We start from the raw sequence: 72,089 nt of genomic DNA, 5'->3' as shown, positions 1-72,089 counted from the left end.
GGTCATGGATCGGTCTTCCGCTGCAGGGTTTGCAGCTCGTCTGCACAGTCACTGGAGGTATCCCATTGTTCTGCAGCCTTTGCATGCATAGTGTTTGAAGCGGCATTGATGGGCCCAATGATCACCTCCACAGCGCCAACAAGGTGTTAACTGCCTCGCATTAACGATTGATGGCGGACTCTGGGTCATCTGAGGTCGGGCAGCAGCCAGCATGTACATTCTGCCATATGCATTCCTGCTTGAAAACAACGTTACTTTATGCACAGTACTTGCCGAAAGCTCTTCATGCTGCGAAATTTGTATGGTGTTATCACTGGTGGACATAAATGCCTGGGCTATCATTATGGCTTTGCTCAGATTCGGTGTTTCTACAGTCAATAGTTTGCGAAGGATAACCTCATGGCCAATGCCAAGCACAAAAAAGTCTCTTAGCATTTGTTCAAGGAATCCATCGAATTCGCAATGTCCTGCAAGGCGCCTTAGTTCGGCGATGTAGCTCACCACTTCCTGGCCTTACGACCGTTGACACGTGTAGAACCGATACCTCGCCATTAAAACGCTTTCCTTTGGATTTAGTTGCTCCCGGACCAGCGTACACAATTCTTCATAGTATTTGGTTGTTGGTTTCACCGGAGCTAGAAGATTTTTTATGAGGCCATAGATTGTTGCCCCATTCTTCGTTTGGCAGCGTTCTCATCCCCTTCCAGCTCGTTGGTCACGAAGTATTAGTCGAGTCGCTCCACGAAGGCCTCCCAATCGTCCCCTTCTGAGAATTTCTCCAGGATACCAACAGTTCTTTGCATTTTCGCATGGTTGTTCATTACCTTGTCGCCAATTGTTACGCTCTTAATAAAGGATGCAATGAGTAAGTGTGACCTTAGCTCCTTTAATTTAACTCCAGAGTGCAGGTACAACGTGGGAGGCCTACTTATATACAGTGCTCCCAAGGGATGCTTGGATCCCTTGGACTCCAACAGGTAGGCCCACTGGTGGTGGTGTGTTACAGGGTTGCCAAGGGTTACATACATAACACCAACTTTTTGTGTTTCATGTACAAGAACCCCCAGATCCCTCTGTAACGCAGCATTTTGTAATCTCTCCACGTTTATATAATAATTTTCTTATTTATTTTTCCGACCAAAGTGGATAACCTCACATTTTCCCACATTAAACGCCATCTGCCAGATTTTTGCCCATTCACTTAACCTATCCATGGACTAGATTTTACACTTTTTTTGCATGCATAACGCCCAATTAATGTCCATTCTACCGCTGAAATGAGGTATAATGCCCAGACATTGTCCATTTATCCACAAAATGGAAACTGACTCCCATTTTTCGGACACTTATTGCCGAGCGTTATTTTTCCCATGTACGTAACGCCGGGAAAAAATAATACTGCCCGCCCACTTTTTGGGGGCGGAATCTTCAGAATGGGCGCAATCAACGGCCATAATATCGCCCAGCGTTACTTTCCGCGCGGAATTAAAGCCGAAATTCAGTAATACTGAATGCCCATTTTATTTTGTCGTGAAGATCACATTTGCCAAAACTAACACCCAGGAGATCGCCCAGCATCACTTTCACCACCTTGCACACATCGCGCCCACAATATCGCTCGCCCAAAAAAACGCTGGGAAAAAGTGGAACTAACCGGAACTACTCACAGCGGTATGGATGCCATGTTACAAATCTCATGTCGCATCATTTAAAAGACTGCTCTGCTTCAGCCTTGGGAGAGTTCGGATGTACTCTGGAGGTCTTTGGAAATTATGTGAACATCTGAACAAACATCTTTATCATACTGTGGACGATTGGAATTTAATAGGTGTCTGCGTCGGGACATTCATTCTTTGTGACCAATTAGTGGAAAACAGATAGCTATTGGAATGGGGCCTGTCCTTTCTCACCCTCTCTTGATGACCACTTACATGCTGCAGACTCGACATGGCAGAAGGTACGCTCAACAGCATCATGTGCCCAATGTAAGACGTGACAGACTGATGAGGAGGTCCAGACATTACACCTCCCTCAACTACCGGGAGAAGTAGTCTTACCTCAACTTGTCCGACACCACCTGCCTTCGGAGACTGTGCTTCCACAAAGAGGTTATCAGTGAGATATGTCAACTCATAAGGGGGGATCTGCAGCCTGCCAGCACCATCAGGACCGCACTGTCTATCGAGGTCAAAATCACCGCGGCACTGTCGTTCTATGCATCGGGTTCTTTCCAGGCCTCAGCTAACGGCATTTGCAGGATGTCTCAGCATGCCACACATTGCTGCATTAGACAGGTCACTGAAGCCCTGTACGCATGCAGGATGGACTTGATCAGCTTCCTTATGATGAGGGAGGCTCAGGCTGAGAGGGCTCTAGGATTCTACCAAATTGCTAACTTCCCCAAGGTGCAGGGGGCAATAGACTGTACGCACATCGCGATGCTGGCACCTTTTCAGGAAGTAGAGGTTTTCAGGAACCGCAAGAGATTCCACTCCCTAAATATGCAACTCGTTGTCGACCACCAGCAAATTATTATGGCAGTGAATGCCAAATTTCCGGGCAGCTTCCATGATGCTCACATCCTGCGTGAGAGCATTGAATCTGACTTGTTTAACAATCAGCCACAGGGTCAATGCTGGATGCTTGGTGACAAAGGATATGGCCTCGTCACCTGGCTGATGACCCCACTATGTGACACCCACACCGAAGACGAGAAGTGATACAATGAGAGCCACAGAGCCACTCGCAATATCATGGACAAAACCATTGGAGTGCTAAAGCAGCGCTTTACATACCTGGACCAGTCAGGAGGCGAGCTCCAATACCATCCTGAGCAGGTAGCTCAATTAGTGGTGGTGTGCTCCATGCTGCACAAATTGGCTATCAGGAGGGGACAAGAATTGGCAGAAAGGTGTTACGATCCACCTCAGGAGAGAGAGGAAGAGGAGGACAAGGAGGTGAACGCTGACCTCGGGCCACACAATCAGGCTGACGCTGAAGCCATGCCCCTGCCCCCCCCTGTAGACAGCAGGAAAGGGCCCGTGGTGGCATCATAGCTGCAAGACTCTTATGTCAGGAGCTCATAAATGAGCACTTTGCCTGAAAGAATGTTGGTGTTATTTACAAGGCTGACACACTGCTGGGTGTGCAGGTCATACATCAATAGTGGGCATCACCTTGGTGACAGTTAAAATTTAAGTTGATTGAAGATGACAGCCGAGCTGCTTGGAAGGATACGGGAGAGGACGGTCCCAAGGTGGGAATGTGCTCCAAGGCAGAAGCAAGATGTTGCTCCTGGCTCTCATGTACAATGGGGATGCGGCACCTTGGGGTGCAGTGCCGCACTCCGGAACCTCTGGGACCCTCTGCCACCAGTGTTCCTAGCTAACAGCCTTAGGGCCTTCTCCATCCCTTCCATGTTATATATTTTTGGTGGACAAAAACTCGGTGCCAACTAGGTTCTTGGTGCTTAGTAGGCTTTTTGCTGCTGGTGAATCTCCCTCGTGCCGCCCACAGCAGCCAAACAAGCATACATCACACCCACACACGCTTTTAGTCCCTCTCTGCTCCCTCTCCCTGTCTCCTCTTCTGCACATGTAATGATGACCACTGACCTCCTGAATCACGGGAAACGAGCGTTGCCATGCCGTTGCTAAGGATGGTGACACTTTACTGCAGAAGGTCAGAGAGATTTAACGATAACGCCCATTTAAGATCGCTCGTGGTAATGCCCGAATTTTAAAATGGAAACTAGGGGCTTTGAGAATGGGCAACAAGCCGGCAATCTGAAAACCCATTTTTACCGCGCACACCGTGAAAACCATCCATTTTTGGGCAATCTGCACAAAAATGTAAAATCTAGCCCTAAATCCCTTTTCAGATTCTTTGCATCCTCTACACAATTTGCTTTCACACATATCTTTGTCGCATCAGCAAATTTGGCTACATTACTCTCGGTCCCTTCATCCAAGTCATTAATATAGATTGCAAATAGTTGAGGCCCCAGCACTGATCCCTGTGGCACCCCACTAGTTACAATATGCCAACCTGAAAATGACCCACTTATCCCGACTCTGTTTTCTGTTCATTAGCAAATCATCTATCCATGCTAATATATTACCCCCAATCCCTTGAGCTCTTACCTTGTGCAGTAACCTTTTATGTGGCACTTTATTGAATGCCTTCTGGAAATCCCAATACATTTCATCTACTGGTTCCCCTTTATCTACCCTGCTTGTTATATCCTCAAAGAACTACAGCAAATTTGTCAAACATAATTTCCCTTTCATAAAACCATGCTGACTCTATTTGATTTTCTAAATGTCCTGCTACCACTTCCTTAATAATGGACGCCAGCATTTTCCGAATGACAGATGTTAGACTAACTGGTCTATAGTTGCCAGCTTTCTGTCTCCCTCCTTTCTTAAATTGCGGTTTTCCAATCCTCTCCAGAATCCATGGAATTTTGGTGGATTTCAACCAATGCATTCACTATCTCTGCAGCCACTTCTTTTAAGACCCGAGGATGCAAGCCATCAGGTCTAGAGGACTTCTCCACCTTTAGTCCCATTAGTTTGCGTAGTACTTTTTCTCTAGTGACAGTGATTGTTTTAAGCTCCACCCTCCCTATAGTCCCTTGATTATCAATTATTCGGATACTTTTAGTATCTTCTATCGTGAAGAACAATTCAAAATATTTGTTCAAAGTCTCTGCCATTTCCCTTGTTTCCCATTATTAATTCCCCACTCTCATTCTCTAAGGGACCAACATTTACTTTAGCTACTTTTTTCCTTTTTATATACCTGTAGAAGCTCTTACTGTCTGTTTTTATATTTCTTGCTAATTTACTCATAAACTATCTTCACTCTCTTTATTTATTTTTTAGTAGTCCTTTGCTGGTTTCTAAATATTTCCCAATCCTCTGGCTTTCCACTTGTCTTTACGACACTGTATGCCTTTATTTTCAATTTGATACCATCCTTTACTTCCTTCGTTAGCCACGGATGGTTCATTCTTCCCTTGGAGTCTTTCTTTCTCACTGGAATATATCTTTGCCGAGAGTTATGAAATATCTCCTTAAATGTTTGCCACTGCTTATCGCCTTACCCTTTAATATATTTTCCCAGTCCACTTTAGCCAACTCTGCCTTCAAACCTTTGTAATTGCCTTTATTTAAGTTCAGGACACTAGTTTGAGACTTAGCTTTCCCACCCTCAAACTGAATTTGAAATTTTACCATAGTAAAACCAAGAGGATCTTTTACTATGAGATCATTAATTAATCCAGTCTCATTACACATTACCAGGTGTAAAATAGTCTGCTCCCTGGTTGGTTCCACAATGTATTGTTCTAAGAAACCAGCCTGAATACACTCTATGAACTCTTTCTCAAGGCTACCTTTGCTAATTTGATTTGTCCAATCAATATGAAGATTAAAATCACCCATGATTCGTACAAGCTTCCATCATTTCTTGATTTATACTCTGTCCTACAGTGTCGCTACTGTTAGGAGGCTCATAGACTACTCCCACCAGTGACTTCTTTCCCTTATTATTTCTTATCTCCACCCAAACTGATTCTATATCTTGATCTTCTGAGCCAATATCATTTCTCACTTCTGTATTGATCTTATCCTTTATTAACAGAGCCAACCCACCTCCTTTTCCTTTCTGCCTATCCTTCCAAAATGTCAAATACCCTTGACTCTTAACTGTCTTCTGAAATGGCCTAGCAAGCCACTCAGTTGTAAAAAAACTGCTACAAAAAACAATAATAATAAAACTGGACGGACCACCCGGCATCGACCTTGGCACCAGCTGCACACACGGCAATGGCACACCCAGCCCCATTGACCCTGCAAAGTCCTTCTCACCAACATCTGGGGACTTGTACAAAATTGGGAGAGCTGTCCCACAGATTAATTAAGCAAAAGGCTCACATAGTCATACTCACAGAATCATACCTTCCAGCCAATGTCCCAGACTCCTCCATCATGGGTATGTCCCGTCCCACCGTTACAGTGGTATATAGTTTGGAGGGAGTGATCCTGGGAGTCCTCAACATTGACTTCACACCCCATGAAGTCTCATGGCTTCAGGTCAAGCATGGGCAAGGAAACATCCCTCTGATTACCACCACTCTCCCTCAGTGCTCCTCCATGTTGAACACCACTTGCAAAAAACACAGAATGTACTCTGGGTGGTGAACTTCAATGTCAAGAGCACCACTACTGACCGAGCTGGCCAAGACCTGATTGACATAGCTGCCAGACTGGGCCTGCGACAGGTAGTGAGAGAACCAACACAAGAAAAAAACCTACTTGACATCGTCCTCACCAATCTACCTGTCGCAGATGCATCTGTCCATGACAGTATTGGTAGCAGTGCCCACCGCACAGTCATTGCGGAGACGAATTCCTGTCTTCACACTGAGGACACCCTCCATCGTGTAGTGTGGCACTACCACCGTGCTAAATGGGATAGATTCAGAACAGATCTAGCAGCTCAAAACTGGGCAACCATGAGGCGCTGTGGGCCATCAGCAGCAACAGAATTGTTGTATTCCACCACAATCTGTAATCTCATGGCCCGGCATATCCCTCATTCTACCATTACTATCAAGCCAGGGGACCAACCCTGGCTCAATAAGGTGTGTCGAAGTGTATGCCAGGAGCAGCAGCAGGCGTACCTAAAAATGAGGTGCCAACCTGAGGAAGCTGTAGCACAGGACTACATCCATGCTAAACAGTGAAAGCAGCATGCTATAGAGAGGGCTAAGCGATCCCAAAATCAACTGTTCAGATCAAAGCTCTGCAGTCCTGCAGCATCCGGTCATTGTGGTGGACGGTTAAATAACTAACGGGAGGAGGAGGCTCCATGAATATCCCAATCCTCAATGATGTCTTCAGCCAATTCGATTCATTCCACGTGACATCAAGAAATGGCTGAGCGCACTGGATACAACAAAGGCTATGGGGCCCGACAACATCCCGGCTGTTGTGCTGAAGTCTTGTGCTCCAGAACCAGCTGCGCCTCTAGAGAAGCTGTTCCAGTACAGCTACAACACAGGCATCCATCCGACAATGTGGAAAACTGCCCAGGTATGTCCTGTCCACAAAAAGCAAGGCAAATCCAATCCGGCCAATTATAGGCCCATCAGTCTGCTCTCAATCATCAGTAAAGTGATGGAAGGTGTCATTGACAGTGCTATCAGGCAGCACTTACTCACCAATAACCTGCTCACCGATGCTCAATTTGAGTTCTGCCAGGACCACTCTGCTCCAGACCTCATTACGGCCTTGGTCCAAACATGGACAAAAGAACTGAATTCCAGAGGTGAGGTGAGAGTGACTGCCCTTGACATCAAGGCTTCATTTGACTGAGTGTGGCATCAAGGAGCCTGACTAAAGCTGAATCAATGGGAATCAGGGGAAAACTCCCCACTGGCTGGAGTCATACCTTGCACAAAGGAAGATGGTTGTGGTGGTTGGTGTTCAATCATCACAGCCCCAGGACATCACTGCAGGAGTTCCTCAGATAGGAATGCGGGGAAGAAGTGGGGTCATGTTATATTTGCAGATAATTTGCATATGAGATGTGCTAAAGAAGCTGTGTGATTGGTTGTTGAAGCAGACCAGCACTTACAGGGAAACCATGACAATTGCATATGCATAGCAGCCTCACCTGCAGATGAGAAATCAGGGGCATGAGGTCAGGCCACATATCAGCATATCAGTTGCATACTCACCACTGGCGCTGGAAGTCAAAGGTTGGTGCTTTTTATTAGTGGTAGGCCTGGCACTACAGCAATGCAGAACCCATCCCTATCCAGAAACAACACATCTGTCGGGATTTCTTAAAATCCATGCTCCCCATCAAGAGAATGCCAGGATTCAGCAATGTCACCCAGAGGATTGGTGGGTTTATAGTTCACAAGGGAAATATGAGAGAAAATGCTTTAACCCTAAGGACTAAACTCTTTTTATCTGTGAGCATTCTTGCGGTACATTACTATTTTATCACGAACCCTTTTCAAACTTGAATGAACATTAGTTAGCCATTACCTCATTGGAAACATATAATCATAGAATGGTTACAGGATGGAAAAAGGCCATTCAGCCCGTCGAGCCTGTGCCAACTGTCTGCAAGAGCAACTCAGCTAGTCCCACTTCCCCATAGGAACTTATCCAACTCCCTTTTGAAAGCAGTGATTGCGTCTGCCTCCATCACCCTTTCAGGCAGTGCATTCCAGATCCTAACCACTCGCTGTGTAAAAAAAGTTTTTCCTTATGTCGCCTTTGATTCTTTTGCCAATCACCTTAAATCTGTGTCCTCAGGTTCTCAGAACAACCCTAGCTTCTCCAGTCTATCCACATAACTGAGGTCCCTTATCCCTGGAATCATGCTCGTAAATCTTTTCTGCTCCCTCTCCATAGCCTTCACATCCTTCCTAAAGTGCGGTGCTTAGAATTGGACACAATACTCCAGTTCAGGTTGAACCAGTGTTTTATACAGGTTCATCATAATTTCCACGCTTTGGTACTCTATACATGAAGCCCAGGATCCTGTACGGTTTTTTAACCGCTTTCTCAAACTGCCCTGCCACCTTTAACGATTTGTGCACATATACCACTATCTCTCTGTTCATGCTCCCGCTTTAGGATCTTACCCTTTAGTTTATATATTTCCTCTCCTCATTCTTTCTATCAAAATGCATCATTTTGGGAATATCACACGGGACTTGAAAAGTCAGAAAATGTTCTATTTCCCAGGCCTGATATCATATAGCTTGCCAGACACAACATTTAATTTAAAAAGAAAATAATTTCCAAATATTTCTGATGTCATATATTATAAAATACAATTGGATAAATGCTTTGAAGCAGAAAGCACTTCTAACTTGGCAGAGTTGATGGAGCTCAGTACTGTAAAGCATTGTGATTTATTTTGTGGTGAAATTGTCAATACATTCTTAGAAGGGTTAATAATTATATCTATTGCTAGATGCAATCAGTATCATTGGTAAAGTGCCTCTGAGGCAAGGCTGCATTAATACACAAATCTATGGGGTCTGTGTCCAGGAGCCGCAGCCAAGGGGACCCATGAATGTCCACAGAGCTGCTTACTGGTTACATTAATTACAATGCATGGCATTCAATGACTGAAATTAGAACAGTAGAGTGGTTGGGGGGGTGGGGGGGAGAGGGGGGTGTTGTTAGTTACCTCACTGTGTCACGCTTGTACCGTGGTCTCAGCAGTGGGAAGGCATGGTTGAAGAAGCATGTGAATAGGGCAGGAAGAGTGGAAGATCCCATTGGAACCTCACAGAAGGGTGAGAAGATGTGGTGGAAGAATTTCTGGAAGCCTCTGTAGCTCTTCACCAGACTGTATATTTAATCTTTAGTAGGCATTTTATTACATGTTTGTGTTTTAATGGAAATGCAGGGTTTTCAGTAATTTTGCTATTTATTTTACTTCTATCAATCTTTTCTATTATGTATGTAGGCACCTTGTTAATGACGCCACGAGGCAGGGTATGGTACTCAAACTGTGAAGATTGTAGTCCTTTATTTGCAGCTCCTTGAGTGAGGACACCAAGAGGTGAGCTCCCTTTTATACTGGGTTACCTGCAGTGTGCAGGTAATCCTTAGGTCTCCAGCAGCAGCACCCTCTGGTGTACAGGTAAGGTGTGTACAGGGTGAAGGTACATTCAGTGTTACAGACGTCATATAACAATACAAGCATGCATACATAACAACACTCCCCCCTAAGCATTTTTCAAGTCCTTATTGCCATGGCTTGGGGCGGTGATCAGTAGTGGGCTGTAGAGGTTGTGTGGGTGCCAGGTGTGGTCCCTGTACTTGAGGTTGGCCTCATACATTTTCCCCCCTCCCTCACACACAGACCATGTGGGTGTCACTGTTGTGGGATCCCTCAGTGGGGTAGCCAGTGCAGCAGTGGATAGGGTGCATACTCTGTAGTGTGGGTAAGTGTGTGATGGTGGGCAGGGCCATAGGGCTGTGTGGGCTCCTTGTCCTCCATTTGCGATGAGAGTTTAGTCATCCCAGGGTTCACCAGGAAAGCTGGAGGGTACTGGCCTCTCGCTCCTGGTGTTGGCCCTAGTGGCCAGGGGGTGTAGGGCCAGTCTGGGGTAGGTTGCCAGTGGTGGTGGCTGTGCTGCCCATTGACCGCTGTCCTTGTAGTGCGTCTGCTCCCACTAGATGTGCGTGAGCCTTTCTCGGGGCATCACATTTGTTCCAAAGGTCCAGGCTACATGGTCAGGTAGCCTGCTGGACCTAGGGGTCTCACATGGGGGGATTCCGCTCGCATTAACATTGTCCCTGTAGAACCCAGTGTCCTTCAACAGTCTCCTACCTGTATACATGACACATTGGCTCCGATCATACATAGTCGAGTCTACATTATTAACTACCTTTACATTGTTAATTACAGCATTTACATCACTTTCTTGTATCATGGTCTCTCCATACATGGTTACATTAGTCATTTTGAACTTTCTATTGTAATCATCAGATATTACAAGCTTGTTCTTAACCTTACTTACACAAGCATTCACTTAATTTTTCTCATCAGTTACTCCGGCATCACAATTCCTCGTTACATTATCATACCTGCAATCATTAACTGCATTTTTAACTTTAAAGTCCTTGTCATCTTTCGATTGAAACTGTCCCTTTAATTCTTTGGGTTACCGGTCTCCGTTAAGGGGGCCTTCTAATCTGGTTCGCCGCTCGGTGTCACGTGTTGCTCCTCCAACGCTGCCCCTCATGGTCTGGTCACGGCCATTTTGATTTTAGGTTCTTCTCCTCGTGGTGCGGCCGCCATCATCTGGTTCTCCTCCATGTAGGCTGTGGTGATCTTTTCCTCCTCAGGTTCGGCCATGGATGTTGGGAATCCACTTTTCTCAACGATATTCATCTCTTGGAGTCCTGCCACGGCCTGGAAGGTGAAGTTTGGACTTTTGGTTCTGGAGATCTCGCCATGATGTTGTGAAGTTGTCGTCGTGCAGTCGAGCTGGACGGTGGGATCTCTAGGTGCAGCGATGGATCCATGTTCGGGGCTGCATGGGATGTCGATTGCTGGAGCCCGGAGGCCATCGCCACTTCAACCTGCTTCATCCAACTTCTTCCCAGCAGCGTTGGACCATCGTCGGCAACGATCCACAGGGGGAGTTTGTTCATCACGCTGCCCTGGGAGACCTGGAAGTCCACACTGCCAACAACTGGGATTTTACCTTTGGTGCAGGTGAGCAGTTTCGCTTGGACAGGAGACAGTTTTGGTCAGTTGGCAGGATTGATCCAAAGTTTTTCAAAGGTCGTCTGGCTCATCAAAGACTGGCTCGCCGCTGTGTCGATTTCCATTGAAACTGGAACTCCATCGATATCTACTTCCATCTTCCACGGAGAACTTTCAGTGGAGCAGGTATAAATTCTGTACTCTTCTTCCAGGGGTTGAGCAGCTTTGTCTTCATCTGTGTCGGAGCCCCGGTGATCAGCCAACTCTTTAGTGACGTGGTGAATAAAGCTTTTTCTGCACATTCTCTGAAGGTGCCCTTTCTCTTTGCAGCCTTTGCAGGTATAGTCTTTGTAGCGTCACTAGTGGGCCCTGTGGTTTCCCCCACAGTGCCAGCACGGGGCCAGCCGGTTTGCCCCATGTGACGGACTCAGGATTGCGGGACTCGGGACAGCATTTCTGCCTTTAGAAATAGCCATTTGGTGCACTAAGTTCGTTGGTTTAGAGTCCTGGGTCAATATTCGCCTGGAGTCACCGACCGAAATCATGTTGGCCTGGCTCACTTTAATTGCCTTCTGCAGGGTGACTGTGATGTCCGCAGAGAGCAATTTGTGGAGGAGGCTCTCATGGCCGATTCCGATAACAAATATGTCCCTTAGTGCTTCGTTAAGGTGGTCGCATAATCACACGGTGCAGCCAATCTTCTTAAATGTGCAGCATACTTAGCAATTTCTTGACCTTCAGGTCACCGGTAAGTGTAGAACCGGTGCCTGGCTGTGAGAATGCTTTCTTTTGGTTTTAGTTGCTCTTGTATTAGTGTTACAAGTTCCTCATGGCTCTCGGTTGTTGTCTTCTCTGGGGCTAGCAAGTCCCTGACGAGACAATGGGTGGTGGGCCCACAACTGCTAAGCAGGATGGCCCTGCTTTTGTTCGGTAGTGTAGCCGGTGTGTCCCCATCCAGGTCGTTGGCTATGAAGAAGTGTTCCAATCTTTCTACAAAAGCGTCCCAATCTTCCCCATCAGTGAATTGCTGAAAGTTGCTGAGATTCGACATGCTGTGCGTTTAGTTTGTGACCTTGTATGCACCTTGTTAATGACTCCACGAGGCAGGGGTATGGTACTCAAACTGTGAAGACTGTAGTCTTTTCTTTGCAGCTCCTCGAGTGAGGACACCAAGAGGTGAGCTCCCTTTTATACTGGGTTACCTGCACTGTGCAGGTAACCCTTAGGTCTCCAGTAGCAGCACCCTCTGGTGTGCAGGTAAGGTGTGTACAGGGTGAAGGTACATTCAGTGTTACAGACATCATATAACAATACAAGTATGTATACATAACACTTTCCTTTCAATACACATTTCAATGGGGCAACACCTTCATGAAAATTGTTTGCCAAACAGGTTCTAATTTCCAGATACACTAGCACCATGGCCCGTAATGTCATCATCGAAATCGAGGAAGACTTGCTTCCACTCCTGAAGTGAGTGCTTAGGTGACTGAACAGTCCAATATGGGAATTACTGTCCCTGTCACAGGTGGGACAGATAGTGGTTGAAGGAAATGGTGGGTGGCTCTGGTTTGCCGCACACTCCTTCCGCTGCCTGTGCTTGGTTTCTGCATGCTCTCGGCGATGAGACTCGAGATGCTCAGCGCCCTCCCGGATGCACTTCCTCCACTTAGGGTGGTCTTTGGCCAGGGACTCCCAGGTGTCGGTGGGGATGTTGCATTTTATCAAGGAGACTTTGAGGGTATCCTTGAAACATTTCCTCTGTCCACCTTGGGCTTGCTTGCCATGTAGGAGTTCCTAGTAGAGTGCTTGCTTTGGGAGTCTTGTGTCCGGCTTGCAAACAATGTGGCCCCCCCAGCGGTGCTGGTAGTGTGTGGTCAGAGCTTCGATGCTGGGGATATTGCCCTGGTCAAGGACGCTAACATTGGTGTGTCTGTCCTCCCAGGGGGTTTGCAGGATCTTGCGGAGACATCGTTGGTGGTATTTCTCCAGCGATTTGAGGTGTCTGCTTATATGGTCCATGTCTCTGAGCCATACAGGAGGGTGGGTATCACTACAGCCCTGTAGACCATGAGCTTGGTGGCAGAGGGCCTGATCTTCGAACACTCTCTTCCTCAGGCGGCCGAAGGCTACGCTGGTGCACTGGAGTTGAATCTCGTCGTCGATGTCTGCCCTTGTTGATAATAGGCTCCAGAGGTATGGAAAGTGGTCCACGTTGTCCAGGGCCGTGCCGTGGATCTTGATGACTGGGGAGTAGTGCTGTGTGGCGGGGACAGGCTGGTGGAGGACCTTTGTCTTATGGATGTTTAGTGTAAGGCCCATGCTTTCGTACGCCTCAATGAAGATGTTGACTATGACTTGGAGTTCAGTCTCTGAATGTGCGCAGACGCATGCGTCATCCACGTACTGTAGCTCGACGACAGAGGTTGGGACAGTCTTGGATCTGGCCTGGAGACGACGAAGGTGGAACAGATTCCCACTGGTTCTATAATTTAGGTCCACTCCAGCGGGGAGCTTGAGTGTGAGGTGGAGCATTGTAGCAAGGAAGATTGAGAAGAGGGTTGGCACGATGACACAGCCCTGCTTGACCCCTGTCCGGACATGGATTGGGTCTGTAATGGATCTGTTGGTCAGAATCATGGCTTGCATGTCGTCGTGGAGCAGGCGGAGGATGGTCACGAACTTTTGGGGGCAGCCGAAATAGAGGACGCTCCATAGCCCCTCTCGGTTGAGAGTGTCAAAGGTCTTTGTAAGGTCAAAGAAGGCCATGCACAAGGGTTGGTGCTGTTCTCTGCATTTTTCTTGCAGTTGTCGCGCTGTAAAAATCATGTCCGTTGTACCCCGAAGAGCACGGAATCCACACTGTGACTCCGGGAGGAGCTCCTCAGCCATAGGGAGAAGACGGTTGAGGAGGATTCTAGCGACAACTTTCCCAGTGGCTGATAACAGGGAGATCCCGCTGTAGTTGCTACAGTCGGACTTGTCCCTTTTTGAAAGATGGTCATGATTACTGCATCTCTGAGATCTCCCGGCATGCTCTCCTCCTTCCAGATGAGGTCATGTATTCATGCCAATAGTGCCTCTCCGCTATACTTTAGTGCCTCAGCGGGGATTCCATCCACTCCCGTTGCCTTGTTATTCTTAAGCTGGTGGATGGCCTTTTCTACCTCGTGCAGGGCTGAGGTTTTGCTGAGATGGTGGCGGGTAGCATGCTGTGGGATGGAGTCGAGGACACTTGAGTCAAAGGCAGAGTCTCGGTGAAGGAGATCTTCAAAATGCTCCTTCCAGCGGGTCCTAACTGCCTCGCTGCCCTTGATAAGTGTTTCCCCGTTCTTGGCCAGCAGTGGGGTGGGGCCTTGGGTATTTGGGCCATAGGTGGCCTTGGCTGCGGGTGAAGAATTCTCGCACATTATGGCTGTCAGCCAGCTGCTGAATCTCCTGTGCGTTCTCCACCCACCATCTATTCTTTAGACCGCGGGTTTTTTGTTGGACCTCGGCCTTAAGCCGTCTGTAATGCTGTTTTGCTGCTCCTGAGTTGGGTTGTTGTTTCAGGCTCAGAAATGCCCTGTGCTTGTGATTTATTAGCTCTTGGATCTCCTGTAATGTGTGGTCAGTGGCAACGCAAAATCGTTTGCCACTGGCCCCAACGTAAGCTTCCCACAAAGATCTTGCGATCTCTGTCGCAAGAAGTTCGGCTTTTCCGAATAGTAATTGTAATCCCTGCAAGCTAAAGGGGAATCCCTAACGTGAGCTGCTGTGACTTCAATAAGCTGTTTAAGCAGCCAATCACAATGCAGAATTCTCACAGACAGCAAACCAGGAAGCTCCTTTGATTCTAATTTTTAAAAAATGTTAAAGAGAGCAAAACAAAGATTGGGGCACTCACTTGGTGAAGAGGTGATCCTGACATAAAGATAAACAAACTTTAAAAAAAAAGTTTTTTAAGTTTCTTAAAAATTGTAATTTTTATTAAAATGGATAAATTTGACACTAAACAAGATTAAAATGTATTTTTCAGGGCCATAAACTTTGTTTAGCAGTCAATACGCAGTTAAAATCCCAGTTACACCTAATCCAAAAGAGTCGAACTTTTAAAGGGGATTTAACAGCGGTATTACCACGGAAGAGCCAAAGTTTTCATCAGTTTCCATGATATGACAGATTACACTGATTGGCGGATGTGGGGGAGGCGGGGCGGCAGCAGGGTACAGTGCACCTAGCATTAGATCTGTGAATGACTGACTTCAACTTGAGAATTTCTACGTTAGGATGTGCATGATCTATATCCTGAAGTTGCGGTCAGTTTCAAAGGGGTTAGGACAGCGAACGCTATTCATTCTCTGTTATTACCCACCACAAATTCCGGGCTAATGACATAAATCACATCAAAAACATCACTGAATCACTTGCAACTAATTTTTTTAAACTGGCATAGGCCAGTGGATTAAATAAAAAGAATTGCATTTATATAGTGCCTTTTACAAGCTCAGAACATCCCAATGTGCTTTACAGTCGATTAAGTGCTTTTGGAAGTGTAGTCACTGTTGTAATGTAGCAAAGGGTGCGGCCTTGCACACCGTGGACCACTTCCCATATCTCGGGAGCTTCCTATCAACAAGAGCAGGCTTTGACGACGAGTTCCAACACTGCCTCCAGTGCGCCAGTGCAGCCTTCGGAAGAGAGTGTTTGAAGACCAGGCCCTCAAAACTGCCACCAAGCTCATGGTCTGCAGGGCTGTAGTAATACCTACTCTCCTGTATGGCTCAGAGACATGAACCATGGACAGCAGACACCTCAAGTTGCTGGAGAAATATCACCAATGATGTCTCCGCAAGATCCTACAGATCCCCTGGGAGGACAGGTGCACCAACATCAGCGTCCTCATCCAGGCTAACAACCCCAGCATTGAAGCACTGACCACACTCGATCAGCTCCGCTGGGCAGGCCACATAGTTCGCATGCCAGACACGAGACTCCCAAAGCAAGTGCTCTTCTCGGAGCTCCTTCAAGGCAAACGAGCCAAAGGTGGGTAGCGGAAACGCTACAAGGACACCCTCAAAGCCTCCCTGATAAAGTGCTCTATCCCCACTGACACCTGGGAGTCCCTGGCCCAAGACCCCCCTAAGTGGAGGAAAGTCTCAACGCCGAGAGCATGCAGAAATTAAGCGCAGGCAGCGGAAAGAGCGTGCGGCAAACCAGTCCCACCCACCCCTTCCCTCAACGACTATCTGTCCCACCTGTGACAGAGTCTGTGGCTCTCGTATTGGACTGTTCAGCCATCAAAGAATTCACTTCAGGAGTGGAAGCAAGTCTTCCTCGATTCCAAGGGACTGCCTATGATGATGGTAGCAAAATGCAGCAAAATCCCATGAATGGAAGAGATAAATAAGCAGAAACTCTCTTTTTTATTGATGTTTGTTGAGGGATAATAGCGTCATGGGATCTTTTATGTTCACACGAGAGGACAGACGGGGCCTCAATTTAACATCTCATCCGAAATATAGCATCTCCGACAGTGAAACACTCCTCCAGCACTGCACTGAAGTGTCAGCTTGGATTATGTGCTGAAGTCTCTCGAGTGGAACTTGGACCAATCACCTTCTGACACAGACGAGAGTGCTCACGACTGAGCCAAGGCTGATTCCTTAAAAAACATCTGCATCACCAACTGAATCTACGTGGATTTAAATTCAACCCAGACTGATAGCATGGAAGTTTCCTTTGTCTGCTGCCTGGTGAAATTAATTTGAACATCTCTCCCCAACTCCTGAGGGACATGGGTGCACAGTAGAAAACTAACTCTAATTTGATAATTTCACAGTAGCTGATGGGGAAATGGAAAAGTATCACAATGGTGCAGTCCGATGCCTTTCTAAGATTGTGGCTGAGACAGAAAAATGGAGATTTATTTAACATGTAATTGTGCTGCCTTCAGTTTCATTTGGCAGTGCTTAATGCTGACACTAGATGTCTGAAATAGTTGTTTTCCTTCCCCAGACTAGTATCGCACGTCTTTAAAAAAACATATCTTCTGGTTCTTAATTCACTAAAAGTTTTTTTGAAACTTTTGAGAAGACAGTAGTTATAAACCATAGGTTTTAGAAATTGTTGAGCTCAAACTAAACAATAACACGTTTTATTAAGCCGTTTTGCATTTCTCTTCATTAGACTGGCGTTTCAAATAATCATTGACTATAAATATACAGCCAAAGTTTAAACTGAGTAACCAGTGAACGAATACATTCACTCCGATCAAGCACAAAGTTTGGATAGATTATGCAGCTCTGTGACTTTTATTAATGATCGGTCTGAACTCCCAACACGGAATCAATGTTACCTTTGACACGTGGCGCACCTTAAAAGGAGAAAGTGTTTGTGCGGGTTTGAGCATCCGCTTTTACATTGAAGTGGTTGTGAAAGGAGTTTCTCAGCGTCCTATGGTAAATATTTGTTCGATTTGAATATATTAGGTCGCCCGTGGCAATTGCACACTTTTGCAAACTATCACTGCGCTGCACAGCTGGATCGCTTCTGGGAAGTCTCCAGTGCAATTGTAGGAATGCCACGCAGGCAGGCGCTGTGTGTGAGGAAGAGGGGCATCTAAACAACTTCCCTGGATCCGTGGAAGCTCGGGGAGAGAGAGAGAGTGAGCAGCGAGCGCAACAGGCGCGGGCCGAGTGACCAGCCCAATTAAAGTTAAGGCAAAAGAAACAAAAAATAAATAAAGTAAAATGAGGAAATTGTTTCGAGGCAGCGGCAGAGTCCTCGGGATCATTTTTGCCGCCTCGATTATCTGGCTGATCTTTGACATGGCCGCGCTGAGGTTTTCCTTCACGGAGATCAACAGCAAACTTTCCAAAGAGGAGTTGGAGCGGCTGGAGCGGCTGAGGGCCAAGGTGTTGCAGGACCAGGAGCTGCACCAGATGTTCAGGAAAAGGGCCGGCGGCGGGGAGAGGGGGGCTCTCCATGGAAACCAGCCCGCCTTGAGAGACCCTGACGGCGGGGAGAGGGGGGCTCTCCATGGAAACCAGCCCGCCTTGAGGAGAGACCCCGGCGGCGGGGAGGAGAAGGGGGCTCTCCATGGAAACCAACCCGCCTTGAGGAGAGACCCCGGCGGCGGGGAGGAGAAGGGGGCTCTCCATGGAAACCAGCCCGCCTTGAGGAGAGACCCCGGCGGCGGGGAGGAGAAGGGGGCTCTCCATGGAAACCAACCCGCCTTGAGGAGAGACCCCGGCGGCGGGGAGGAGAAGGGGGCTCTCCATGGAAACCAGCCCGCCTTGAGGAGAGACCCCGGCGGCGGGGAGGAGAAGGGGGCTCTCCATGGAAACCAGCCCGCCTTGAGAGACCCCGGCGGCGGGGAGAGGGGGGCTGGTGGAAAGTTGTGGAGAGCCGCTGTGGGAGCGCGCAGGAGCCTCCCGCCGCCTGGAACAATCTGGAACAAACACCTCAAACACCAGCCGACCTCTAGGGACCGCGGCCACCCTCCGGCCGCCGGTAAAGCCGCTGACCGGACCACCGCCGCATGGCGGCCCCGGGCTGGGCAGGAGGTCACGGCTTCTCGCCCCGCCTTGCAGCCGGGCCCGGGGAAGGAGGGGATGCCCCAGGTTGACGGGCCCAAACCTCCGCACCAACACCGGCAACCCGTCACCGGAGTGAAAGCACAGGCGACGGTCGGGGCCGAGCTATCGCAGCACAAGTCGGCGAAAGAAAATTGGGTGCCCGGCGTGGAAGGGGCGGGCACCGACCACACGGCAGAGCCCGGCACCGCGAAACAGCGAAGGGATGGGGAGGTTCCCCGACTAACCAAAACCACAGCACCCTCTGAAGAGGCGGCGCTGGAGGAAGGGCCGAAGGTTAATGCCTCTGTCAAGGCAATCGACGCTGTACTGATCAATAATACACTAAAACAATCCGATAACAAAACATCGAGAGGTGCTAAAGTTTGGAATGGAACAAAACGTGAACTTGTCAATATTACTGACACAAAGGCTGTTCTACTAAAACAATCCCAACTTAAAAAGCCGGTGCTAAGTGGTCTAACCAATGTCACAAACACACGGATTGACCTCGAAACGAACAAAATCGCAATAAACCACTTGGAAGGTAAAAACAAGACACACGCCATTGAGAAAAGAGATTTTTCAACAGATATTGGAATGAAATTAACGTCTAAAATCAATGAAACAAATGATCTGCAGATAGGTGGCAATATTTTAAAACATACAGTGATGAATTTAGATTCTATTGTAGGAGTACACAAAGTTTTGTGGGTTGACAGGACTATATCCCCCCGTGACCCTAAAGCCATCGGTCAATTTGGGCAGCGAGCAGTTGTGCCAAAGGAACAGGAAAAACTAGCAAAGGAAAGGTGGAATGAGGGACATTTCAACGTGTATCTCAGTAACCTGATCCCACTGGACAGGGCTGTCCCGGATACCAGACCTGAAGGGTGAGATTGCCATTAGTAGAAAAGTACTGCAATTTACTCTTGTGTATACTTTTCTAAATATCTAATCTCAATTGTTTCTGTGATAATTTAGACAATAATGACAATATATTCTGGTAAGTATGTAGTTCATAATCTGTAGTGATTACACACATTAGTTTGTTACTTATTCCTTTATTTCTAGAATCCAGTTGCTGTAACTATAACTATCTAAACTCTTAAATCATTCTAGATTTAGACTGATCTGTTCGTGCAAATATAAAATATTTTTTCCTGAGAAAGATTTGTATAGCCCCTGTGACAATTTTTGTTCGAACATTTCTGCATGCAAACTCAAATCTGTTTGAGGTGGTGTGGAGGAATTCAGATAATAAAAGCATTTCAATCTGCTGCAATATATAGTAATTATTTTACTATTGAAAGCAATAATTGAAATTTACAGTAAGCTCTTAATATTACCATTTCAGATATTCCAGTTTGGTTTACACTCCCAAAATATACATTTCTGACATCATTGAATCTATATCCTTGCTACATGTATAAAATATTGTGGAAATAGAATAAGGTACATAGAAAACCAACAGATAGTAGAGTCAGAAGTAGGTTAGAATATCCTGCTTAAAAGTGGGAAGGAATCTCTCCCACATTTAGATATTGCCTGGGCCATTACTATTTTTATTTTAATGCATCTGTAACTCAAAACTAGCTTCCTTTGTTAGTTTTTATACCAATTTCTGCAGAACCACGGCATATCATTAATTTATATCTAAACAGCAGCATGGGTATACATTAAATATGTTTTGTATTCTACAGGTGGGACTAACCCAGTTTTATGACTGGAATATAGATCACTGAATTGGATCAAAGTTTCACAGCTGTACCGGTGGTAACAGTCCCATTCAGTGCAGACAGTACCTTTTGCTTGTATGGGCCTGAACTACTCCGGTTCAATTCTAAGCAGAAGAGTGTTATCAAAAAGAGCACAATTTTCATATGAGCACAGATTTTTCTTTAAAAATGAAATTTTCTATCCTGATGAGATAATTACTGAAAACATATACTAATATCTATTGTGCCTAGGATAACTGTATTCATCACATGTAAAATATAATGTAAAAATAGGTCAGTCCACTCAGCACATCTGATGTAATGTAGTAGTGGGCTTCATGATTAGGCTGGGTACACACAGCTCCTGGCATAGTCTATTAGTATGCAGTATGTGGATGGGCATAATGGGCCATAATTTGCTTAGCAGGTCATCTAACGGCATCTGCCATTTGTTAAACTTGACATTGCACGGTTAGGTCTTTTAATTTTTTGCGTGGCAAGTTGCTGAAAGTGCAAGCTAATAACAGTGCAGTGAGGGAAATAGGGCATCTGGGACCTGAGAACAGGTCAAGCAACTGTGTATCTCCTTAACCAATCTAATTGAAGGATTGTGAAATTAACGCACAAGGATTGAGAAGGGAGTGAAAATTAGAGTGGGTGAATTCAATGTCAAATCAGGTACAGAAAGGGAAATAGAGAGGGAAAGAAAAATTGGGTTAAGAGAAAGAGAAAAGGAGATAGAAAGGAAAAATAAAATGTTTTAATTACTGCAAAACAATCTCTCTGGCACTGAAAATGAACCATTACAAGTGTGGAGTCCTATGGTTTCGGGTTTTAATTGTTTTTGGAGATTTTAAAAATGTAAATTTTTTTATTACATTTTTAAAATCTCCAAAAACAATTAAAACCCAAAACCATGGGACGCCACATTTCTAATAATTTTGCAGTAATTAACACTTTTATCACGTTAAAATGGTAATTAGACTGAAATGGACAAGACTTAACTTTCTGTGGCAAGTTTAGTTCATATCTACCAAGTAAATACAGCAACTTAACACCATTCATTGCATTTCAATGGTGAGCTAGATAGAGAGGTGCTGTTTTTGCGAAGGTAACGCTGGAGCGGCGCAACTCAGACAGCAACTTTTGGATATTTGAATTTAGCTGTATACCACCCCTTGCCTGAAGTTGCTGTACCATTTGTGCATTAATAACGGCAAGCACAATTAACCTCAACATTATTTTGACAGCACATTTTGGCCCATTGTTACCCAGTGTGACTGAAAGAAATGCACTTGTGGCACCGCACCTCAGGAAAAACATATTGCTTTGGAGGGGATGCAGCACAGATTAACAGAATGATACCCAGGCTAAAAGGGTATGAGGTCAGGTTACATAGATTAGACTTGCATTCCCTTGAATATAGAAGATTAAGGGGTAGTCTAATTGAGGTGTTTAAGATGATTAATGGATTTGATAGGGCAGATAGAGAGAAACTATTTCCTCTGGTGGGGAATCGGCTCATGACTAAGGTCAGAACATGTCAGAACGCTGAGAGGCTGCGGGGTGACTTGGGTGGGTGGGCAAGTGTATGGCAGATGCAGTATGGTGTGGATAGATGTGAGGTTATTCATTTTGGGGGCAGAAACACGAAGGCAGAATATTATCTGGATGGCGGCAGGTTAGGAAAAGGGGAGATGCAATGAGACCTGGGTGTCATGGTTCATCAGTCACTGAAAGTGGGCATGTAGGTACAGCAGGCGGTGAAGAAGAAAAATGGTATGTTGGCCTTCATAGCTAGGGGATTTGAGTATAGGAGCACGGAGGTCTTACTGCAGTTGTACAGGGCCTTAGTGAGGCCTCACCTGGAATATTGTGTACAGTTTTGGTCTCCTAATCTGAGGAATGATGTTCTTGCTATTGAGGGAGTGCAGCGAAGGTTCACCAGACTGATTTCAGGGATGGCTGGACTGATATGAGGCAAAAGGTGGAAAGTGGTGTACCACATGGATCGATGCTGGGACCATTGTTGTTCACCATTTACAAAAACAATTTGGACTTGGGAATCGGAAGTACAATTTCAAAATTTGTCGATAATACCAAATTGAGGGTTGTAATTAATACAGAGCAGGACTGCGACAGAATACAGGAAGACATTAATAAACTTGCAGAATGGGCATGTAATTGGCAAATTAACTTCAACATAGAAAAGTGTGAGGTAGTACATTTTGATAGGAAGAATAAAGAGTCCACATACTTCTTGGAATCATGATCATCATCATAGGCAGCGCCTCGGAATCGAGGAAGACTTGCTTCCACTCTAAAAATGAGTCCTTAGGTGGCTGTACGAGAACCACAGTCCCTGTCACAGGTGGGACAGATAGTCATTGAGGGAAAGGGTGGGTGGGACAGGTTTGCCGCACGCTCTTTCCGCTGCCTGCACTTGATTTCTGCATGCTCTCGGCAATGAGACTCGAGGTGCTCAGCGCCCTCCTGGATGCACTTCCTTCACTTCGGACGATCTTTGGCGAGGGACTCCATGTGTCAGTGGGGATGTTGCACTTTATCAGGGAAGCTTTGAGGGTGTCCTTGAAACGTTTCCTCTGCCCACCTTTGGCTCATTTGCCGTGAAGGAGTTCCGAGTAGAATGCTTGCTTTGGGAGTCTTGTGTCAGGCATGCGAACGATGTGGCCTGCCCAGCGGAGCTGATCAAGTGTGGTCATCGCTTCAATGCTGGGGATTGGCCTGGTTGAGGACGCTAATATTGGTGCGTCTGTCCTCCCAGGGGATTTATAAGATCTTGCGGAGACATCGTTGGTTGTATTTGTCCAGCGATTTGAGGTGTCTACTGAAAATGTCCATGTCTCTGAGTCATACAGGAGGGGCGGGTATTACTACAGTCCTGTAGACCATGAACTTGGTGGCAGTTTTGAGGGCCTAGTCTTCAAACACTCTTTTCCTCAGGCGGCCGAAGGCGGCACTGAAGCACTGGAGGCAGTGTTGAATCTCGTCGTCAGTGTCTGCTCTTGTTGATAAGAGGCTCCGAGATAAGGGAAATGGTCCACGTTGTCCAGGGCTGCGTCGTGGATCTTGATGACTCTGGGGCAGTGCTGTGCGGCGAGGACAGGCTGGCGGAGGACCTTTGTCTTACAGATGTTTAGCGTAAGGCCAATGCTTTCGTACGCCTCAGTAAATACATCGACTATGTCCTGGAGTTCGACCTCTGTATGTGCGCAGTTCCGCATTACTGTAGTTCGACGACAGAGGTTGGGGTGGTCTTGGACCTGGCCTGGAGACGACGAAGGTTGAACAGGTTCCCACTGGTTCTATAGCGGGAAGCTTGTTGACTCTGAGGTGGAGTATGGCAGCGAGGAAGATTGAGAAGAAGGTTGGGGTGATGACGCAGCCCTGTTTGACCCCGGTCCGGATGTGGATTGGGCCATGGGTCCTTTGGTAAGGATCACAGCCTGCATGTCATCGTGGAGCAGGCGCAGGATGGTGACTTTTGGGGGCATCCGAAATGGAGGAGGACGTTCCATGGGCTCTCGCGGTTGACAATGTCAAAGGCCTTTGTATGGTCGACCAAGGCCTTGTATAAGGGCTGGCGCTGTTCGCTGCATTTTTCCTGCAGCTGCCGCGCTACAAAAATCATGTCCGTGGTGCCCCTTGGTGGACGAAATCTGCACCGACTCCAGGAGGAGCTTCTCGGCCACAGGGAGAAGACTCCTTGGAATATAAGTGTCTAAATGGGGTAGAGGAACAGAGGGATCAGGTAGTATGTACAGATAAACAAATCACAAAGTAGTGAAGCAGGTTAATAAGGCCATTTTATTTAAAAATGCAAGCAAAGCACTGGGGTTCATTGCTAGAGGGTTAGAATTGAAAAGCAGAGAAGTGATGTTAAACTTGTATAGAACCTTGATTAGACCACACTGGGTGTACGGTGAACAGTTCCGGTCTCCATATTATAAAAAGAATAGAATTGAGAGGTTCTACCTATCGGGAAAGATTGAACAGACTGGGGCCTGTTTTTCTGGAAAAGATAAGTCTGAGGGGTGACATGATAGAGGTCTTTAAGACTATGAAAGGTTTTGAATTGCATTAATAAAAGTTACTACTGTGGTACTATTCTCCAGCTTAGGGTCCTGCTTGCTCCCTACCCCGGGTTAAGCTTCCTCTGTATCAAGAAGAGAGATTTTCTCTATCTTACTCCTCTGAAATTCCATTTCTCCCTTCAATAACAATTCTCTCTTTTCTACCTTCCTGGACTTGTCTGTATTTGCAACTTACATTCTCCATTTCTCTGCTCCTCACAGCCTTGCCCTCTTTCCAACACTTCCTATATTTTCATGTTGGATTTCAAACACAAGCTAGCTGGTACTGCCCTCGCATATCCACAATCTACCCCAAGCAGTCCAAAGATGTATGCTGTACACCTGCGAGCTTTTTCACGTACTGGCTTTACTCGGTCTTTGCAAAAACTCACAGCAGTCACTTGTTACCTTTTGACTCTGCTTTATTGTGTTCTTGCTTGGATCTGCCATTAAACAGTATTTTTTTTTTAAAGTTGCTAGCTTTTGTCCCAAGAAATGAGAAAATGGTAGGGAGGTTGCGTAATTGTATTGCGTGAAATGCCCCAAGGGGGAGGAAATGGGAAATGCATATATTTGTGTATAATGTGGGCATTTATGCGTCTGGTTTGATTATCATTTCAGTGAACTTGTCAGCTGACTTAGACCCAAATGCCAACATTGCTCTTGATTTGTTAATGATCAGTAAAGAAGAAAAGAAACCTAACTCTTTTCAGTGTAAATGCCTCTAAAGAGCATCATTAGGGTAGTTTGTTATAGCCTACAATAGTTATATCTCGTGTGTGTTGGGTTTTGGGTAATCATTTCCATCCTTTTGTATTTTTCATACAGTACAGACATGTGAGAAAAGACTTACAGAAAAAGTAGAAAGAAAAAACTAAGCATTGTTAAGGAGAAGCTAATCATGATCTGGGAGCACTCTAGTTTTCTTCTAAAAGAGTAAGTTCTCTAAATAATCACCTCACAGTAACCTGTCTAGCTTAAAAATATGAGCAAGAGTGCATTTGGTGTTTAGTTCCAGGGTACATTGTAATGATTATATGCAACATTACTCAAATTCTGATCTGTAGGTAGGTGAAACAAGTGTTTAACTTTACAAACAAACACATTTTGTTTCCTCTTGGTACTGGAGAAAATTGTTTAGCATTACTGAAAAAAATGTCAATACATTGAGACTGCTTACTGCTTTCTATCACAACACATTCAAAATTGGTCAGGAGATGGACTTTGGAACTTGTTATACACCTGGAAAAAAAGTGCTTTCCTAGTGGGTAAAATTCTACTTCATGATAAGAACATAAGAATTATGAGCAGAGTAGGCCACACAGCCCTTCAAGCCATTCAGTAAGATCATGGCTGGCTGGTCTTCCACCTCAATTCCATTTTTCCGCTCGATCCCCATATCTCTTGGTTCCCCTAGAGTCCAAAAATCTATCTATCTCAGCCTTGAATATACTCAACGACTCAGCATTTATAGCCCTTTGGGGCAGAAAATTCTAAAGATTCAAAACCCTCCGAGTGAATAAATTCCTCCTCATCTCAATCTTAAATGACCAACCCTTTATCCTGAGACTATACCCCCTAGTTCTAGACTCCCCAGTCAGTGCAAAAAACCTCTCCGCATCTATCCTGTCAATATCCCTCAGAATCTTGTTTCAATTAGATCACTTCTCATTCTTCTAAACTCCAGAGAGTATAGGCCCAATCTATTCAATCTCTCCTCATAGGACAACCCTCTCATCCCAGGGATCGATTTAGTGATCCTTCATTGCACCGCCTCCAAGGCATGTATGTCCTTCCTCAGATAAGGAGACCAAAACTGCGCACGCTATTCTAGGTGTGGTCGCACCAAAGCCCTGTACAATTGTAGTAAGATTTCCTTACTCTTGTACTCCAATCCCCTTGCAATAGTGGGAAAGCGGGTTGCATAGAGGACACAGAGAGGCTGCAAAGAGATTTAGATCGGTTAAGCGAATGGGCTAAGGTTTGGCAAATGGAATACAATGTCGGAAAATGTGAGGTCATCCACCTTGGGGGGAAAAAAAACAGTAAAAGGGAATATTATTTGAATGGGGAGAAATTACAACATGCTGCGGTGCAGAGGGACCTGGGGGTCCTTGTGCATGAAACTCTTTTGAGTTTACCTGCGAAAACATAAAACATTAAAGAGTGCCACCCGACCTGGGTGACACTCCAGACATTTACAAGGCCCTTTTTTTCCCCCCTTTTTTTTTGTGTTTTTCTTTTTTTGGTTTTTTTTTGGGCACTAAAATCACAATTTTTCCCCAGTGCCCCCTATAAAAGGGAAGGGGACACTAAAAGCACCGTCAATTAAAACAAATTAACTTTAAAACGTAAAATCAAATTAAAATTTGGTTGCCGGGCGTGATGATGCACTCCAGTCCCTCCGGTGCCCACCTCTCGCGGAAGGCCGCGAGCGTACCGGTGGACACCGCGTGCTCCATCTCCAAGGACACCCTGGACCGGATGTAAGAGCGGAAGAGAGGCAGGCAGTCAGGTTGAACGACCCCCTCGACCGCCCGCTGCCTGGACCGGCTGATGGCACCCTTGGCCGTGCCCAGGAGCAGTCCTTGTGCATGAATCCCAAAAAGTTAGTTTGCAGGTGCAGCAGGTAATCAGGAAGGCGAATGGAATGTTGGCCTTCATTGCGAGAGGGATGGAGTACAAAAGCAGGGAGGTCCTGCTGCAACTGTATAGGGTATTGGTGAGGCCGCACCTGGAGTACTGCGTGCAGTTTTGGTCACCTTACTTAAGGAAGGATGTACTAGCTTTGGAGGGGCTACAGAGACGATTCACTAGGCTGATTCCGGAGATGAGGGGGTTACCTTATGATGATAAATTGAGTAGACTGGTTCTTTACTCGTTGGAGTTCAGAAGGATGAGGGGTGATCTTATAGAAACATTTAAAATAATGAAAGGGATAGACAAGTTAGAGGCAGAGAGGTTGTTTCCACTGGTCGGGGAGTCTAGAACTAGGGGGGCACAACCTCAAAATACGGGGGAGCCAATTTAAAACCGAGTTGAGAAGTAATTTCTTCTCCCAGAGGGTTGTGAATCTGTGGAATTCTCTGCCCAAGGAAGCAGTTGAGGCTAGCTCATTGAATGTATTCAAATCACAGATAGATTTTTAACCAATAAGGGAATTAAGGGTTACGGGGAGTGGGCAGGTAAGTGGAGCTGAGTCCACTGCCAGATCAGCCATGATCTTGTTGAATGGTGGAGCAGGCTCGAGGGGCTAGATGGCCCACTCCTGTTCCTAATTCTTATATTTTTATGGAAAGCACAACATGCCATTTACTTTCCTAATTGTTTGCTGTACCTACATGCTAGCTTGCTGTGTTTCCTGCACTAAGACACCTAAATCTCTCTGAATGACGTTAAGGGAGTATCAGATGGTATATTCTGGCACAACTGAACTTCTTCATACCTGAGGGAACATGCTTTGTTGTAATTGAGCTAATAGTTTACAAGATTTGCTGATCATGTTTTATATGAATGTTGGCTCATGCTGTATCTTTAGCACTTAACTTAAAGGGAACCGCCTGACTAAAATACTTAATACACGCCGCACTCCTGCAAAACCTAGTTTCTCCTATCTCAATTTATGCACTCATCTAGGGAGGGCTGCCAAGATTTGGAAATAAAATGGGTACAGCAGCCAGTGGCATTATCAAGTACTCTATGGTTAGTTGCGGCATGGGTTGTGAGCAAAGAAAAAGCCCACAATACTTTTCCCCCAGCAACGTATCTTAATTCCAAGCCACAGTGTACCAGATCATTTTTTGATATTGCACACCAGTTTGGTTGACCTTGAAATTATACTGATCAGAGTAAGTTTATATACCACTTCCTTGTCTTTTATTTTAATGGAGGTGAGAACTAAAACAAAACAGGTTAACCCTTTCATTAATGTAGCAAATAAATTGCATATAATCCCATTAAGTGTTCATACTCTAATCTTTGTACGATATAATAAAAAAAAAACATTCTTGGTGAAATTGCCAATTCAAAGCAGTACAGAATTACAGGTAGTTTTTCACTGTGGGCCGACATAAACTAGGAGCTGGGTTAAAATTGTCCAAACTCATTTCATGTAGATTCCCAATAGCCAGAAGAAACCATCCTTCATACCTGCAGTACTTGCGACTTATTACTACGTTAAAGACGCTATACATCGTGAGCCGTCCTGACCTGTGCGAGAACACCACCGCAGGTTGGGGCTATAAATAGAGCTGGAGCACCGGGCCCTGGAACATAGTGGGCCGCTCCGACCTGTGTGAGAACACCACCGCAGGTTGGGGCTAGAAATAGAACTGGAGCACCGGGCTCTGGAACATAGTGGGCGAAGGTGCGGTGAATGAGGGTGCGGGATCCAGAAGAGCTGAGAGCCATGGGGCAGCCCGGGCCTGCCCACACTGCGATATGTGTGCGCACTTGGTCCGTGTAGCAGAGCAGGTCTCCAGTCGTCCTGGTTCAACCCTTGCCACTGGATAAAGGGTCTGTCGAGCCCGTGTGGTGGCTGATGTGCAACGGTCACCACATGTTAAAAAAAATCCACGCACAGGCATCTTCCACCCCCTCAAATGGAGTTCAGGATTGAAACATCCGTGAACTCTTGTGGAAGCAAGTCATCCTCGTTCGTGGGACCGCCTCTGATAAATGCTAGTTGTTGTGCTGGATACAAATCTGAGTCCCAGAGGCAAAATAACTGTGTCTGAGCTCCTTGCTTTCAGCCATGTTCAGCCATGAACTCATTGAATGGCGGTGCAGGCTAGAAGGGCTGAATGGCCTACTCCTGCACCTATTTTCTATGTTTCTATGTTTCTATGTTTCCCCCTCCACCCATGGAAAAGAAAATTATGGTTCTGACTTGGAGTGGTCACTCTGCTTTGGAGAGCTAATTACAGTCCATTCTTGGCCTGTCATTCACCGATCATGTGTCACTGCTTGCTCTTTAAAATACAGAAGAAAACTGACCATCAACATTTTGAATTAAGAGAACATTTTGAATTAAGAAACTTCAAGTTGTTACCAGTGGTTTAACAGAGAAGAGTTTGCCTGTAAAAGGATTTCTGCATTCAGGTGAAAGGGAAAATATGAACTCAATCATGTAGCGAACTCCTAAATGTCTCTGCAATTTCAGACCGTAACCAATAGTAGGACAACTGACTAAAAGACATAAAGCTGTAGGTAGTTCTCCACAACAATTGATTGCTGTTCTGAGTTACGAGAAAGTATTCCCTTTGAAATGTATTATTACTTTATAATGGATGACAGGAGCTAGCATTTTGAGGGATATTCCATAGGAGTACCATAGGTTTGAAGTTCTGGGAAGGAATGAATTAGAGTTAGAGAATGCATTGACCTTTGAGCTTAATAATGACCTTATTAATATTGTTAAAATAGAGAGAGACAGGAAGGAAAAATGTAAAGAAGAAAGAGAAGTTGTAGTTGTGGTGGGAGAGGATGAGCTTTTTTCTTTTATTCTATTTGGAAGTACAAGAGAGGCTTTAGAACAACTTCAGATACGGGAGCAGTCTTAGTCTTCGACAGATGGACTTTATGGAGAGTTAAACATTGTTGAGAGGAAGAAATGTGCTTGGCATAAAAGAGAAGGCTTTGTGGAAGCAGTTTTAACAATGAGGAGGTGTAGGAGTCACATTTGAGATCTAAGGCAATTATGTGGCACAGGTAAATCGATGAAAGGGGAAGAAAGATGGAAATTATTGTAGCAGATGGTTAAACTTGTAACAGACAAGAAAAAACTCCATCTGAAAAATTGAATGATACAAGGTTTTCATTGTTCCATTGAAGGGTGTGGATGAAATGAAGATTTAATGATTCAACTATTGCATTGTAATGCAATTGTATACATTGAGGGTGTGACTTTACGAACATACATAAATGACGCACAGCAAAGACACGCTGGTCCATCTTGCCTCTCCCATATAATTATAATGTCCTATGCATCACTCTACAGACACTCCTACATGTCTGGAGCCATGTAATCTGCTGGCAGAGACCAAAAAAACAGATTAAAAACTCAGACCAATTAGGGGAAAATATCTGGAAAATTGATCACCGACCCCTTTAGGTGATTGATACCAGTTCAGGAGATTACATTCATTCTGATTTATATTACAGGGTACCTACTTCTTGTAAGAAACGGGTTCAGTTTTCTCTAATTTGAAGGTAGTTGATGGATGTAGAGAGGAATCCGGAATGGGTCGGATGCATTTACATCTAAACAGCATTGTACATGCCATGATTCGTGACTGTTTAAGCTTTATACCCCCTGCGGATGTGTTTGTTTCAGGTGTCTTGACCAGATCGTTCACAACAACCTTCCAACAACCAGCATCATCTTGTGCTTCGTAGACGAAGTATGGTCGACACTTCTGAGGTCAGTTCACAGCATCTTTAACAGATCACCTGCTCATCTCATTAAAGAAGTTATCCTTGTGGATGACTTTAGCACCAAAGGTAAGAAAGGACTAGTTCTGTCAGTGTCACTGAACCATATATTCCTTAGAGGACTCCTGTATATCATTATATTTAAATGAGATTGAAAGGGAAATAATCTGTTTTGTTCTGCAACCTGAAAGAAACATTGTTCTATTTATGATTGTAATTGTATTGTCAGTCTCTGAATTGTAAGAATTTCTATTTGACCACTACAGCTAAGGCCACCTGGACAGCTTCTATTTCCTATTTAACTACAGAACAAGCACTATGTTATATACACTTGAATTATAATTAAGCTTAACTAATTCTATTCTCTCCAAATTTGTTCGGCAAGAATTTCCCAGGCGGTTTTCCTGATCAGCCACCATTTCTTCGGCAGATACACCGTTTGTGTTTTATTTGGGGTTTCCTCCAATCTCCGTCTGAAGTTCTGATGGCCAATCGAGAAATTGCTCAAGGAAATGTCCAGCAAATGTCTTTAGTTATCCTATTTGAGTTTAAGTCATCCAGTTAGGCATGCTACCAAAATAATATTGTGTAAAATCAGATTCCTCAGCATTTACTTTGCAACTTTATAACAACAGCTTGTATTTATATAGCGCTTTTAACGTAGTGAAACGTTCCCAGGTGCTGCACAAGAGTATAATGAGACAAAATTTGACACCAAGCCACACAAGGAGAAATTAGGGCAGGTCAAAGAGGTAGGTTTTAAGGAGCATCTTGAAGGAGGAAAGCGAGGCAGAGAGATTTCGGCAAGGAATTCGAGAGCTTAGGACCTAGGCAACAGAAGACACGGCCACCAGTGGTTGAGCCATTATAATCAAGGATGCTCAAGAGGACAGAATTAGAGGAGCGTAGATATTTTTTGGGGGGGTGGGGTGAGGCGGGGGTGGGGGGGTTTGGGGCTGAAAGAAATTACAGAGATAGGGAGGGGCGAGGTCATAGAGGGATTTGAAAACAAGGATGAGAACTTTGAAATCGAGGCATTGCTTAACCGGCAGCCAATGTAGGTCAGCGAGCACAGGATGATGGGTGAGCGGGACCTGGAACGAGTTAGGACACGGGCAGCCGAGTTTTGGACCACCTCTAGTTTATGTAGGGTAGAATGTGGAAGGCCAGCCAGGAGTGTGTTAGAATAGCCAATGACATAGGTGGAACAAAGAAAGAGGTTCTGCTAAAGAGATATAAGCAGCTAGGGGTTAAATTAAAAAGCAGAACCACAAAGGTAATAATTTCTGGATTACTACCTGAGCCACGAGCAAATTGGCATAGGGTAAATAAGATCAGAGAGATGAAACGCGTGGCTCGAAGATTGGTGTGGGAGAAATGGGTTTCGACTCCTTGCGCACTGACACCAGTACTGGGGTAACAGGGACTTGGATGAAGGGACTGAGTGTAATGTAGCCAAGTTTGCTGATGATACAAAGATGGGTGGAAAAGCAAGTTGTGAGGGGGACACAAATAATCTGCAAAGGGATATAGACAGGCTAAGTGAGTGGGCAAACATTTGGCAGATGGAGTATAATGTGGGAAAGTGTGAGGTTATCCACTTTGGCAGGAAAAATAAAAAAGTAAATTATTATTTAAATGGAGAGAGATTACAAAATGCTGAAGTACAGAGGGACCTGGGGGTACTTGTGCATGAAACACAAAAAGTTAGTTACAGGTACAGCAGGTAATCAGGAAAGCAAATGGAATGTTGGCCTTTATTGCAAGGGGAATAGAGTATAAAAGCAGGGAAGTCCTGCAACAATTGCAAAGGGTATTGGTGAGACCACACCTAAAGTACTGCGTACAGTTTTGGTCGTCTTATTTAAGGAGGAATATACTTGCATTGGGGGCAATTCAGAGAAGGTTCACTAGGTTGATTTCTGAGATGAAGGGCTCAACTTATGAAGAAAGGTTGAGCAGATTGGGTCTATACTCATTGGAGTTTGGAAGAATGAGAGGTGATCTTATTGAAACATCTAAGATCCCGAGGGGGCTCAACAAGGTAAATCCAGGGAGGATGTTTCCAATCGTGGCGGAATCTAGAGCTAGGGGGCATAGTTTAAGAATAAACAGTCGCCCATTTGGAACTGAGATGAGGAGGAATTTCTTCTGTCAGAGGGTTGTAAATCTGTGGAATTCTGTGCACCAGAGAACTGTGGAGGCTGGGTCATGAATATATTTAAGGTGGAGATAGACAGATTTTTGAACGATAAGGGAGTGAAGGATTATGGGGAGCGGGCAGGGAAGTGGAGCTGAGCCCAAGATCAGATTAGCCATGATCTTATTAAATGGCGGATCAGGCTTGAGGGGCCAAATGGCCTACTCCTGCTCCTATTTCTTATGTTCTTTATGTTCTTGTATCTCCTTCTGTGACTCTGTGTCAAATTTTGTTTGATAACGCTCCTGTGAAACGCCTTTGGATGTTCTATTTTGTTAGAGGTTCTATATAAATACAAGTTGTTGTTGTTGTAGCAGCAAATGCTTCGATTTGGAATGTCTTAAACTACATCTTATATGCTAACTTCTCAAATGTGACTCATGGTGTAATGCAACACTTTCAAAACCATTCAGATCCAGTTGAATCTCCTTATTGACCAAGAGTGTTTCCCTGATTTATTTTGTATTGGAAAAACTACTCTTTAAAGACCAGAAACATCGACATTTTTTGTTAGAAGTAGTAAATTCTCTTAAGTAAGCTTTTTATTTCTTCTTTATTCTTATGGGGCCAAAAGAAAAATACAGCTTTAGAAAAAAAAGTCACCTTCATGGAAAATAAAAGTTTTCACTTCATTCTTAAGAGATAAGGGTTAGACAACACTGGCTGTTCAGAGAGCTCGTGAATGCACACATCAAGATACTGGGGGGAGGGAAAGAATAAAATAGAGCTCTTCTCAATGTTGAACTTTATTTGAAGATGTGTGCTTCCCTGTAGACTCTGGCTCTTTGCTTCAGTTGTGTAGGCTGTCTACCCTTTATCACTTGGAGCTGTCATCTGAGACATCTATGACCTCTTCTCAAAGCTTTTTATCTACTCTCTACTGCAAGACAAAAAGTGAGTCAGCAATTTGAAACTGCAATGAACAGAATAAAATATCAGTTCAGTGCCTGTAAGTGGCTGATGGGTTGTAGTGCCTGTCCCCAAAATGAGGCAATTGTTCATGTTTTATTGGTAATCTCTCTCTTGTGGGTCACTGACAGACAAATGCAAATGTCACAATGCATTCTAAATATTTAAGGACTGCTAGTAAAACTGGCATTGTTTTCCTAATGTTATTCAGGTTTTGTAATTCAATCCTTTCAAGCATATTCCATTCCAGAGTTCTGTAGGTATTGGTTAAGGAGCTTAAAATAGAATCATAGAATGATACAGCACAGAAAGAGGCCATTCAGCCGATCATGCCAGTGCCAGCTCTTTGGTAGAGCTATCCAATTAGTCTCACTCAACCTGCTCTTTCCCTGTAGTCCTGTAAATGTTTTCCTTTCAAGTATTTATCCAGTTCCCTTTTGAAAGTTACTAATGAATCTTCTTTCCTCACCCTTTCAAGCAGTTCATTACAAATCACAACAACTTACAAAATGTTTCCTCATATCACCCCTGGTTCTTTTGTCAGTCACCTTAAATCTGTGCCCTCTGGTTACCAACCCTTATGCCACTGGAAACCATTTCTCCTTATTTACTCTCTCAAAACCGTTCGTGATTTTGAACACTTCGATCAAATCTCCTCTTAACCTTCTCTGCTCTAAAGAGAACAGCCCCAGCTTTTCCAATCTCTCCACATTACTGAAGTCCCTCATCCCTGGTACCATTCTAGTAAATCTCTTCTGTACCTCTCCAAGGCCTATACATCCTTCCCAAAGTGTGGTGCTCAGAATTGAACACACTACTCCAGCTGAGGCTCAACATTGTGGCGCTGGTCTAGGTAGAAAAGTGACTCCGCGCCGTTTCTGGCCATTTCGGCCATTTTCCCCATCAACGATTTTTTTTTTAAACAGCGCACAAAGACCTTTTTTAAAAAAGCCTACTTTAAGTTAATGAAATCGGCGCTGGCCCGCTTTTATCCCTGGCCAAAGGTCCTCCATGCCAAGCTAAACAACAAACTCCAGGTAAAAATAAATCAGGCAAAAAGAAACTTACAGAAGAGCCTTTTCCATCGAAGAACAAACTCCAGGCACATTGCAAAAGAAATTTCCATAAGAACCTTTTCCATTGAAGACCAAAGTCCAGGCACATTGCAACATCCAGAAGAGCCTTTTCCACGCACCCGACCCAACCCGCTGCCATCCCTGGCCGAAGGTCCTCCACGCACCCGGCCCGCTGCAATTCCTGGCCTAAGGTCCTCCACACAAGACTACAACAAACTCCAGGCACATTGGAAAGGATCACAGTTTATCGAACCTGCCCGTTTCATTTTAACTTACTTTTTTTAAACTACATATTTTATAATAAAGTTAACAGCATTCACTCGATTAACTTTTATATATTTTAATGCCTTTATTAAAATTTTTACATGAAGGTGTAACATTAGTGCTTGTAGTTTCAAGTTAATGAAATAGTTTTCTGACCTTCACCCAGTTTGGTTACAACACAGAAGGAAACCATTTGGCCTGTCGCATCTGACATAATCTAGAAAGATTTTCTCGTGCTGGCTTAAATAAAAATTTACAGGATGCTGGTTAAATATAAAAAATAAATATGTTTATTAAACATTTGTACAGTACAGTTGTACTTGGCTTAACTTAACTTTTAACTTTAAGTTTAATAAATTTTGTATCAAACTTTTCAATGAAGAAACAAACAAACAAGCCATCTCTCCTCCCCCTTAGCGCTGTCCGCCACTCCTACCCCTGTTGCTGCCTTCACCCCTATCCGTGCCCGTTGTTGCAGACTTCTGCTTCTTTGCCCCCTGACCCCAAGGTTTTTTCCTGTTTTCTTTCCGAAGGTGCATTTGTTGTTGGTGGGTTGCGACAGGGACAGAGCTATCAGACGTCATTGTGGAAGTCCTGGGTTCCTCTTTGGAATCTTCTTCAGCCTGTGGATCAACCTCTGACTTTTTGGTCTTGGGGTTAGAATGTTAGTGGCAGCAATGACAGCCTGGGTGTGCCCCCTTATTGCTGCTACTACCTCTGACATCCCCTCCCTCATATGTCCCAACAGTGTTGCCACCTGTAATGACAGTCTCGCAATTTCTACCCTCACCTCACCCATTCCTCCAGCTAGTGTTGCTACTTCATGTGTCAGTCCTGCTAATTCTATCCTCCCCCCACCCAAGGTTTCGAGGAGCGATCTTGTTAGCTGGATGCTATCCCCACGAGCTGTCCTGTGTTCCCTGCGTTCTGTGTTTCAGATTCAGCTCTCCCTCCCACCCTCCTCTGCCGTCTCGCAGGTGTGGCTTGCTGCGACACACTGGGACCCGCAGCCTCAAACGGTACACCTTGAAATGTCGCGTCGGTTGATTCGCTCAGGAAAGGGCTTGGAATCCTCGAGGGGTTCACCGTCTCCAATTCCAGTGTAACCATCTCAGTATCGGAGTCTTTCTGCTGCCTTTCATTCTCCTGATGTAGAATATCTGGACTGATGGCTTCCTGATCATGCTTTTGTTCTACTTCAGGTGCATCTTCTGTCTCTTTCTGATGCGCAGCATCTGCAAAGCATAACAGGGATGCTTGGTTAGCAGCAGGGGAGGAAGCGGAAGCGTAGCCAGCACACGCAGTACTTAACATTTAGCCAACCCAGACTGTGCAATTTGCAGGGCTTACTCTCTCTTGGTAAACTGAGTCCAGCTTCCACGTTGGTGGTTGATCTTCTCCAGTGAGATTTAATCATATCAGATCTCCTCTGTTCCACAGCTGTTAGTTGCAACCTACTTGCCGGACCTCCTCCAGTTTTTGACCTTTCTCTGTTGATCTTTTTGAGCTGCGTGCCGCTTCTCGGGGTAATGGACAGTGCAGCTCGACTGCAACTTGGTCCCAAACTTTTGCGAGTACAGAGGGTTTAAGTTTCTTTTGGCCCATTCTCCCTTTGTTTGCAAGCACATTTCATCATCTTCAAATTATGTCTATACCAGGGGCTCTGTTTCTTCTGCGAGAAATCTCTTGGCCCTTACAGCTTCCCATTCTCCATCTCCGCCTCTTTCGCCTTCACTGTCCCCTTCCCTTGCATCCATCTTTTGTTTGAAGCTGTTTTTTCTATCTGCAAATCCACCTCTGCTGCCAATGGGTTCTCACTGACGAAGCAGAGCAGTCCTATTTTTTTTTTTTTTACAGTGCATGCACAGTGAGTAATTTTCCTTTTTTTTTATAGCGCATGCGCAATGATTTTTCGGCGCACACTATAAGCTCCGCCCCCCCGAAATGAACTCCGGCAGTGCAGCGCTAAAAATAACTTTTAGTTTGTGGAAAGTGCCGTTATTTATGGCGAAAACGGGGGGGGGGGGGGGGGGAGACTTATGTTAACGTACGTGGGTGCCAGAAATCTTTATTGTGGAAAATAGGGGCCACAAAGCCTCTTTTAATCTAATGCTATTCTTAACTTCTTTTGATAGCCACGGATGGATCACTTTTCCCGTGGAGATTTTATTTCTTAATGGAATGCATATTCGTTGAGAATTTTGGTATATTTCTTTAAATGTTTGACACTGCTTATCTACCGTCAAACCTTTAATCTAATTTCCTATTCTACCTTAGCTAACTCGCCCTTCATACCTATGTAATTGGCTTTATTTAATTTTAAGACTCTAGTTCCGGACCTAACTTTGTCACTCAAACTCAGTGTGATTTATGAACTATCATTTATGATCACTCTTCCCCAGAGGATCCTTTACTATGAGATTATTAATTAACCCTGTCTCATTACACAATACAAGATCTAAAATAACCTGTTCCCTGGTTGGTTCCACGATGTATTGTTCTAGGAAACCGTCTCGAATGCATTCCATGAACTCGCCTTCCAGACTATCTTTGCCAATTTGATTTTCCTAGTCTATATGAAGATTAAAGTCCCCCACGATTATTGCAATGCCTTTGTTACAAGTTCCTATTAATTCTTGATTAATACACTGTCCAACCATAAAGCTATAAACTATTCCCATTAATGTTTTCTGCCCCTTGTTATTTCTTGTCTCCACCCATACTGATTCTAATTCTTGATCTTCCGAGCCAAGATCCTTTCTCACTACTGTCCTTATGTCATCCTTAATTATCAAGCCCCCCTCCTGCTTTTCTATTCTGCCTGTCTTTTCGAAATGTCAAGTAGCCTGTGATATTTAGTTCCCAACCTTGGTCTCCATAATGGCTATTAGATCAAACCCATTTATCTCTATTTGTAGTGCTAATTCGTCTATCTTGTTACAAAAGCTTCGTACATTCAGATAAACAGCCTTTGATTTTAATTTTTTACCATTAAACTCACTTGCCCTTCCTGTCACATTCTGCTTCTCTTTACCCAAATCGCTACACTGCTCCATTGCCTTGACTTTGCTTCTTAGATTTCAAAATTTCCTCTCACCTGACCCCTTTGACCACCTGCCTCTTTTAGTTTAAAGCCCTATCTACAGCCCGAGTTATTCGATTCGCCAGGACACTGGTCCCAGCCCGGTTTAAGTGGACCCCCTCCCACCAGAACAGCTCCCTCTTTCCCCAGGACTGGTATCAGTACCCCATGAATCGAAACCCCTTTCTCGCACACCACTCTTTGAGCCACGCATTTAACTCTCTGATCTGCTTGTCCCTATGCCAATTTGCGCGTGGCTCAGGTAACAATTGGTCCTGCGTTTTTATTTGGACCCTAGCTCCTCAAACTCCCTCAGCAGAACCTCATTCCTAGTTCTGCTTATGTCGTGGTTCCTACACGGACCATGACAACTGGATCCTCTCCCCACTTCAAATTCTTCTCCAGCTGCAAGGAGATTTCCTTAACCCTGGCACCGGGCAGGCAACACAGCATTCGAAACTCCCGGTCGCGGCTGCAGTGATCAGTATCTATTCTCCTGACTATACTGTCCCCTACCACTACAACATTCCTTTTCGCTCACCCCACTTGAATAGCCTCTTGTATCACGATGCCGTGGTCAGTTTGCTCATCCAACCTGCAGACTTTGCCATCCTCCACACGGGCAACATCTGCAAAATCCAGCAGGAACTGGAGTTCCTTCACCTCATCGCCATTTGCATGCAGTGAGACAAGAAGGGCATCCAGCGGTGGGAAAGGAAAATCTCGGTTGGGGCTGGTGATGCAGCAGTAGGCTTCACTGACACATTTTCCCTATCCTCCATTGCTATCTGATCTCATTTTGGGTAGAATCATGGAGGAGGAAGCAACACAAAAGTGTTTAGTGAAGGGGATATAAACCTATCACCTAATAAAACATAACTGGATGCAAGGACCTCAAACAGCTGGTAAAACCATACAACTATAATTGTAAAATTTTACAGATAGTCTGGACTAATTGGAGATAATGGAATCACATTATAAAAATAACTCTGGAGAATGCAATAAAATGTTACTTGGGACTATTGCAATAATTAATGATATTAGAGGATGAAAACAAGAAATAGGAGCTGCAGCAGGCCATTTGGCCCCTCGAGCCTGCTCCGCCATTCAATAAGATCATGGCTGATCTGATCATGGACTCAACTTCATTACCCTGCCTGCTCCCCATAATTGTTGACTCCCTTATCGTTCAAAAATCTGTTTTGAAGGCTTCAATCACTGGTGTTGACAGTTGATGAGAAGAAAGTGCGGCAGTTTAATCACTTTCTTTTCTTCGTTAAATTACTGGTTTACATCTTAAGGATGAGTATTTATAACTAATTCTGCTTGCTTCTGAAGTAAGAAAGAAAGTAAATCGAAGTAGATTTTTTGGAATTCAGAGCTTCATTCTTGAAAGTGTCCAAATATGCAAAGATTACCCAATTATTGCTTGGAAGAAATCTATTTAACCAACACATTCTACTTTTCTCCTTATTATATAGAATACCTGAAAGAGAATTTAGACAAATATATGTCGCAGTTCCCAAAAGTTCATGTTATTCATCTACAGGAGCGTCATGGTTTAATCCGAGCCAGACTTGTAGGTGCAACTATTGCTACAGGTATGGTGTGATGACTTTTCTCATTTGTTTCATTTTTATGATTTGTCTTGTTCATCATGAAAATAGAGGTGAATTCCATTCTACAAATACAACAATGCGTGGAATGATCAAAGGCAATTTGACCATCAATCCAATTTCCTTCATTGGCAAAGTACTATTTGTCCTTTTGTGGATTCTATCCAGCTGATTAATCTCCTGAAGAAAGATGTACAAAGCTTCTTTCTTCCATGTCCCCCTGTGTATGTTGAATATATTTGCAGAGTTACAACTTACTATATTCATCCCAACTTGGTAACTAAATCTGATCACGATGTGGAATCAACGAGAATGGTGCAGGCACAGTTTTAGGAGCAGGATGCCTGCTTACTCTCATCACCCAGGCCCTATGAAATGGGAGAATATAAAGGAAAGAAAAAAAATCATTTTATTTAAATGGTCAAAAATAGATTTTTTTCTAATATTGTAACTGAACGTGCACTGAGGTTCGTTTCATTGAAATATAAATATACAATAGAAACAGAAAATTCTAGAAATATACATGGCAGCTTCTGCAAAGTCAATAGATATATTAACACTGTGGGTAAAGCCTTTTGAAACATAAAACTATCTGTTGTTTTTTGTGCTGCTGATAGACTTTCTACGTATTTTCAGCAGTTTCTGTTTCTTTTTGTGAAATGATATAGGACGGGAAATATATCGGAGCTGTGCCCACTCCGCCGCCGTTATTTCACCAGAAGTGCGGGGAAGACCTCGTTTATGTGCGTAAGATGGGGTGATGGTGGCGGAGTGAGGTCAACTCTGAAGAATTTCCTGACCGTAGTCAGTTTGAAGTTAGATGCTATTTACAGCACCATGTTCAGATTATGCATTTTCACTGATAGATGCGCTAGGTACGTTGAAAACAAAATAATTTTGAGCTGATTGTTCCCGAATCATTTATCTAATAGCAAGATTTGGAAACATTGTGAGTGCTGAAGCGATTCAATCCAAGTGTTGAGTTAACACTTCCCTTTTCCGTTCTAGGCGATGTGCTGACATTTTTGGACTCTCATGTTGAATGCAATGTTGGCTGGTTGGAGCCACTCTTGGAAAGGATCCATTTAAAGCGAACAAAAGTAGCTTGCCCTGTGATTGAAATAATCAGTGATAAGGATATGAGGTACAACTATATAATCCTGTTTAGCACAAATCTGAATCACCACACAGCTACTTTGGTTTGGTTTAGTGGCCTAACATTAGCAGAATTAACAGTAGAGTATTCCACTGGGAATTTCTTCAGGAATTTTCCCAATCGGCTGCCATAACTTTGGCAGAATATCAGCTGAAACCCCAGAGTGATGCATTAAAGTGGCTTCTGAAGTAATGCGTGCCGATTGGGAAAGTCCACCGGTATATTCCCTGCTTTCAATTTCAGTAACAAAGTACTTGGCCGAAATTGCTCACCGCCCAAAACGGGGTGCACCCTCCGGTTTTTAAAGTTTTTCTCCGCCACAACCTATGCGGCGGCGATTCAGTCGATATTTGGGACTTGGAAGTTTTATTTTGCTCGGGGCGGATGTTGTGGCAGTTGAGCGGTGGAAGTGCCCTTGCAGTGGGTCCACTGCCCCGATCAGTCATCAGTACCGCGTTGATGATGTCTGCGCAACGCGGATGTACCGTGTCGCGCTGACGTGTCGCGTCTCTCCCCTTCAGCTCTGCATACTTTTAAGTTAGGTCCACTGGGCCACCAGGGAGGATTTCGGCCGGGCCAGCCGAACCCAGGGGGCATAATTGTCGGGCCGACCTGGCAGTTGGTGGACAAAAAAAATTAACATGTAGGCCGCAGCAGTGCGTCACCTGGGTCAAAGCCATCGGTCGGAAAGCCGAGACACTGCACAGTATCTGGGTGTGAAGAGGCCAGTATGGAGACAAAAGTATCGTCGAGCAAGCAGAAGATTATTTGGAAGCAAGCACTTTAAGGACGACCGGGCTGCCATGCTACAGAGTGTGTACTGACAGCAAAAGCTGTCTGGGGCATCAACCTGCGACGGGGCCGCTCCCGCGGGGCAATTTTGAAAAGGGGCAATTTCCTGAGGAGCATTTTCCTGAGGGGGTCCCCACCAGTCGGAAAGGGGTCGGCGCGTGCACGCGGTGGCGAGAAAACGGGCGGAGCGGCCCCGGACACCGCTCCAAACCTGAGGTAGAGCAATTTACAAAGTGGCGGCCTCTCCGCGGAGAGTCGGCGGCCATTCTGCACCGCCTCATGGCTGTCGCTTTCAGGCGGCCAGAAGCCTCATCGGGAGGTGCAATTTCAGCCCTCGTGTGCCTGAGCCTCATCCCTAATTTTTATACATCCTTAGCTTTGATCTTAGTGGGCATAGTCTCGTTGTGGCTACGATTCTAGATGGGACTTAAGATTAGAAATGGGGGTATACATCAGTTTTTTTTAATGACACTCACCATTTTGTCAGAGCTTTTTGTTTCCATCTAAGCGCCATATGCTTTTTGATAATATTTGTATTTGTTTTAAAAGCAAGCAAATACTAATGTACATTATAACATAAGAAACAATAGCTTCAACAACAAAAATTTGCATTTATATAGCACTTTTAATATAGTAAAATGTCCCAAAGGCGCTTCACAGGAGCATTATCAAACAAAGTTTGACACCGAGCCACAAAGGAGTGGAAGGGACTCGGAGCGAAAACAGTTGTCGTAAGAGTACTGATATAGCAATGTCAACAAAATTAGGCCCTGGTATGATATATCCTGCAGCAGTAGCGAGGACAGAAGAACATAAGAATTAGGAACAGGAGTCTGCCATGTAGCCCCTCGGGCCTGCTCCGCCATTCAACAAGATCATGGCTGATCTGGCCGTGGATTCAGCTCCACTTACCCGCCCGCTCCCCGTAACCCTTAATTCCCTTATTGGTTAAAAATCTATCTATCTGTGATTTGAATACATTCATTGAGCTAGCCTCAACTGCTTCCTTGGGCAGAGAATTCCACAGATTCACAACCCTCTGGGAGAAGAAATTCCTTCTCAACTCGGTTTTAAATTGTCTCCCCTGTATTTTGAGGCTGTGCCCCCTAGTTCTAGTCTCCCTGACCAGTGGAAACAACCTCTACGCCTCTATCTTGTCTATCCATTTCATTATTTTAAATGTTTCTATAAGATCACCCCTCATCCTTCTGAACTCCAACGAGTAAAGACCCAGTCTACTCAATCTATCATCATAAGGTAACCCCTCATCTCCGGAATCAGCCTAGTGAATCGTCTCTGTACCCCCTCCAAAGCTAGTATATCCTTCCTTAAGTAAGGTGACCAAAACTGCACGCAGTACTCCAGGTGCGGCCTCACCGATACCCCGTACAGTTGCAGCAGGACCTCCCTGCTTTTGTACTCCATCCCTCTCGCAATGAAGGCAACATTCCATTCGCCTTCCTGATTACCTGCAAACTAACTTTTTGGGATTCATGCACAAAGACCCCCAGGTCCCTCTGCACCGCAGCATGTTGTAATTTCTCCCCATTCAAATAATATTCCCTTTCACTTTTTTTTTCCAAGGTGGATGACCTCACATTTTCCGACATTGTATTCCATCTGCCAAACCTTAGCCCATTCGCTTAACCGATCTAAATCTCTTTGCAGCCTCTCTGTGTCCTCTACACAATCCGCTTTCCCACTAATCTTTGTGTCATCTGCAAATTTTGTTACACTACACTCTGCCCCCTCTTCCAGGTCATCTATGTATATTGTAAACAGTTGTGGTCCCAGCACCGATCCCTGTGGCACACCACTAACCACCGATTTCCAACCCAAAAAGGACCCATTTATCCCGACTCTCTGCTTTCTGTTAGCCAGCCAATTCTCTATCCATGCTAATACATTTCTTCTGACTCCGTGTACCTTTTATCTTCTGCAATAACCTTTTGTGTGGCACCTTATCGAATGCCTTTTGGAAATCTAAATACACCACATCCATCGGTACACCTCTATCCACCATGCTCGTTATATCCTCAAAGAATTCCAGTAAATTAGTTAAACATGATTTCCCCTTCATGAATCCATGCTGCATCTGCTTGATTGCACTATTCCTATCTAGATGTCCTGCTATTTCTTCCTTAATGATAGCTTCAAGCATTTTCCCCACTACAGACGTTAAACTAACCGGCCTATAGTTACCTGCCTTTTGTCTGCCCCCTTTTTTAAACAGAGGCGTTACATTAGCTGCTTTCCAATCCGCTGGTACCTCCCCAGAGTCCAGAGAATTTTGGTAGATTATAACGAATGCATCTACTATAACTTCCGCCATCTCTTTTAATACCCAGGGATGCATTTCATCAGGACCAGGGGACTTGTCTACCTTGAGTCCCATTAGCCTGTCCAGCACTACCCCCCCTAGTGATAGTGATAATCTCAAGGTCCTCCCTTCCCACATTCCTGTGACCAACAATTTTTGGCATGGTTTTTGTGTCGTCCACTGTGAAGACCGAAGCAAAATAATTGTTTACGGTCTCAGCCATTTCCACATTTCCCATTATTAAATCCCCCTTCTCATCTTCTAAGGGACCAACTTTTACTTTAGTCACTCTTTTCCATTTTATATATCGGTAAAAGCTTTTACTATCTGTTTTTATGTTTTGCGCAAGTTTACTTTCGTAATCTATCTTTCCTTTCTTTATTGCTCTCTTAGTCATTCTTTGCTGTCGTTTAAAATTTTCCCAATCTTCTAGTTTCTCACTAACCTTGGCCACCTTATACGCATTGGTTTTTAATTTGATACTCTCCTTTATTTCCTTGGTTATCCACGGCTGATTATCCCTTCTCTTACCGCCCTTCTTGCATAGCCAGCTTGCATAGTAACATAGAAACATAGAAAATAGGTGCAGGAGTAGGCCATTCGGCCCTTCAAGCCTGCACCACCATTCAATCAGATCATGGCTGATCATTGACCTCAGTACCCCTTTCTGCTTTCTCTCCATACACCTTGACCCCTTTAGCCTTAAGGGCCATACTAACTCCCTCTTGAATATATCCAATTAACTGGCATCAACAACTCTCTGCAGTAGGGAATTCCACAGGTTAACAACTCTGAGTGAAGAAGTTCCTCCTCACCTAAATGGCTTACCCCTTATCCTTGGACTATGTCCCCTGGTTCTGGACTTCCCCAACATCGGGAACATTCTTCCTGCATCTAACCTGTCCAGTCCCATCAGAATTTTATATGTTTCTATGTGATCCCCTCTCATCCTTCTAAACTCCAGTGAATGCAGGCCCAGTCGATCCAGTCTCTCCTCATATGTCAGTCCTGCCATCCCGGGAAGCAATCTGGTGACCTTCGCTGCACTCCCTCAATAGCAAGAACGTCCTTCCTCAGATTAGGAGACCAAAACTGAACACAATATTCCAAGTGAGGCCTCACTAAGGCCCTGTACAACTGCAGTAAGACCTCCCTGCTCCTATACTCAAATCCCTTAGCTATGAAGGCCAACATACTATTTGCCGCCTTCACCGCCTGCTGTACCTGCATGCCAACTTTCAATGACTGATGTACCATGACACCCAGGTCTCATTGCACCTCCCCTTTTCCTAATCTGCCACCATTCAGATAATATTCTGCCTTTGTGTTTTTGCCACCAGAGTCACATTTATCCACATTATACTGCATCTGCCACGTGATTGCCCATTCACCTAACATGTCCAAGTCACCCTGCAGCCTTTTAATGTCCTCCTCACAGCTCACACCGCCACCCAGCATAGTGTCATCTGCAAACTTGGAGATGTTACACTCAAATCCCTCATCCAAATCATTAATGTATATTGTAAATAGCTGGGTTCTCAGCACTGAGCCCTGCGGCATCCCGCTAGTCCCTGCCTGCCATTCTGAAAAAGACCCGTTTATCCCGACCCTCTGCTTCCTGTCTGCCAACCAATTCTCTATCCACTTCAGTACATTACCCCCAATACCATGTGCTTTAATTTTGTACACCAATCTCTTGTGTGGGACCTTGTCAAAAGCCTTTTGAAAGTCCAAATACACCACATCTACTGGTTCTCCCTTGTCTACTCTACTAGTTATATCCTCAAAAAATTCGAGAAGATTTGTCAAGCAGGATTTCCCTTCCATGCTGACTTGGACCGATCCCGTCACTGCTTTCCAAATGTGCTGCTATTTCATTTTTAATAATTGATTCCACCATTTTCCCCACTACTGATGTCAGACTAACCGGTCTATAATTACCCGTTTTCTCTCTCCCTCCTTTCTTTAAAAAGTGGTAGTACATTAGCTATCCTTCAGGCCATCGGAACTGATCCAGAGTCGATCGACTGTTGGAAAATGATCACCAATGCATCCACTATTTCTAGGGCTACTTCCTTAAGTACTCTTGCAAGACTAGCTCCTTTTTCTAACTTTTTAATAGGCTTCTTGTGCATGCTAAGTGGGCAGTGGCAATGAGGTTGGGAAATCTGGTGTGCAGATTGGGAAAGCTCTTAAACAGTAGCTGCTTAGCATTAAAGAGAAGTTTTTTTGCTGCAAGAACAAGTACTTTTTTGGTAAGACTGTTGGCAGCAAGGAGGAATATGGGTAAAAACTCCCTTTATTGATGATATCTTCGGGGTCCTACTGTTGGAGGTGCAACAAACGAGAGAAATGCCACCCGACTGTCAAAACAAATGCTCCTGCAGCTTGGATAGGGATTGCCAAGAGAATGAAAGGAGTCTCTCAGGTCTGAAGAAATTGGAATCACATGTAGAAGTTTTCTGGTGTGCAGAGGAGTGCATAAAATGTTGTCGGATATGCTCTGAACTAGCACTGCCACCAGAAATCAGGTGCACGTTGCATTGGAATGAACTCCCACAAGGAGAGTTCTGGACTGGCCACAGGATTAGCAACTCCAGATGCATTGGCACAAATCCAGTATAACTCAGCGTATGGAATTTTAGGGCCAGGAAATGTAGCCATTAATCAATGGGATTTATTTCCTGCATGTGAACAATGCTCCCACATACCATGTCATTATCAAAGTGCTAACTTTCTCAGTCGATTAGAATGATTCCAGGCACCAGTTATAAGCATTTAAAGCTGCAATTTTTGCTAAGAGCGACACGTGAAAGTAACATTCTGCTCCTGCTATTGTGTTATGTGTAGAATCATTGTAGAAGACTCAGAACTTGATGTGTATGAAAGTGTATGTTTCGTTTTTCTAAAACAATTCTTCTGCACCTGTGGCAGTTGGTTATTTTGCTTATTTAACTTTTAATGGAATAGTCTGTGCTTTTTGTTTCTAGGAATGTCTTCACTAGACTGTGCATCAGTAATGCATGTTAATAATATCCAAAATTTGTGTTTCTAATTTAGTTATGTAGGAGTGAGCAGTTTTCTACGAGGTATATTTACCTGGCCCATGACTTTTGGGTGGAAGGTTATACCTGATGAAATAATTAAAAAATACAATATAAAAGAAATGGACCCAATAAGGTAAGTCAGCTTTGCAATGTCTCATGAAGCATTTATGAAATGGTCATGTCCAAACTCCTTATTTGAGCTATTTGTTAAAGTCAGAGTGAAAAAAGGATGAAAATCTACTTTCATGATTATTGCCTATTATAACTCTATGAATCCGATAAATCCCACTTGCTAACTATCCAAAGTTATTGTCCAGCTTTGCTTAGCTGAGAAGTAGGTCACTGCTTGGCAGAACATCGGTGTGTTTATCCCTCCAATGCCAATTCTCCATTGTTTCTTTCTCTGTTCTTCTAGCAGCCTGTTGTATCTGTTCCCTACCCCACTGATCAGTTCTCATCTAGTTCAGTGTTTTTCTATGACAAGATTAATTTCCTCTAGTTAAATTTCAGCCAAAAATATGCAATGACTGGAAAGGTCCTAGGGAACGCGTAATGTTGGAACCATTCTCTAGTACTGGTTTCGTTTATGTATTCTCCAAGTGAAGCTTTGGCTGCTTTGTGAATGCAGCATTTTCTAATTTTTGTATTATCCAAAAATTAAAAAGCCAATATGTAACATTAGTTCAACTTCTAACTTTTTTCTTTTAGGTGTCCAATAATGGCAGGAGGATTATTTTCAATTGACAAGAAATATTTTTATGAACTGGGCACTTATGATGCAGGCTTGGAAGTCTGGGGTGGAGAAAACATGGAGCTGTCCTTTAAGGTACCTTCGTAGGCCTTTTGTCAGGAGCCCGAAATATGCATATACTATTAAACTTTAAAACTTTCACATCGAGTTAAAAGTACTTTTCTAACATTTCTGGAGAACTGTAGTTTTTACCCTACAGGAACACAAGCTGAAGTAAACAGTAACTTTGAGTACCATACTTTGGATACATCTGATTATTTAAATTTAGAGCAATTCAAGCATTTTTAGATTCAGAAAATCATTGGGTGGTCATCTCCAGTGGTTTCTCCGAATGTATCAGTTTTTTTTTTAGACATTTATGTTCCAAAATACTAGCTGAAGGGTAAGCTGATAATGATTATTGTCCTTGCACTAAAATGATCTATTATTGGCCAAAAAAGAGAAAATTGCAATGATATTTTCATTCAATAAAATAGTAACAGGTCTAGCTAGTCAGTTTAACTAATGTTGGGACGCCTGGAAAAGCACAGCTTGATAACAGGCAGCCTGAGTGAATTCAGGAAGGAAAAATTATGCTTTAAGCAGCTTAATAGAGTTGTTCAAAAATCTTACAGCCATGGTAGATCAGGAACTGCAGTGGCTGTTGCATATTTACATTGTTAAAAATCCATTGATAAGGTTCCATATTAGACATTGTTACTGTTATGTATGGCGAAAGAGTCAGACTGAACACTGAGCTCAAAGTAAAGTGTGACCGTAGTCTTTTATTGCAGGTCTCCAGCGTGCCTCTCCAACCTGTGAGGCCTCCTTAAATACCTGTGCTCCCAAGAGATTATGGGATCCCTTGGGACTCCAGGGGATGAGCCCTCTGGTGGCTGTACAGAGTAAATACAAGTTTACATATAAAACAGTTACGATTTGTCTTTTTTAAGGTATATTTTTAATGGCTTTGCAGATTTTCCCATAAGCGCATCTCTCCTCACAATCCAGAAGTTGTGCCTTTATGTGGTCTGTCTTTGTACACAGATGTGACTGAGGTCTAACAAATATCCCAATTGCAGTAATTGCATACTCAAGTTTACATAGGCTCATTCTACATTTTCAATCAACTCTGTGCAGTGGAATATCAAACACAGATCCAACTTTTTATACACTTAATCAACTAACATATTTACTCATTATTTAAAGTAGCACAAAAATAAGGGTAGGGCAAGAAATAAGTACAATAATCTATCCTAAATTGTCCTTTATAAATGTCCACTGAATCTTCTGATGAAGTAGTGAAAATATGCACTTTCACTGGTTGTTTGTCATGGCTCAGTGGTAGTACTCTAGTCTCTGTGTTCGAAGATTGTACGGTCAAGTCCAACGCCAGAGACTTGAGCACATAATCTAGGCTGCTTCCCCAATGTAATACTGAGGAAATGCTGTAGTCTCAGGTGTCGTTTTCAGACAAAACATTAAACCAATGTTCTGCAATAACAATGGAGGCAACCATATTCCAGACCTTGATTAGATCTTGGTAGACATGACATGTTGGACAGGTAGATAAAATGGTTAAGAAGGCATACGGGATATTTTCCTTTATTCACCAAGGCATAGAATATAAGAGCAGGTGAGGTTATGCTGCTAGAACTGTATTAAAAAAACTAGTTAGGCCACAGTTACAGTATTGCGTACAGTTCTGGTCACCACGTTACAGGAAATGTGATTGCACTTACGAGAATGTTTCCAGAACTGGAGAATTTTAACTATGAGGAATGATTGGATAGGCTGGGGTTGGTTTCTTTGGAAAAGAGAAGGCTGAGGGGAGATTTAATTGAGGTGTATAAAATTATGAGAAGCCTAGATGGAGTGGATAGGAAGGACCTACCGTATATACTCGCGTATCCTACGATCTCACGTATCATGCGACCCCTAAATTTTCGTCCCCAAAACATGATTTTATCATATATCTCATGTATCATGCGAGTCACTTTTTTGAGATACCAGATGACACTAGGCTAGGCTTTCAAACAAGTTTAACAAGTACCCAACACGTAACAAGTACCCTAACACATAACAACGATCGAATACAGACCTTAACAACCGAATCATGAAACGAAAAAGGATGGATGAACGATAATGGCTGCAAGATTTGACTGAAGAGAGTTTGGGAATCAAGAGCAGGTGGTTTACGACGCCAAAAAAGTTTACTTGTGTGGGATATGTTTAGGTCACATCGAGTGGATTCTGTTGTGAAAGCCGTTCGTGAATCGAACACCGATATAGCAATCATTCCAGCTGGCTTGATTAGCGTCGTTCAGCCACTTGACGTATCCATTAATAAGCCATTTAAAGACAATATAAGAAAGAAATGGAATGACTGGATGATGGAAGGAGAGAAATCATTTACGAAGGGAGGGAATATGAAGGCTCTGGATTTGCCTCTACTGTGTTTGCGGGTAAAAGAAGCATGGGCTGAGATAGATGGAGATTTGATTGTTAAAGCCTCTAATAATGCAGCAAACTTCAGAGGGAGTTGTGGGTGGCGATCTCTAGACCACAGCAAAGATACAGTACAAGTGACAATAGAGGCTGCAATCCAGCCCAGGAGATACCTGCCGAGATTCAGCGTGGATACGGTCTGCTTAACAGACTAACAGCCTAATCTTGGCCAGCACTTCACACCCGCAAATTTTGTATCTCGCGTATCATGCTACCCCCCAAATTTAGGTTACAATTTAGGTCTTCAAAAGTTGCATGATACGCGAGTATATACGGTATTTCCCTTAGCAGAGAGGTCAATAACCAGGGGGTATAGATTTAAAGTAATTGGTAGAAGGATTAGAGAAGAATTGAGAATTATTTCACCCAGAAGGTGGTGGGGGTCTGGAACTCACTGCCTGAAAGGGTGATAGAGTACTTGGATGTGCACTTCAAGTGCATATCCAACATACAAGGCTACGGACCAAGAGCTGGAAAGTGGGATTAGACTGGATACTCTTTTTTTTTTTGGCCGGCACAGACACAATGGGCTGAATGGCCTCTTTCTGTGCTGTAACTTTCTATGGCCGAGATTTTCCGAGGGGTGGGGGGTCAGCAGGCACGATCAAGTGGGAAAGTTTTTTTTCCCCCAGCAGATCAGAACCCCGCTGTGAACCCGCCGCCATGCACGTTTCCCCAATGTCGGGTTTGTTGGCACTGAGCGCTAAACGGCGGTTTCGCAGTGGGGGACCCAATTCAGGCAATTAGTGGCTTATTTATAGCCGCTTAGGAATGAATTTCAGCTCAACTCTTGCATTTGACAGGTCGCTCAGGGTCCACGCTGGTCATGGACCACGTCTGTCGAGCTGAGGCGGGAGTTCAATGGCCATTGAATTAGCTGTTGAGTTGACAGCTTCAAACGTACATTAAAAGCTCCCACCCTACAGATATATCTTCCCTCAGCCGCAACAGATTCACCATGCTGCAAGTCTTTGCACAAGTCTCCATCCTGTCTCACCTCATTACCTCTCTCACCACTGACAGATTGCTTCTGTCATCTCTACTTCACCTGCCATCTATTCCATCAGCACGGTGCCCTTGAAACTCTCACACCTTGGTCCTCAGAATCCTACCACAATCAGCCCCTACACAAACAGCACCAGACACATCAGCAGCACCAACAACACCACCACCAACCTTTTCCGCAATCACCTGATGCTGCACAGGACAGAGGGCATCAACGCGCGACCACATTGCTGCCCGGGAGGCCAGAGATGGCCTGACTATGGCCAGATTTACTTTACTTGACGCTGTACACCCTGGCTGCCACATTGGCGCCGTGCCAGGGTGTACAGCGCCAGGTTAGCACCACCCCACACCAGCACCATAAAGCATCCCTACAATGCTCAAGCAATTCCTTTCACAGTCATCAGCATTGCCGAGGTACTGTTATGTTTCACCATTCACTGCAACTCACTAAGCCACTTTCAAATGTGCATACAAATGTGCCCAAGAACGAAGTGTTCAAAATAAAGATGTCACTGTTTGACAACACAGTAACAGAACCTTTACATGAACATTGCATAAAACACCCAAGTGCCTACACTTGTGTGTTAGTTGATATGATTGCACTAGGATGAGAGTGAATGTGAGGGGTGGCTAGTGAGATAGGGATGTGATAATGTAGATAGAGAGCAATGGGTGGAGGTGCAAGGTAAGTTAGTGTGAGTAAGGATGTGCAGGAGTAGGGTAACGAAGGCAGAGTGATGGGGATGTGATGAGAGGCACAGCAGGATGAGATTGAGTGTGGCTTTATACTAACATTTCGTGATCTACTGAAGTCATTGGAACATTTGCGGCACTGCACCCAGGTTTTCCTGACCACATTTCTGCTTGTGCCCTCCTGTGCAATGTGAAACCAGGCTGTGTTGATCCTCTGGGGATGTCTCTTTCGCCCATTGGAAGGGAAGAGGACCTCCCTGCGTGCTGTGAGCATAGGGAGCGAGTGTGGGAGAGCCAAACAAAATTCACAAATGATTCTTGAACTGGAAGATCTTATTATTTTTAAACTATTAGTCGATCTCGTGTTGTCGTACACATGGAATCACGATCATAGGTAGTCTTCAGGTGAAGCAGAATTCGAGGATGGAGAATACCAGAGTGCACAGAAGGGCTTCAGTCGCAATTTTAAATTCATGCATTCTGTTCATATTTTTAAAATAATAATTTGATTTATACTATTATATGTAGTGAAATAGCAAAACGTATAGCCATTTGGGAAGCAGAGAAGCAGAATTGGTTAAATCGTATGACTATCTCTGCACTGCAGGCTGAGGACCTAGAAAACACACAAGTGAATTGCTACTGCACAGTCATTGATGGGATGGTGTAATTACAATGCATTAGCTAAAATGAGAGTGCATAGAATTGTGGATAGCCCTTCCAATCAATTACCAACCCCGTCACAGGAAGGTGACAAAGAGTAGGGTTAATTCTATGAATGGTGGGATGTGACGTGATGTTCCCATGGATCTGTACTGGGGACCTCAGCTTTTCACCATATAATTACTTGGATAAAGTAATAGAGCTGTTTGCAGATGATGCCAAGTTAGAGGCACAGTAATTTGTGTGATTGGTAGGAGGATGCTACAAAGTGACATAGACAGATTAAGCGAATAGGAAAAACTGGCGGTGGAGTTCAGTGTGGTACTGTTTGGATCCAAGAAAGACAAAGTTCTGGCATTTTCTGTAGTATAACCAGTAGCTAATAAAGTTGGGAGGATGAGGCTTCTTTGTGAGTTGCATAGTTCTGCGTTGGTGTTTGTATAGTTCTGCGTAAATTGCATATTTGAGGGCCAATTGGTGACGGGGAAACATCTTCAACAATATCTCAGACAGTACCCGTGTCTACAGACCGTGCCACTCCTGCCCTGGGATGTCAGAGGACACCTGTATTTGCTACCTTCGCTTTGCTACAGAGACGGTGAACAAACTATGCCATCAGCTGTGCCGTGACTTAGAGACAACCTCAACAACTGAGATGGCTTTTTCCACAGCTATCAAAGTCACAAAAGCATTATGCCACAGGATCTTTTCCGGCCACTATAGGAAACTATTGCTAGATAAGCCATCCTGCAGTTTATTCCTGTATAAAACGGATGACCGATGCCATGTTTAGCATTATAATTTTCCATATCGATAGGACATAGCAACTAGAGAGGGCACAGAATGTTTTCGAGGCGCTGAGCACCTCGAGTCTCGTCGCCGAGAGCATGCAGAAAGCAAGTGCAGGGAGCGGAAGGAGCGTGGGGCAAACCAGACTCCCCACCCACCTTTTCCTTCAACGACTGTCTGTCCCACCTGTGACAGACTGTTATTCCCATATTGGATTGTTCAGTCACGTAAGAACTCACTTTTAGAGTGGAAACAAGTCTTCCTCGATTCCGAGGGACTGCCTATGATGATGAGAATGTTTTCTGCCTGGCAGGTTACCATCCCCCCACCCCTGGAGTCTAGGGATTTCGAGATGAAACCGGCATCAACTCCAATGCATACATGAACAGAAAGGGATATTACTATAAGTAGTTTCTGACCACAAAACTATCATCCTGCACATTAATACTTCTATTTAGAGAGCGCCCAATATGTTTTTACAAAAATACATGGTGCCTGCATTAATTGAAGGTGATTCAACAGATTGAGGGGAAGGTAATTGTAAATGGGAAGCATACTTTGTTCACAGCATTCTTGGAAGGTTTGTCTGACTCCTTTCACCTTGGCTGACCTGTTAAGCTCACTAAATTTCTTGCAGCACTAAGTAGCCATGCAAGACATTGTGGTGGTGGCACTTATTACTACGATCACATCCTTCCATTGCATCTGTACTGTGTCTTTTGGACAGCGTCCACCACTCCTCCTCTCCTGAATCTCACTGAGGAGAATTTCTATCAGGGCATCATAGAATTTGGGGTCTCTATTAGCCTGATGCCTAACTTCAGTTCATTGTTTCTGGCTACTCTTCTCTTTCTCTGTTCAGAACTCCTTCATGTGGTACTAGGCTCTTTAAGCTGCTGCAGATATTTAAAGCTGTTATCCCCCACCCATCCCCTCCCCCATCTCGCCCAATCAGAGATGGAAGTCACACCTCCATTTTGCTAAGTAAGCTCACTCCAGAAAATTCACCAGGGTCAGTGGTCTTGCCCTATCACACATCAGCAGCAAATCCAACCATTAGGAACAGTAAAAAGCCATTGGACCCAAAGATTTTTATGTTCATTTTCTATTATGCACTAAGGCTTAATCAGATTTAGAGTATATTTTTGTTGAAGTAGTCTTACTTGTCCAAATATTTTCTTCTTGTTTATGAAACAGATTTGGATGTGTGGAGGAGAAATTGAGATTATCCCATGTTCAAGAGTGGGCCATATTTTTCGTGATGGCAATCCATACACATTTCCAAAGAACAGAATTAAGACAGTGGAGCGGAATCTGGCCCGTGTGGCGGAGGTTTGGCTGGATGAATATGTTGATGTTTTCTATGGTCATGGTTACCACCACCTTCTTAACACGAATAACATAGAATTTAACATTGGAGATCTAAGTAAGCAGAAGGAACTCCGGAAAAAACTCCAGTGTAAGAGCTTCAAGTGGTATTTAGAAAACGTCTACCCTGATTTACAGACACCTTCTGTGAGATCTGATGGCTTGGTAAGTTCTTCTGATAAGCGATGTTATTTAAGGAAAAATCAGCAGGAGGAAGCTTGAGATTTAATAACTTTCTTATGAATTTAAAAAAGGTGATCTTAGAAAATGTGAAAGCTATCATTGTTGCTATATAAAATACATTAATGGACAATTTAATACACTATTACCTTCTAATGTCACAAGCAAAAGCTGTCTCAAATGGATGAAAATGTTTTCAGTGGTATTTAATTGTGGCACATTGCCATTTAACAAAGTGTGCTTGAAAATTTAGTATAGTTTTGAAGTACATCTATTCTCCACATCATAAATTTCTGATCAAGAAATGCAGAATCTGTCTTTTCTTACTCTGTTACTGTTGATCCTTATTCTCTATTGTATGTTTCAAACATTTGAAACTATTTGTGTGAAATCCTACTATGTAATAATTAGCATAAAAAGACTAACGTGTGTAAAGTTTCACTGGTTGCTGTTTAACAAAGGTATTTATACTATTTGCATGCTACTGTCATAGTACAATTTCATCTCATTGTTTAATTTTAAAAAACGTGACTGCCTTTGGCTGTGAGGGAAACCACTGATATCTGGGTTACATTAGTGATCTCAAGTGTGTAAAAAGACCTTCAGCTTTCACCTTCTGGCAATGTAACATGCTCATGGTCACTCCTGTAGCCTTAGGCTGACAATTTATTGGTATAGCTCTCAAGTTAATATTTAATATATTAGATTAATATTTAATATTAGTTAATATGCAGTTAATATTTTTGAAATATATGGGTAGGTAGCTATTGATTGTTTAATATTTTACCACAGGTTAACAGTATTTAGCAATATACTGCCTTTTCTTCATTTGATTAATGATTGTTATCAATTTTTAGCTTTTTAATGTTGGAACAAGAAAATGTCTTGCTGTTGAAAATGGCACGTTTTCATTTGAACTATGTGATATTCATAAAAAGGTAAGACAATAATTATTCTAAGTTATATTGGGGCCAATTTTGGTTTCTCTACCACCCTATTTTTCATCAAGAACAAAATTGCAATGGAAAACTTGCTGCTGTATTCCTGCTGTCTTTGCACCCACTCCCATTTTGGTCCAGGCCTTGAAATAAGCTGCCAAGGGTCCTGGAAACAGGCAAGAACCTCTTTACTATATGCAATTTATAACTATATAATAAAAACTGATTATCTGGACATTATCACATTGCTGTTTGTGTGTAAATTGGCTGCCACGTTTCCTACATATTACAACAGTGACTACACTCCAAAAGTGCTTCACTGGCTGTAAAGTGCTTTGAGACGTCTGGTGGTCGTGAAAGGCACTATATAAATCCAATTCTTTTTCAAGTTGGGGTCTATGACGTAAATAGAACCCCAATACAATTTTGATGAGTCATAGGTGGTCCCTCGAACGAGGTGAGTAAACCTACGGTGCCCATGCTGTGCAAGCCCCACCCACAACAACACAGTGGAACATGACCAAACCATCATCCCTTAAGTAGATTGCTGGAAGCTGCTGAAAATGTGGAAACTGTATGCTTTTTAGAGCATTTTCTGGGGCCATGGTGAGCACCGCCCACTGCCCCCCACCCCAATCAGCCTAGCTCTCCTCTGGTTCAGTTCTATAGATGGGCTGCCGGATTTCCCACTCTTCCCATCGGCAAGCTGTCGATCAGCACTAGAAAAGCACGGCAGCTCACCTGTCAAATTTAAATGATGCCCGACCACAAAATGGTTTTGGTCTCTCACTGGTGACATCCAGTGTCCTGATTGTTCAGCACACTGCCTGCCCGATGTATCCTGTACGTCAAAATCATTCCTATTGATTGTTATTTATTGTATTATCCCAGTTATCTGAACACTGAAAGCTGTGCCTTTCAACAATGATTTTCTATAAATTTCTAGCACTAAGCTGCAAAATGAAGATTTTAAAATTAATGCAAAACATTAGGACATTTGGCAGTGGCAGAAAACAGGCTGATGCAGATTAGTCTCATTTTACATACTCCATGTATAAGTCAATGTAAAGAAAAATTGGGTGGGATATTTTCTACCACCACCAAAATCAGCCTGAATATGTGGTTAATATGTAACATTGTTATATATTAATTTGGTAAAATATTAGTCTCCATGAGGCTTTTTCTGCTATGTATTCAAAACTCCTTGCAGTTTTAATGAATATTAAAATAATACTACTGAGAAAGGAAGTTTTCAAAATAAATGTCACTTTTCTTAAAATTTTACATATTATTTATCAGTTGATATAGATACCACATTAATATTTTGGATTTCTGTTTTAGGCTTTGTCCTGAACCCCAATTAACTTTAATCAATAAAAATACCTAGTTATGTTTTGATCAAAGCAGGATGAAGCCGATTTTTTGATCTAAGGCTGGTATTTCAAAATCCAAAGAAAGGAAAAGAAGTCATGTTGCACATGAAATATCTCTTTGCTGCTCCATTATGTCATTTGTTAGCATACTCTGCTGTATCCTGATTTGTTTTATTTCCCATGCTTGGCATAACTGTAAGCAGACCTCCTTTGTACCCCTTGATGGAATGCAATTTCATTCAGCACAGTTGAAACATAAATTTTCTTTTTTTGGCTAACATAGCTACATGATGCTGGAAAATGATAAGGCAACTCTAGTGATAGTTTTTTTTTTATCTGCTTAATGTTAGAACATTGGAGAAATCAGTCTTTTATATGAACTCCTTTACTTTCATGTTTTGAAATAAGGGCAGATATGCAGGAATGTTTGCCAGAGGGATATTTTCTTAAGTTTTAGTAACAGTGACTGTTTTGTGTGACGTTTATTAACAGTGAAATTAAAATTCTTCCTTTTGATTTGGTAATGCTCCACTAAACTACCAGAAAAGTACAAGAATTAGTTACATTAAATCATTTATGTCCTATTTTGGCTCAGGAGAGCAACAAGCTATTTGCTTTAGCTGTGTCTTTTCCTGGTGCACATGCAGATTCTGTACATATATATTGATGGTTAAAAAGCAAGAAATAAGTGTGACTATCCACCCTGGGAACCTTCAGTTTATTAAGGTTGAACTATTTCAGTATTTTGTTTGTTGAGACTGCCACCAATTATAATAATCTCAGTGAGGCAACAAGCAACTGTTTGGCCTGTTTCATTTGAATTCAACTAATTTGAAAACGATTCAACACAACACTTTGAATCAGGTCAGTCACTCTAGACTGGATTTTCCAGCAGGCATACCTATCAGTGCTAGCTTCGCCTATCAAATGCACCAAGCTTCTGAAACTTTAAAGTGGGCAAAGAAAAAGTAAGTACTTTGCTCAGCCAAAAAGAACAAGTTTGTTGAAGATTCTGCGTTACAGAGAGGGCATACAAGTGGGAAATCTCATCACATTTTCATCTTCCACAGGTGTTCTGCAGTGACACAAGTGAATAATATATTGCTTATTGGTACTCTATATTAATATTTCTCAAAGTAACAGTGGACTAGTCAAACACTAGTTGTAAAATGTTGATAAGTATATGTGATGCAATATAAATATTCTATTTTATTTGGACTGTAAATGAAAATTTAGGCACAAGTTCAAAATTAATAGCTTATTTCAATGATTGTTAGATGGCATCCACACATAACAATTAGGGGGAAGAGAAAGCATTCAGTTCTGAGGGTAGGCACTAGTATTGTTGAAAACATCACTTTTTTGACGGTGCTTTTTTTCATATTGTAATCGAAAATAAGAGGGTTTTTAGCAATGGCAGAAAATGGATGGTAGCAGAACATCGCTCATTATATACCTCGCCTAATTTTCCTTTCCATTGATTTCAACCATTGCTGAAAGTTGAAATCTGTCTTAAGAATACAAAGTTTGAAATGGAAAAAGACCATTTAGCTAATCAAGTCACTTCCTCCCACTGACTGTGTACAGTCTGCCCCATTATGGCCTCTGCAATACCATTTAGCTTTCTGGGGGAATGGTTTGCATGAATATTCTCTAATAAGTGAAACTCCATAATATCCTTCCCAACAGATATACTATTCAAACCTGGACAGCTGCCTCCCACAGACCTAATCACCTGCTCCCCAGCTTCAAGTGCTAGTGGCATAGATGCCATTCTGTCCTTTGGGTCAGACATAGAGGTATGCAGTACCCAATCCATTACATTTATGCTGGCGAAGGGGATGGCTGGCAATGATTTTTGGGCCTTTATATCTACATGATATATGCTTATCAGCATTTTAAAGCTATATTCTAGTGTTTGATTTGTTTTGTTCCCAATAGCTTTACAATGACTATGTACTTTCCTTGAACAGTTGATGACTACAGACAGCTTTCCTATTGGACACCTCTTCAATGTTTTCACATTTGTTGTTTCTTATTCCAGTATGGGTTACTTAACATTGATCTGCATTAAAATTCACCTGCCATTCCTTGCATCACATTTGGAGTTGGAATGGTATGATATTTTTCTATCTTTTGGGAACAGAGTAGGCCTCACTGCCTTTTGTGGTTGGAGATGGGTGTTGACCTCGTTGTTACTTATTCGTAATTGCTATTTCATTGCATAACTTAACTCCTGCAGCCACAAAGTAGCAACTTTAGTGCAAACTATTCCTAAATAATTTTCAATGAGCACGTATGAGAATTAACTCAAAGCTGAACCAATTTTTCGATTTATCAAAATATCCCCACTTGCAACGCCTTGCCACACCCAGGATGAGTCATTCTTGATATTATTCGGAAGGGTTGGCTGAAGTACCTCTTGCCAGAAAAGTTTTAAAATAGTTATTTTCTTCACAGAATCAACATTTTAACCATTCGTGGTTAAGGCTAATTAAACAGACGGACATGTGCATAGCTTTATTGGACATGAAACAGGGGTTGGGGATGAAACCCTGTGATAATAAAAACAATAATCTAAGGTGGCTGCATCAGTCCTTTATAGCTGATTCAACATTGGTAAGTACCTACATAACTTTGAAATTGGGTCTTTCCGTGTCCTCCATGTAAAATCTGAGTATCTCTTCCCCACACCCCTGATAGAAGTGAAATAATTTAATATGATAATGTTTACCGTATGAACTCTCCACACTGGAGCAAAGATTCTCTTTGGTCACAGTAAAGAGAACTTCAGGAATATGCAGGTCATAATTAATTCACCCCCTCCACTTCAGCTGTAAACATAAGAACATAAGAAATAGGAGCAGGAATAGGCCATACGGCCCCTCGAGCCTGCTCCACCATTTAATACGATCATGGCTGATCCGATCATGGACTCGTGTCCACTTCCCTGCCTGCTCCCCATAACCCTTATTCCCTTATTGGTTAAGAAATTGTCTATCTCGGTCTTAAATTTATTCAGTGTCCCAGCTTCCACAGCTCTCTGAGGCACTGAATTCCACAGATTTATAATCCTCTGAGAGAAGAAATTTCTCCTCATCTCAGTTTTAAATAGGTGGCCCCTTATTCTAAGATTATGCCCCCTAGTTCTAGTCTTCCCTATCAGTGGAAACATCCTCTCTGAATCCACCTTGTCAAGCCCCCTCATAATCTTATACATTTCGATAAGATCACCTCTCATTCTTCTGAATTCCAATGAGGAGAGGCCCAATCTACTCAACCTTTCCTTATAAATCAACCCCCTCATCTCTGGAATCAACATAGTGAACCTTCTCTGATCTGTCTCCAAAGCAAGTATACCCTTTCTTAAATATGGAAACCAAAACTGGAGGCAGTATTCCAGGTGTGGCCTCACCAATACCCTGTATAACTGTCGCAAGACTTCCCTGCTTTTATAGAAACATAGAAAATAGGTGCAGGAGTAGACCATTCGGCCCTTCAAGCCTGCACCACCATTCAATATGATCATGGCTGATCATGCAACTTCAGTACCCCATTCCTGCTTTCTCTCCATACCCCTTAATCCCTTTAGCCGTAAGGGCCACATCTAACTCCCTTTTGAAAATATGTAATGAACTGGCCTCAACAACTTTCTGTGGTAGAGAATTCCACAGGTTCACAATGCTGAGTGAAGAAATTTCTCCTCATCTCGGTCCTAAATGGCTTACCCCTTATCCTTAGACTTTGACCCCTGGTTCTGGACTTCCCCAACATTAGGAGCATTCTTCCTGCATCTAACCTGTCCAATCCCGTCAGAATTTTATATGTTTCTATGAGATCCCCTTTTCATTCTTCTAAATTCCAGTGAATATAAGCCAAGTCGATCCAGTCTTTCTTCATATGTCAGTCCTGCCATCCCGGGAATCAGTCTGGTGAACCTTCGCTGCACTCCCTCAATAAGACTGTCCTTCCTCAGATTAGGAGACCAAAACTGAACACATTATTCAAGGTGTGGCCTCACCAAGGCCCTGTACAACTGCAGTAAGACCTCCCTGCTCCTATACTCAAATCCTCTCGCTATGAAGGCCAACATACCATTTGCCGCCTTCACCGCCTGCTGTACCTGCATGCCAACTTTCAATGACTGATGTACCATGACACCCAGGTCTCGTTGCACCTCCTCTTTTCCTAATCTGTCACCATTCAGATAATATTATGCCTTCCTGTTTTTGCCCCCCAAGTGGATAACCTCACATTTATCTACATTATACTGCATCTGCCATGCATTTGCCCACTCATCTAACCTGTCCATGTCCTTTTGCAAGTTTTTTGTGTCCTCCTCACATGTTGCTTTTCCTCCCATCTTTGTATCGTCAGCAAACTTAGCTACGTTACACTCGGTCCCTTCATCCAAGTCATTAATATAACGTTCCCAGTCATTTTTGTTCAGATTATTTTGGAAGCCTTTTTTAATTAAATTGACGCATTCTGCCCGCCTCCCGCCTGATGGAAGCAGTCACTTCTAAATTGACACCTGTACATATAACATTCTTCAGATGGCCTTAACCCATGCATTTTGGCTTTACACAATAATTGGTATTGACGTCCATGCAGCTAGTCTTCATTCTTAGAATATCTGTAGCCCTAGAAAAACAATTAGTTTTGGCTTGAAAGGCAGAATTACATTGAGCTCCAAAATACCAGAGTATGCATTGTGGCGGTGGTAATGGTGGGGGGCATGCTCCCAAATGTGGTGGCATACTCTCCACTTGCCTACAGCTCCAACAACATTCGAGAAGCTCAACACCATCCAGGGCAAAGCAGCCTATTGGATTGGCGCCCCCTCCACCACCTTCAACATTCACTCCCTCCACCACCAGCGCACCGTGGCTCCACTGTGTACCATCTACAAGATGCACCGCAGCAACTCACCACGGCTTCTTCAGCAGCACCTCCCAAACCCGCTACCTCTACCACCTAGAGGGACAAGGGCATCAGGCGCATGGGAGCAAGTTCCTGCAAGTTCCCCTCCAAGTTACATACTATCCTGACTTGGAAATATATTACCGTTCCTTTATCGTCACTGGGTCAAAATCCTGGAACTCCCTCCCAACAGCACTGTGGGAGTATCTTCATCACAATGACTACAGCGATTCATGAAGGCGGCTCACCACCACCTTCTCAAGGGCAATTAGGAATGGCCAATAAATGCTGGCCTTGCCAGCGACATCCACATCCCGAATGAATATTTTTTTTTAATTCCTCAACATTAATTTCACCCCTTCAGAACATGTGTTGAGGCCAATTCACTAAATATATTCAAAAAGGAGTTAGATGAGGTCCTTACTACTAGGGGGATCAAGGGGTATGGTGAGAAAGCAGGAATGGGGTACTGAAGTTGAATGTTCAGCCATGAACTCATTGAATGGCGGTGCAGGCTAGAAGGGCCGAATGGCCTACTCCTGCACCTATTTTCCATGTTTCTATGTTTTCTATGTGTCCTTCAGTAACCTAAATTGATCACAGCTGCAAAGTTCTTGTATTTACTTTTGGATTTTGTCCCTACAATAAAAGTAATCAAATGTTGGACTTTCAGTGCAGCCCCTCACCGTTGCATCCCTATGGCCTATATTCAACAATATTTTTGAGATATCAGCTTTTGCAGAGCTGTATCTGTTTCTGCTAGTTTTCTAGCTTGGTATATATGGACTGGCCACTGATCTAGTACAAAGGTTGCTATTTTTTTTCATGGATTCTGGATGATCCTTTACAAAAGTCCAAAACAGATTTGTAACATGACCCTCCTTTAATTGTCCCACATTGTAGTTTTCAAAGAAATTTAGGAGTTGCTTAGTATCGATACAAAATGTCATTTTAATCCTTTGCTCACTTGGCTTTATTCCTTCTTTCCCCTACATCGTAGAAGTACGTACCTTCAGAAAAGGGGGAGGAGAGGGTTGTAAAATGTAAAAAGAAAGTATTACATGCCTGTGATTTTTAAAACTGCAAATATTTTATTATAATATGATACAGAATGACCCTTTTAAGTTATGCTAAATATTATGTATTTTCATTTTGTAGACGGATCATATTCTTTGGGAGATTTCTCAGTTTCCTTTGTGTTTAGAAGGCAATCTATTTGGAAAAATCTTGACACTAAACACCTGTGATCCAGTCAACTCTCAACAAAAATGGCAATTTACCAACTATTATAAGGATTGATGGAGGTAACGATGGTGATGGTAGCTTCTGGTGGTGCAAGCGTTCTTAATGGGTTGTGATTGAAACAATATTTGGTGGGATGGGTGCCAGGACCAGTGAACGTTGAACAAAGAATATTGAGTCACTGATCTAGTAGAAAGGTTGCCATTTTTTCCACGGATTCTGGATGATCCTTTACAAAAGTCCAAAAGGTGCAAACAAGTTTTCCAAACAAATGTTTCCAGGTGTGAACCTGAAAGAACTGGAACACAGGGAGTTATGCAATACTTGGCTTCAAGCGTGAACAAGTAATATATTCCTGCTCTTACAGAAAAATCAAACCTGACTTTGTTTCATCTGCTAATGTGGTGTAATTTTCTACCTATTTTATTTTTTGGAAACTGTGGAGAATAATTTATTGTAACAACAGCAAATGTAAATCTTCTGTGAATTAATATAATTTGAACATTTTCCATTTGATGTTGCGTGCTTTTAAAACTATTCTTTCATATCTGTAAAAAGGAAAGAAAAGTAACTGTTCCAAGTCCAAATGACAAAATTGGGTGAGATGATACGAAAATAATTTTAAAAGTAATTTTACTTCCAGGTTTTCGTTTTTGTTTTTATTTGGCTCATTATAATACTTTCATTCATTAGAATCTAAGAAAAGGACATTTTGTATGTAATTTTCTGCGATAAATTGGTTTCTTTATCTTCAAAAAGCTTTCTTTTAAAATCAAAGTTCAAGTGCTTTACAGTAGATTTTCACCAGATCAACTGGTATTCTGTACAACTTGGAATCCAAAGTTGTAATCCAGTTAATCGCAAACAGGAACAGTTTAGAAAGTTTAGAAACATAGAAAATAGGAGCAGTAGTAGGCCATTCGGCCCTTTGAGTCTGCACCGCCATTCAACATGATCATGGCTGATCCTCTATCTCAACAACATATTCCCGCTTTTTCCCCATACCCCTTGATGCCTTTTGTTTCTAGAAATCGATCTATCTCCTTCTTAAATATATTCAGTGACTTGGCCTCCACAGCCTTCCTTGGCAAAGAATTCCACAGGTTCACCACCCTCTCAGTGAAATAATTTCTCCTCATCTCGGTCCTAAATTTCCTACCCCGTATCCTGAGACTGTGACCCTTTGTTCTAGACTTCCCAGCCAGGGGAAACGTCCTTCCCACATCCAGTCTAACCAACCCAGTCAGAATTTTATACATTTCAATGAGATCTCCTCTCATTCTTCTAAAGTGAATATAGACCTAGTCGACCCAATCTCTCCTCATACGACATCCTGCCATCCCAGGAATCAATCTGGTGAACTTTTGCTGCACTTCCTCTATGGCAAGTATATCCTTTCTTGGGTGTAAGGAGACCAAAACTGCACACAATACTCCAGGTGCGGTCTCACCAAGGCCCTGTAACGCTGTAGTGAGACATCCTTGCTCCTTTACTCAAATCCTCTTGCAATGAAGGCCAACATACCATTTGCCTTCCTAACTGCTTGTTGCACCTGCATGTTTGCTTTCAATGACAGGTGTACAAGAACACCCAGGTCCCTCTGTACATCGACACTTCCCAAGCCATCACTATTTAAATAATACTTTATCCTTATGTTTTTCCTACCAAAGTGGATAACTTCACATTTACCCACGTTATACTGCATCTGCCATGTGTTTACCCACTCACTCAACCTATCTGAATCGCCTTGCAGCCTCTTTGCATCCTCGCAACTCACAATCCCACCTAGTTTTGTGTCATCAGCAAACTTGGAAATATTACATTTGGTTCCCTCATCCAAATCATTTATATATATATATATATATATATATTGTGAATAGCTGGGGCCCAAGCACTGATCCCTGTGGTACCCCACTAATCACTGCCCGCCACCCTGAAAAAGACCCATTTATTCCTCCTCTCTGTTTCCTGTCAGTTAACCAAATTTCAATCCATGCCAATACATTACCCCCAATCCTATGTGCTTTAATTTTGCACACTAACCTCTTATGTGGGACTTTATCGAAGGCCTTCTGAAAATCCAAATACACTACATCCACTGGTTCTCCCTTATCTGTTCTATCATTTCCATCCTCAAAAAACTTCCAGTAGGTTTGTCAAACATGATTTTCCTTTCATAAATCCATGTTGACTTTGTTTAATCCCGTTGATATTATCTAAGTTTGCCGTTATCACATCCTTTATAACAGACTCCAGCATTTTTCCTACTGCTGATGTCAGGCTAACCAGTCTGTAGTTCCCCATTTTCTCTCTCCTTTTTTAAATAGTGGGGTTACATTTGCCACCCTCCAATCTGCAGGAACTGTTCCATAATCTATAGAATTTTGGAAGATGACAACGAATGCATCTACTATTTCCATGGCTCATGCCCTGGGGATTTATCAGCCTTCAGTCCCATTAGTTTCTCCAGCACTATTTTTTTTACTAATAATCATTTCCTTTAATTCCTCTTGCTCACTAGATCCTTCGTTCCCTAGAATTTCTGGGACGTTATTTGTGTCCTCTTCCGTGAAGACAGAACCAAAGTATTTATTTAATTGTTCTGCCATTTCTTTGTTCCCCATTACAAATTCTCCCATTTCTGTCTGAAAAGAACCTACATTTGTCTTCACTAATCTTTTTCTTTTTACGTACTTGTAGAAACTTTTGCAGTCGGTTTTTATGTTCCTTGCAAGTTTACTCTCATACTCTATTTTTCCCCTCTTAATCAATCTCTTGATCCTTTTTTGCTGAATTCTAAACTATTCCCAATGCTCAGGCTTGCTACTTTTTCTGGCAACTTTGTATAACTCCTCTTTGGATCTAATATTATCCTTAATTTCTTTTGTTAGCCATGGTTGGGTCACTTTTCCTCTTGTGTTTTTATGCCAGAAAGGAATGTATAACTGTTGCAATTCATGCATTTGTTCCTTAAATATTAGTCATTGCCTTTCCACTGTCATGCCATTTAATGAATCTTCCCAATCTATCATAGCCAATTCATTCCTCATACCTTCACAGTTTCCTTTGTTTAGATTTAGGACCCTAGTTTCGGATTGGACTACTTCACTTTCCATCTTAATAAGAAATTCAATCATGTTATGGTCACTCTTCCCTAAAGGACCCCGCCCAACAAGACTGTTAATTAACCCCTTCTCATTACACAATACCCAATCTAGGATAGCCTGTTCCCCAGTAAGCTCCTCAACATACTGGTCTAAAAAACCATCTCGTACACACTCCAGGAATTCATCTGCCACAGTATTGTTACTAATTTGGTTTGACGAGTTTATATGTAGATTAAAATCACCTACAATTACTGAAGTACCCTTGCTACATGCATCTCTAATTTCCTGTTTGATGCTGGCCCCTACACTACCACTATTGTTTGTAGGCCTATAGACAACTCCCACCAAAGTTTTCTGCCCCTTGGTGCTCTTTCGCTCCACCCAGACTGATTCTACATCTTGATTTTCTGAGCCAATATCCTTTCTCACTATTGCTCTGATTTCATAGAAACATAGAAAATCGGTGCAGGAGCAGGCCATTTGGCCCTTCGAGCCTGCAGCGCCAATCTACAAGATCATGGCTGATCATTCCTTCAGTACCCCTTTCCTGCTTTCTCTTCATACCCCTTGATCCCCTAAACCACAAGGGCCATATCTAACTCCCTCTTGAATATATCCAGTGACCTGGCATCAACAACTCTCTGCGGCAGGGAATTCCACAGGTTAACAACTCTGAGTGAAGAAATTTCTCCTCATCCATGTCCTAAATGGCCTACCCCTTAAACTAAGACGATGTCCCCTGGTTCTGGACTTCCCCAACATCGGGAATATTCTTCCCGCATCTATCCTGTCTAGTCCCGTCAGAATCTTATACGTTTCTATGAGATCCCCTCTCATCCTTCTAAACTCCAGTGTATAAAGGCCCAGTTGATCCAGTCTCTCCTCATATGACAGCCCAGCCATCCCTGGAATCAGTCTGGTGAACCTTCGCTGCACTCCCTCAATAGCAAGAACATCCTTCCTCAGACTAGGAGACCAAAACTGAACACAATATTCTAGGTGAGGCCTCACTAAGGCCCTGTACAGCTGCATTAAGACCTCCCTGCTTCTATATTCAAATCCCCTAGCAATGAAGGCCAACATACCATTTGCCTTCTTTACCGCCTGCTGTACCTGCATGCCCACTTTCAGTGACTGATGAACCATGACACCCAGGTCTCGTTGCACCTCCCCTTTTCCTAATCTGCCGCCATTTATATAATATTCTGCCTTTGTGTTTTTGCCCCCAAAATGGATAACCTCACATTTATCCACATTATACTGCATCTGCCATGTATTTGCCCACTCATTTAACCTGTCCAAGTCACCCTGCAGCCTCTTAGCGTCCTCCTCACAGCTCACACCACCACCCAGTTTAGTGTCATCCGCAACTTGAAGATATTACACTCTATTCCTTCATCTAAATCGTTAATATACATTGTAAAGAGCTGGGGTCCCAGCACTGAGCCCTGTGGCACTCCACTAGTCACTGCCTGCCATTCTGAAAAGGACCCGTTTATCCCGACTCTCTGCTTCCTGTCTGCCAACCAGTTCCCTATCCACGTCAGTATATTACCCCCAATACCATGTGCTTTGATTTTGCACACCAATCTCTTGTGCGGGACCTTGCCAAAAGCCTTTTGAAAGTCTAAATACACTACATCTACTGGTTCTCCCTTGTCTACTCTGCTAGTCACATCCTCAAAAAATTCAATAAGATTCGTCAAGCATGATTTCCCTTTCATAAATCCATGCTGACTTGGTCTCATCCTGTCACTGCTTTCCAAATGCGCTGCTATTGCATCCTTAATGATTGATTCCAACATTTTCCCCACCACTGATGTCAGGCTAACCGGTCTATAATTACCCCTTTTCTCTCTCCCTCCCTTTTTTAAAAAGTGGTGTTACATTAGCTACCCTCCAGTCCATAGGAACTGATTCAGAGTCGATAGACTGTTGGGAAATGATCACCAATGCATCCACTATTTCTAGGGCCACTTCCTTGAGTACTCTGGGATGCAGACTATCAGGCCCCGGGAATTTATCAGACTTCAATCCCATCAATTTCCCGAACACAATTTCCCGCCTAATAAGGATATCCTTCAGTTCCTCCTTCTCACTAGACCCACTGTCCCCTCGTACCTTCGGAAGGTTATTTGTATCTTCCTTCGTGAAGACAGAACCGAAGTATTGGTTCAATTGGTCTGCCATTTCTTTGTTCCCCATTATAAATTCACCTGAATCCGACTGCAAGGGACCTACGTTTGTCTTTACTAATTTTTTTCTCTTCACATATTTATAGAAGCTTTTGCAGTCAGTTTTTATATTCCCTGCAAGCTTCCTCTCCTACTCTATTTTCCCCCTCCTAATAAAACCCTTAGTCCTCCTCTGTTGAATTCTAAATTTCTCCCAGTCCTCAGGTTTGTTGCTTTTTTTAGTCAATTTATATGCCTTTTCCTTGGCTTTAACACTATCCTTAATTTCTTTTGTTAGCCACCTTCCGAGTTTTATTTTTACTCCAGACAGGGATGAACAATTGCTGAAGTTCATCCATGTGATCTTTAAATGTTTGCCACTGCTTATCCACCGTCAACCCTTTGAGCATCCTTTGCCAGTCTATTCTAGCCAGTTCACGCTTCATATCATCGAAGTTACTTTTCCTTAAGTTCAGGACCCTAGTTTCCGAATTAACTTTGTCACTCTCCATCTTAATAAGGAATTCTACCATATTATGGTCACTTTTCCCCAAGGGGCCTCGCACAACAAGATTGCTAATTAGTCCCTTATCATTACACATCACCCAGTCTAGGATGGCCAGCTCCCTGGTTGGTTCCTCGACATATTGGTCTAGAAAACCATCCCTAATACCCTCCAGGAAATCCTCCTCCACCGCATTGCTACCAGTTAGGTTAGCCCAATCAATATGTAGATTAAAGTCGCCTATGATAACTGCTGTACCTTTATTGCACACACCCCTTATTTCTTGTTTGATGCTGTCCCCAACCTCACTACTACTGTTTGGTGGTCTATACACAACTCCCACTAGCGTTTTCTGCCCTTTGGAATTCCGCAGCTCCACCCATACCGATACCACATCATCCAGGCCAATGTCCTTCCTTACAATTGCATCCTTTTCCAACAATGCCACACCACCCCCTCTTCCTTTTTGCCTGTCCTTCCTAAATATCGAATATCCTTGGGTATTCAGTTCCCAACCCTGGTCACCCTGCAACCATGTCTCCGTAATTGCAACTATATCGTATCCGTTTACATCTATTTGCCCTGTTAATTCGTCTACCTTATTACAGATGCTTCGTGCATTCAGATACAATGCTTTTAAATTTGTCTTTTTAACATTATTAGACATCTTAACATTATTTTGTACTATAGCCCTATTTGTCTTATCGCTATTTTTTCTTAGCTGGACCCTATTTGCTAGTGCACTCTTTTGTTTGTATGCTCTGTCCCTTCCTGATATAATCTGGTTATCCTTAGCACAATCACTTTCCTGCATTGCTTCTTTTTCTTTTCTCTTCAGCATTCTAGATTGCTCTCTACTGCTAACCGTCCTCCCCCCTCCACCATCCCCCCCCACCTTATTTAGTTTAAAGCCTTTCTACCTCCCTAGTTAGTCGGTTCGCTAGAACTCTGGTCCCAGCATAATTCAGGTGTAGTCCGTCCCCACGGAACAGCTCTCTCTTTCCGGAGTATTGGTGGTAGTGTCCCACGAATCGAAACCCACTTCTCCCACACCTTCCTCTGAGCCACGCATTCATCTCCCTGATTCTATTGACCCTATGCTAATTTTCTCATGGCTCAGGTAATAATGTAGAGATAATGTGGTTCTGCTTTTCAATTTAGTCCCTAGCTGTTCAAACTCTCTTTGCAACAAACAGAAAGATAACTGGCTGTGATAAGAGATGGAAAGTGAAATATAAATAGTAAACGTTATGAGGCACATCATTTGTTGTGCAAGAACAGGCCTACATAAAGATCACCACAGCAGTTGACGAAAAGTAGGCTGAATTTCCTTACGGTTCAGAAAGCCTGTAACACTTATAAGTAAAGTTAGTACGTCAGCAGTAAAGGCAATGTGTATCAAGTGATTTATTTTGCAAGCACAAAGAAACATTCTAGAATAGGGTTTCTTCTTGACCTATAGCAGATAGCTTAAATGGAAACATTTTCAATTGATATTCACAAAAAGGAGGTGGGGTCGCTCTGCTAATAAAGGATGAGATCAGTGCAGTAGTGAAAAATTATACTGACTCAGAAGATCAAGATGTAGAATCAGTTTGGGTGGAGATAAGAAATAATATGGAGCTGAAGTCACTGGTGGGCATAGTCTATAGGCCCCCTAACAGTAGCCACACTGTTGGACAAAGTATAAATCAAGAAATAATAGAGGCTTGTAAGAAAGGTACGGTGATAATCATGGGTGATTTTAATCTTCTTATTGATTGGACAAATCAAATTGGCCAAGGTAGCCTGAAGGAAGAGTTCATAGTGTTTCCAGGCTATCTTAGATCTGGTACTGTGTAATGAAATCGGATTAATAAATGATCTCATAGTAAAGATTCCTGTAGGAAAGAGTGATCATAGCATGGTTGAATTTCTAATTCATTTGGAGGATGAGAAAGTTGGATCTCAAACCAGTATCCTGATCTTAAATGAAGGCGATTACAAAGGTATGAATGCAGAGTTGGCTAAAATGGACTGGGAAAATAAATTAAAGTGTAAGACGGTTGATGAGCAGTGGCAGACACTTCAGGAGATATTTCATAACTCTCAACAAAAATATATTCCAGTGAGAAGGAAAGATTGTAAAAGAAGTGAGAAACATCCGTGGCTAACTACGGAAGTAAAGGATGGTATCAAACTGAAAAGAATGGCATTCAATGTTGCCAAGATTAGTGGGAGGCCAGAGGATTGGGAAATTTTTTTAAACCAGCAAAGGATGACTAAAAAAAGAGAGAGAGAAGATGGATTATGAGAGTAAACTAGCAAGACGTATAAAAACAGATAGAGCTTCTACAGGTATATCGGGCTCAAGTTTTGGGCTGCACCTAG

General features: G+C 43.3%; 1 protein-coding gene across 3 annotated transcripts; it reads left to right on the top strand.

Annotated features, from left to right (window-relative positions):
• The first annotated feature begins 17,663 nt into the window (after positions 1–17,663).
• LOC139259810 (polypeptide N-acetylgalactosaminyltransferase 5) lies at positions 17,664–64,542 on the top strand. Of its 3 annotated transcripts, none has more exons than XM_070875617.1 (11): positions 17,664–17,696; positions 25,453–25,560; positions 30,959–31,125; positions 40,069–40,188; positions 41,212–41,347; positions 47,532–47,651; positions 48,227–48,344; positions 55,107–55,442; positions 56,315–56,395; positions 60,229–60,387; positions 63,850–64,542. In XM_070875617.1, exons 2-11 carry the CDS (start codon positions 25,526–25,528, stop codon positions 63,988–63,990), a joined length of 1,413 nt encoding a protein of 470 aa, XP_070731718.1. In that variant the 5' UTR covers positions 17,664–17,696; positions 25,453–25,525; the 3' UTR covers positions 63,991–64,542. The 3 variants fall into 3 exon arrangements, with proteins under 3 accessions (XP_070731718.1, XP_070731716.1, XP_070731717.1); XM_070875616.1 differs by lacking the exon at positions 17,664–17,696 and adding an exon at positions 19,618–19,705; XM_070875615.1 differs by lacking the exons at positions 17,664–17,696; positions 25,453–25,560 and adding an exon at positions 17,794–19,705.
• The last annotated feature ends 7,547 nt before the right edge of the window (positions 64,543–72,089 follow it).

Source organism: Pristiophorus japonicus, chromosome 3, assembly GCF_044704955.1.
Source record: "Pristiophorus japonicus isolate sPriJap1 chromosome 3, sPriJap1.hap1, whole genome shotgun sequence".
NCBI lineage: Eukaryota > Metazoa > Chordata > Chondrichthyes > Pristiophoridae > Pristiophorus > Pristiophorus japonicus.
Note: the sequence above shows the minus strand (reverse complement) of the source record. Positions and strands in the feature narration are given on the sequence as shown.

Bases quoted from the DNA above. Each gene is read 5' to 3' on its own strand.
- LOC139259810 (XM_070875615.1), top strand. From the start codon at position 17,988: ATGAGGAAATTGTTTCGAGGCAGCGGCAGAGTCCTCGGGATCATTTTT. The intron at 31,126-40,068 runs GTAAGAAAGGAC...CTTATTATATAG, and splicing joins GGATGACTTTAGCACCAAAG to AATACCTGAAAGAGAATTTA. The intron at 47,652-48,226 runs GTAAGTCAGCTT...TTTTTCTTTTAG, and splicing joins AAAGAAATGGACCCAATAAG to GTGTCCAATAATGGCAGGAG.